Raw genomic sequence first — 72089 nt, 5'->3', positions numbered from 1 at the left:
ATATATACTGAAAAAGCTTTCTGCTTTGGCATTATTAGAAATATTGAAGTTTGACAGGAAAATTAACATCTGCATCCCCAGAGGCTATTAGTCCAGTGACAGCAACCCCAGTATGGAATGCTGGAGGGCTTGGGTTTCAATCCTACTCCATACAGAAAGCACTAGAAGATTAGCACAGTAGTCAGGTGTAAGGAAACTGTATCTCAAAAGATTAAAAACAATATGGCAAAACATGTGGAAAATAGCAAAAATATGTATGGAATGTAAACTACTACCTAAGAAAGATGTCTTTTAAGGCAATGGACAAAACAGTCATCAGATGACAATTGAATTGGTGAAAGCTGTAGTAAGAATAACAGAACATTATTTGATTAGATCACTAGCTAGTTTGGTTTAGTTTGCTAGATATGTAGTTGAGTTAATGTTTGCTCATGTTTTACTACTTGAAGACTGAATGATTCAATATACGCATTTTTTTCTACTGAAAGTCAAACAGCCAGTAGAACAGGTACATTTCATGGCTATATATTACATTTACTGCTAATAAATAAATCATAAATGCAATACAACCATCAGTTTTGGGATTTTGGATAACTGAAATATAGATCCCAACAACAGTGCAACAAAACACTGTAAGTATAACAACAATAACCTATAAGCCAAGAAGTGATACATGACAACAGTGCAAGTAAGAGTTACGTACTCAAAGGCCGATATAGAGATATACCTGATTGTAAGGTAGTAATCAGTGTTAAGCACATTGAGCTCACGGGGAGTCTAAGTTTAAGAGTGCAAATCACAATCGCTTGCATGACAAACCAGCTAGAAAACAATGCACATTTAAATAAGGAAGGAGCTCAAGATGCCAGTATACATACATACAGTGGATGGTGATACGCAAGGAATGGGGGGGGGGGGTTGTATAGAGCACTACCTCATTTAGTCCATACCTTTTAGTAACAACTCCTCATTACCTGTTATATATCCTTCACACATAGTTGATAATCCCTGAGCACAGCTAGCCTACTGTTCTAATGTTATTCTATATCAACACCTTTTAGTAACAACTCCTAATTACCTGTTACATATCCTTCACACATAGTTGATAATCCCTGAGCACAGTTAGCCTACTGTTCTGATGTTATTCTATATCCACACATTTAGTAAGAACTCCTGATTACCTGTTATATATCCTTCACACATAGTTGATAATCCATGAGCACAGCTAGCCTACTGTTCTGATGTTATTCTATAGCAACACCTTTTACTAACAACTCCTAATTACATGTTATATATCCTTCACACATAGTCGATAATCCCTGAGCACAGCTAGCCTACTGTTCTGATGTTATTCTATATCCACACATTTAGTAAGAACTCCTAATTAACTGTTATATATCATTCACACATAGTTGAGAATCCCTGAGCACAGCTAGCCTACTGTTCTGATGTTATTCTATAGCAACACCTTTTAATAACAACTCCTAATTACATGTTATATATCCTTCACACATAGTTGATAATCCATGAGCACAGCTAGCCTACTGTTCTGATGTTATTCTATATCCACACATTTTAGTAACAACTCCTAATTACCTGTTATATATCCTTCACACATAGTTGATAATCCCTGAGCACATCTATCCTACTGTTCTGATGTTATTTTATATCCACACCTTTTAGTAGCAATTCCTAATTACCTGTTATATATCCTTCACACATAGTTGATAATCTCTCAGCACAGCTAGCCTACTGTTCTGATGTTATTCTATATTCACACCTTTTAGTAACAACGCCTAATTACCTGTTATATATCATTCACACATAGTTGCGAATCCCTGAGCACAGCTAGCCTACTGTTCTGATGTTATTCTATATCCACACCTTTTAGTAACAACTCCTAATTACATGTTATATATCATTCACACATAGTTGATAATCCCTGAGCACAGCTAGCCTACTGTTCTGATGTTATTCTATATCCACACCTTTTAGTAACAACTCCTAATTACCTGTTATATATCATTCACACATAGTTGATAATCCCTGAGCACAGCTAGCCTACTGTTCTGATGTTATTCTATATCCACAACTTTTAGTAACAACTCCTAATTACCTGTTATACATCATTCACACATAGTTGATAATCCATGAGCACAGCTAGCCTACTGTTCTGATGTTATTCTATATCCACACATTTTAGTAACAACTCCTAATTACCTGTTATATATCATTCACACATAGTTGATAATCCCTGAGCACAGCTAGCCTACTGTTCTGATGTTATTCTATATCCACACCTTTTAGTAACAACTCCTAATTACCTGTTATATATCATTCACACATAGTTGATAATCCCTGAGCACAGCTAGCCTACTGTTCTGACTTTATTCTATTCGAAGAACCTCCTTGTTGAAAGATAAACAACTAATTCAGCAGTTGCCTTTGGCAAAGTATTACATAAGAACAAACCCATGTGTGAATAATATCAAATTGTACTTGCTCTTTTGTATTATACTAGGTTATTTTACACTACTTTGGCATTCACTTTTCTGTATTCCTTTTGGACTCAAATTTGTATCCATTCTGTGTTCTACATGCTGTCATTGCATTCAGTTACCAACTGTACTTGATATTGCCAATGTAAATAATCGTTCTAATTTTGTCTGGAGCTTTCCAGACTCTCTACTGAAAAGAGGTTTCATGCCCATTCGGACTTTACCACTAAACAAATGCAATAAATAACTAAATAAACATACATATGGTTTTGTGGGGAATGGTTAAAACACGTTAAGTAATAGAAACAACATAGGTAAGTTGAAGAATATGTACTTTATTTTGTTGGTGAGAATGAGAAGCCGTCTGCTCCTTAGTTATTCCATTAGCTTACCTCGGTCCCTTAGCAGATCATTTATTTTCATTGGTATTTGTACTGGTAAGGTTTGCCAAATAGATAGGATTTCTATATAAATTAGAAAGTATGGGTCAAGTTTTAAAGTCGGTATTAGGTTCATAGGTTCATAGATTAGTACTAGGCTGACTGCTCTTGCGAGTCATTTTAAGCCTAGCCAATTATCCCTTGTGAGACTCAAACCCTGCACCTTGTGTTTGTAAGGCAAACACCTTAACCATTAGGCCACCCTCCCAACCCCTATGAAACCTCTATGGTATGAAATAGATATAGTAGTGAACAGCAGAGACTTGAGTGTTGATACCTGTGGTGTCCTATTTTATTTACTGTATAGTGTGAAATGTGTTTTGCCCATTACATTTATAGAATACAATCTTACAAGCAGTTTTCTCACCACTGTATGAGACTATGATGAAGTAAATCCATTTCAGTAACTTCCAGAAGCAGAAAGAACTGGAAGGTATCAAAATGTTTTGTTAGATGTCTGCAGATAGAACAATTGAAAAGCTCTGCTCTATTACAATATATATGTAATAAGTTACTAGACACTCAACATTTAAAGACTTTTGACTTTAACTGTGTGAATTTGTTAAAATGTATCTGTACAATATTTTTCCATTATGGGCAATATTGCTTTGCATTATTTGATATGTATTTGTATTTGTACTTTTATTTTTATTGGACTGCTATCTTTACTGTAATATGTTTCATAGATCTTTTGTCCCCGGGCCTCCACTGAAAATGGGCTCTCTGGGCCCTGTGGACTTCCCCGGTAATCAAACTGGAAATAAATAAATAAATAAAAACCCTGTCTCTGACATATAACCATTCTGTCTGTAAGACAGAACTACTTATTTATCCAAAAATGATAGCAAAATACCTCTCAATGTTTAATTCCAGAGTTATGAACAATGCACAGAAAATTAGGGAAAGGGCTCCACATTAGGGACGGTTTTTAAATGTAGTATTAACTTAGAATTTCTCAAAATAATTTTCAAGTTTTGGAGAAATTGATTAGAAGTTTGAGGGGTGTTCCTTCAAAATTTGCAGAGTTGAGTACTGAAATGTGATAACATAATGGAGACAATGAAGGGAAGATGCGTCATAATCACTTGTTTCTAAATTGAGGAAAATGCACAGTGCATAACAAAACATCTGAAGATATGCGCCAGAAGATAAGAAATATCATCAACGGAAAGTCTATGACATCAAGGGTGCCATCCATCTTGCCTGGATTTCTTATGCTAAGGCAATTTCAGTAAGAGGTTATGTATTTGACTCTCTGTGATTGCTCTGAAATTGAATGTGTTTCACATTTAGAGTTAGGTATATCCATAATGGCAGTTTAAAAATACTAGCTAGGAATGTAGATAAAGACCCTAGTGAAGGGTACAAACCAATGTCTGCTTTACATGTGAGACCATTCTTGGATATGAGACAGATAAGTTTACCTTCATCCGATCTGAACTCACTAGTGGTAATTTTCTATTCTAAGTTTCAGGACATTCTAGTTTGCTTTGTTTCTGTTCCTTAAGATTTCTGGTATTGCAGTCCTCTTCACTTTTTACTCAAATCTTACAGAAGTTTGAGAGGTGTTTTCTATTTCAGTGGATAGTGTCTTTATCTACATTCCTAGCTAGTATTTTTAAACTGCCAGTATGGATATACCTAACTCTAAATGTGAAACGCATTCAAACATGCTCTCTGGCTTTCTAAGGAAACCAAACATAAAATCAATGCTAGAAATAAACATTGGTCAAAATGGAGGAAAACAAAAAACCCTATAGACCAACAAACATTTAGACAACTAAGAAATGAAACTAAGAAAGCTATAATATCTGACAAAAAAAAATGCTACCTCCAACCCCAACAAGCCAGTCAAAACAAGCCACAGAAATGTTGGTCTAGTATCAACCAACTACTCCACCCAGGACAATCCACTACTCCAAACCCTCAAAATACTGAACACAAATCACCAATGAATATAGTTAATGCTTTTAACACCTTTTTTACTGATGCTATACAAACATTAGCTAGTCAACTATCACCTAAAAATTCACTCTACCTTCCAAAGTATCAACCTTACCTCCTACTTTTCATTTTCAACCCATCCCAACATCATATATTCTAACCCTTCTACAGAAACTGAAACCATGCTTCCCCTCAGCAGACCAACTACCTGCTGAATTCCTACAACAATCCGCCAAAGCTATTGCCTATCCCATTTCTATCCTGATCAATAAAACTATTACTGAAAGTCATATCCCCAGTTTATGGAAAATATCCCATATTATCCCCCTCCACAAGGGAGGTCAATCCACTGAACTCTCCAATTACTGCCCCATTGCCCTCCTCTCACCTCTGGCAAAGATCATGGAAAAATTCATTCACAGACAATTGCTTGACCATCTAATACATAATAACCTACTAGCCAACTGTCAACATGGTTTTAGACCCTCACATAGCACTACTACTGCCCTTCTTTCCTTCACAGATGATATTAACAACAACCGCAACCTTAACACACTCTCTTCTGCTCTATTCATTGACCTGTCTAAAGCTTTTGACATGGTAAATCACCAAATTCTCATCACTATACTGAAATTCCTGTCACTGGATACATCCTCCATAAAGTGGTTTCAGTCCTACCTGGATAAAAGACAACAGGCTGTACTATGGCACAAGTCTCTCTCTACTCACCTACCCATCAACCTTGGAGTCCCTCAGGGGTCCATCCTTGGACATCTACTTTTTTCCATATTCATCAATGACCTTCACCTTGCCATCCCCCAAACTACATGCATACAATATGCAGATGACTCTACACTGATATGCTCAGCCCCCTCCCCTTCTGAACTTCTCTATCTTACCCAACAAATATTTAACACAATTGAGCAACGGTTCACACATAGATGCCTTCTCCTAACCCCCAAAAAGACTAAACTCCTCCTTTTCTCTCCTACTAAGAAATCCCCTCCATTGGATTTCTCAGTTAACTCTACCAATAAAACCATTATATCCCCTGAACCATCCACCAAACTATTAGGAGTCACCATTGGCAATAATCTGAACTTTGACAGCCATATTAACAATACTATAAAAACTGTAAACAAAAAGCTAGGCTCTCTCTATAGGATAAAATCCTTTATCCTACTTTCAGCTCGAACCACTATAGCACACACTCATCTAATCTCCTCTCTTCTTTATGCCTCACCTATTTTTACTAACCTATCTAAAAATAATCTTAACAAATTGGAAATGTCCTACAATAATATTGCCAGAGTTGCAACAGGAAACCCATTTAGAACCCATCACTGCCTTAATTTAAAGCAGCTAGGATGGCTTGAACTACAAAATCTAATTAAATTCCATCAGCTAACTATAGCCCATAACACTCTTTACAAACCTTCCAAAACACCTATTCTCTCCACACTAATCACTCCCTATAAAAACCTGCAATCTTTAAGGTCTTCTCAGAAACATCTAGTACGTACTACTAAAACAAACAATAAAGCTGGTGACTCCCTTTTTTCTAATATAGTTGGAAAAGCCTGGAACCTCCTTCCAAATGAACTCTCCACACTTATTTCACTATCCTGTTTCAAAAACAAATTGAAAGTATTCCTCAAAACACACTGGTTATGCCCATGCTCTAAACCTGACCAGTCTAAGTGTCTCTATATACTCTACTCTTCCTAACCCATCTAATCATTAAAAGCAACTCCTTCCTTTTTTAAACTATGTTACTAATTATCTCTTGACTACCTTGATTGTATTTATATGCCTTTATTATGCCTGTATTCTGCACTGTCAGTTTAGATTGTACTTGCATCCTTTGTTATGCATGTATTCTTCACTGTACATTTTACTGTGATAACCTGTTATACATACTGTTAATAGTTTTTATCTAGCTCATATATCCTTAGATGTTATTGTGTTAATTTCATTATCCTAGATTGGAGATTAACTCCCCAGGCCTCTACTGAAATGGACATGTATCCAGTTGGACTAGCCCAGTAAACAAATGTAAAATAAATAAAATAAATAAAATATTTGGAAAATTAATGTTCAGACTATCTTTATGTCTCAGATGCTTTTGACTTCAATTATCTTAGGACTAATTCATTTCAATGTTTCACTTCTTCGTAGATGGGAAATAATGGTAAAAATGTTAACAGGGAAATGTAATGACAAACTGGTATTTGTGTTTTGGTCTAAGTAAACCAGCTAAGCAGCAAAGTAGTAGAATAAAAAAAAAGATGGCTATAAACATGGCAAGTCAGTAAAGAAATTCAAGGGTCTCTCAGAAGAAAAGTGGCAGATGGATACAGTTACTAAGCAATAGCCTGCTATCGGTGTCTAAACAAGAAGTCACTTGTAATGTCATCAGACTTGTTTCTAGTGTTTGTAAAATGTAGGTGCCCATAGCTATGGATCTTATGAGGAAGTACTGCATTTGAATCTCCAGTAATTTTGCATACTGCATTTTTAACGAATATTTCATCATTCCCTTGCATGAGACGAGTAAATCTCTGTCTGGCTGATTCCCAAGACCCAACAAAACCCTCTATACCCTTACTTCTACCAGTGGTTTCTTTGTTGCTCATGTTTTCTTGTGCTACACCCTTACTTCTGCCAGTGGTTTCATTGTTGCTGGTGTTTCATTGTGAAACACCCTTACTTCAACTGGAGGTTTCTTTGTTGCTGGTGTTTCATTGTGATCCACCCTTACTTCTACCGGAGGTTTCTTTGTTGCTGGTGTTTCTTTGTGTTACACCCTTACTTGTACTGGTTGTTTCTTTGTTGCTAGTGTTTCATTGTGCTACACCCATACTTCTGCCAGTGGTTTCTTTGCTGCTGGTGTTTCATTTTGCTACACCCTTATTTGTACTCATGGTTTCATTGTTGCTGCTGTTTCATTGTGCTACACCATTACTTCTGCTAGTGGTTTCTTTGATGCTGCTGTTTCATTGTGATACACCCTTACTTCTACCAATGGTTTCTTTGTTGCTGGTGTTTCATTGTGCTACACCCTTACTTCTGCCAGTGTTTTTTTTTGCTGCTGGTGTTTCATTGTACTACACCCTTATTTGTACTGGTGGTTTCTTTGTTGCTGGTGTTTCATTGTCATACACCCTTACTTCTACCAGTGGTTTCTTTGTTGCTGGTGTTTCATTGTGCTACACCCTTACTTCTGCCAGAGGTTTCTTTGTTGCTGGTGTTTCATTGTGATAGACGCTTATTTCTACCAGTGATTTCATTGTTGTTCATGTTTCATTGTGCTACAGCCTTACTTCAACCAGTGGTTTCATTGTTGCTGGTGTTTCATTGTGCTACACCCTTACTTCTACCAGTGGTTTCTTTGTTGCTGGTGTTTCATTGTGCTACACCCATACTTCTGCCAGTTGTTTCTTTGCTGCTGTTTTTTTATTGTGATAGACCCTTATTTCTACCAGTAATTTCATTGTTGCTCATGGTTCATTGTGCTACAGCCTAACATCTACCAGTGGTTTCATTGTTGCAGGTGTTTCATTGTGATAAACCCTTACTTCTACCAGTGGTTTCTTTGTTGCTCATGTTTCATTGTGCTACACCCTTACTTCTACCAGTGGTTTCAATGTTGCTGCTGTTTCATTGTGCTGCACAATTACTTCTGCCAGTGGTTTCTTTGATGCTGGTGTTTCATTGTGATACACCCTTACTTCTACCAATGGTTTCTTTGTTGCTGGTGTTTCATCGTGATACACCCTTACCTCTACTGGTTGTTTCATTGTTGCTGGTGTTTCTTTGTGCTACACCCTTACTTCTGCCGGTGGTTTCCTTGTTGCTGGTGTTTCATTGTGCTACACCCTTACTTTTGCCAGTGGTTTCTTTGTTGCTGGTGTTTCATTGTGCTACACCGTTACTTTTATTGGTGGTTTCATTGTTGCTGGTGTTTCATTGTGCTACACCATTACTTTTGTCGGTGGCTTCTTTGTTGCTGGTGTTTCATTGTGCTACCCCCTTACTTCTACCAGTGGTTTCTTTGTTGCTGGTGTTTCATTGTGCTACACCCTTACTTCTGCCAGTGGTTTCTTTGTTGCTCGTGTTTCATTGTGCTACACCCTTACTTCTACCAGTGGATTCTTTGTTGTTGGTGTTTCATTGTGCTACACCCTTACTTCTACCAGTGGTTTCTTTGTTGCTGGTGTTTCATTGTGCTACACCCTTACATCTACCAGTGGTTTCTTTGTTGCTGGTGCTTCATTGTGCTACACCCTTATTTCTACCAGTGGTTTCTTTGTTGCTGGTGTTTCATTGTGCTACACCCTTACTTGTACCGGTGGTTTCTTTGTTGCTGGTGTTTCATTGTGCTACATCCATATTTCTACCAGTGGTTTCTTTGTTGCTGGTGTTTCATTGTGCTACACCCTTACTTGTACCGGTGGTTTCTTTGTTGCTGGTGTTTCATTGTGATACACCCTTACTTCTACCAGTGGTTTCTTTGTTGTTGGTGTTTCATTGTGCTACACTCTTACTTGTATTGGTGGTTTCTTTGTTGATGGTGTTTCATTGTGCTACACCCTTACTTCTACCAGTGGTTTCTTTGTTGCTGGTGTTTCATTGAGCTACCCCCTTACATCTACCGGTGGTTTCTTTGTTGCTGGTGTTTCATTGTGCTACACCCTTACTTGTATTGGTGGTTTCTTTGTTACTGGTGTTTCATTGTGCTACACCCTTACTTCTACCAGCGGTTTCTTTGTTTCTGGTGTTTCATTGTGCTACACCGTTACTTTTATTGGTGGTTTCATTGTTGCTGGTGTTTCATTGTGCTACACCATTACTTTTGTCGGTGGCTTCTTTGTTGCTGGTGTTTCATTGTGCTACCCCCTTACTTTTACCAGTGGTTTCTTTGTTGCTGGTGTTTCATTGTGCTACACCCTTACTTCTGCCAGTGGTTTCTTTGTTGCTCGTGTTTCTTTGTGCTATACCCTTACTTCTACCAGTGGTTTCTTTGTTGCTGGTGTTTCATTGTGCTACACCCTTACTTCTACCAGTGGTTACTTTGTTGCTGGTGTTTCATTGTCCTACACCCTTACTTGTACTGGTGGTTTCTTTGTTGATGGTGTTTCATTGTGGTACACTCTTACTTGTACTGGTGGTTTCTTTGTTGCTGGTGTTTCTTTGTGCTACATCCTTACTTCTGTCAGTGGTTTCTTTGTTCCTGGTGTTTCATTGTGCTACACCCTTACTTGTACCGGTGGTTTCTTTCTTGCTGGTGTTTAATTGTGCTACACCCTTACTTCTACCGGTGGTTTCTTTGTTGCTGGTGTTTCATTGTGCTACACCCTTTCTTGTACTGGTGGTTTCTTTGTTGCTGGTGTTTCATTGTGCTACACCCTTACTTCTACCACTGGTTTCCTTGTTGCTGGTGTTTCACTGTGCTACACCCTTACATCTACCAGTGGTTTCTTTGTTGCTGGTGCTTCATTGTGCTACATCCTTATTTCTACCAGTGGTTTCTTTGTTGCTGGTGCTTCATTGTGCTACACCCTTACTTGTACCGGTGGTTTCTTTGTTGCTGGTGTTTCATTGTGCTACATCCATATTTCTACCAGTGGTTTCTTTGTTGCTGGTGTTTTATTGTGCCACACCCTTACTTGTACCAATGGTTTCTTTGTTGATGGTGTTTCATTGTGGTACACTCTTACTTGTACTGGTGGTTTCTTTGTTGCTGGTGTTTCTTTGTGCTACATCCTTACTTCTGCCAGTGGTTTCTTTGTTCCTAGTGTTTCATTGTGCTACACCCTTACTTGTACCGGTGGTTTCTTTCTTGCTGGTGTTTAATTGTGCTACACCCTTACTTCTACCGATGGTTACTTTGTTGCTGGTGATTCATTGTGCTACACCCTTACTTGTACCGGTTGTTTCTTGTTGCTGGTGTTTCATTGTGTTATATCCTTACTTCTACCGGTGGTTTCTTTGTTGCTGGTGTTTCATTGTGCTACACCCTTACTTCTACCAGTGGTTTCTTTGTTGTTGGTGTTTCATTGTGCTACACCCTTACTTCTACCACTGGCTTCCTTGTTGCTGGTGTTTCATTGTGCTACACCCTTACATCTACCAGTGGTTTATTTGTTGCTGGTGCTTCATTGTGCTACATCCTTATTTCTACCAGTGTTTTTTTTGTTGCTGGTGCTTCATTGTGCTACACCCTTACTTGTACCGGTGGTTTCTTTGTTGCTGGTGTTTCATTGTGCTACATCCATTTTTCTACCAGTGGTTTCTTTGTTGCTGGTGTTTCATTGTGCTACACCCTTACTTGTACCGGTGGTTTCTTTGTTGCTGTTGTTTCATTGTGATACACCCTTACTTCTACCAGTGGTTTCTTTGTTCCTGGTGTTTCATTGTGCTACACTCTTACTTGTATTGGTGGTTTCTTTATTGATAGTGTTTCATTGTGCTACACCCTTACTTCTACCAGTGGTTTCTTTGTTGATGGTGTTTCATTGAGCTACCCCCTTACTTCTACCGGTGGTTTCTTTGTTGCTGGTGTTTCATTGTGCTACACCCTTACTTGTATTGGTAGTTTCTTTGTTACTGGTGTTTCATTGCGCTACAAACTTACTTCTACCAGTGGTTACTTTGTTGCTGGTGTTTCATTGTGCTACACCCTTACTTGTACCGGTGGTTTCTTTCTTGCTGGTGTTTAATTGTGCTACACCCTTACTTCTACCGATGGTTACTTTGTTGCTGGTGATTCATTGTGCTACACCCTTACTTGTACCGGTTGTTTCTTGTTGTTGGTGTTTCATTGTGCTACACCCTTACTTCTACCACTGGCTTCCTTGTTGCTGGTGTTTCATTGTGCTACACCCTTACATCTACCAGTGGTTTCTTTGTTGCTGGTGCTTCATTGTGCTACATCCTTATTTCTACCAGTGTTTTTTTTGTTGCTGGTGCTTCATTGTGCTACACCCTTACTTGTACCGGTGGTTTCTTTGTTGCTGGTGTTTCATTGTGCTACATCCATTTTTCTACCAGTGGTTTCTTTGTTGCTGGTGTTTCATTGTGCTACACCCTTACTTGTACCGGTGGTTTCTTTGTTGCTGTTGTTTCATTGTGATACACCCTTACTTCTACCAGTGGTTTCTTTGTTCCTGGTGTTTCATTGTGCTACACTCTTACTTGTATTGGTGGTTTCTTTATTGATAGTGTTTCATTGTGCTACACCCTTACTTCTACCAGTGGTTTCTTTGTTGATGGTGTTTCATTGAGCTACCCCCTTACTTCTACCGGTGGTTTCTTTGTTGCTGGTGTTTCATTGTGCTACACCCTTACTTGTATTGGTAGTTTCTTTGTTACTGGTGTTTCATTGCGCTACAAACTTACTTCTACCAGTGGTTACTTTGTTGCTGGTGTTTCATTGTGCTACACCCTTACTTGTACCGGTGGTTTCTTTGTTGATGGTTTTTCATTGTGGTACTCTCTTACTTGTACTGGTGGTTTCTTTGTTGCTGGTGTTTCTTTGTGCTACATCCTTACTTCTGCCAGTGGTTTCTTTGTTCCTGGTGTTTCATTGTGCTACACCCTTACTTGTACCGGTGGTTTCTTTCTTGCTGGTGTTTAATTGTGCTACACCCTTACTTCTACCGATGGTTACTTTGTTGCTGGTGATTCATTGTGCTACACCCTTACTTGTACCGGTTGTTTCTTGTTGCTGGTGTTTCATTGTGTTACATCCTTACTTCTACCGGTGGTTTCTTTGTTGCTGGTGTTTCATTGTGCTACATCCTTTCTTGCACTGGTGGTTTCTTTGTTGGTGGTGATTCATTGTGCTACACACATACTTCTGCCAGTGGTTTCTTTACTGCTGGTGTTTCATTGTGCTACACCCTTACTTGTACCGGTGGTTTCTTTGTTGCTCGTGTTTCATTGTGATACATCCATACTTCTACCAGTGGTTTCTTTGTTGCTCGTGTTTCATTGTGATACATCCTTACTTCTATCAGTGTTTTTTTTTGTTGCTGGTGTTTCATTGTGATACACCCTTACATCTGCCAGTGGTGTCTTTGTTGCTGGTGTTTCATTGTGCTACACCCTTACTTCTACCAGTGGTTTCTTTGTTGCTGGCATTTCATTGTGCTACACCCTTACTTCTACCAGTGATTTTTTTGTTGCTGGTGTTTCATTGTGCTACCCTCTTACTTCAACCAGTGGTTTCTTTGTTGCTCGTGTTTCATTGTGCTACACCCTTACTTCTACCAGTGATTTCTTTGTTGCTGGTGTTTCATTGTGATACACCTTTACTTCTACCAGTGGTTTCTTTGTTGCTAGTGTTTCATTGTGCTACACCGTTACATCTACCAGTGGTTTCTCTGTTGTCTGGTGTTTCATTGTGATACACCCTTACTTCTATCAGTGGTTTCTTTGTTGCTGGTGTTTCATTGTGATACATCCTTACTTCTACCGGTGGTTTCTTTGTTGCTGGTGTTTCATTGTGCTACACCCTTACTTGAACCGGTGGTTTCTTTGTTGCTGGTGTTTCATTGTGCTACATCCATATTTCTACCAGTGGTTTCTTTGTTGCTGGTGTTTCATTGTGCTACACCCTTACTTCTACCAGTGGTTTCTTTGTTGCTGGTGTTTCATTGTGATACACTCTTACTTCTACCAGTGGTTTCTTTGTTGCGTGTGTTTCATTGTGCTACACCCTTAGTTGTACCGGTCATTTCTTTGATGCTGGTGTTTCTTTGTGTTACATCCTTACTTCTACCGGTGGTTTCTTTGTTGCTGGTGTTTCATTGTGCTACACCCTTTCTTCTACTGGTGGTTTCTTTGTTGCTAGTGTTTCATTGTGCTACACCCATACTTCTGCCAGTGGTTTCTTTACTGCTGGTGTTTCATTGTGCTACACCATTACTTGTACCGGTGGTTTCTTTGTTGCTCGTGTTTCATTGTGATACATCCTTACATCTAACAGTGGTTTCTTTGTTGCTGGTTTTTCATTGTGATACACCCTTACTTCTACCAGTGGTTTCTTTGTTGCTGGTGTTTCATTGTGCTACAGCCTTACTTCTACCAGTGGTTTCTTTGTTGCTGGTGTTGCATTGTGCTACACCCTTACTTCTACCAGTGATTTCTTTGTTGCTGGTGTTCCATTGTGATACACCCTTACTTCTACCGGTGATTTCTTTGTTGCTGGTGTTTCATTGTGATACACCCTTACTTCTACCAGTGGTTTCTTTATTGCTGGTGTTTCATTGTGATACATCCTTACTTCTACCGGTGGTTTCTTTGTTGCTCGTGTTTCATTGTGCTACACCCTTACTTCTACCAGTGGTTTCTTTGTTGCTCATGTTTCATTGTGCTACACCCTTACTTCTACCGGTGGTTTCTTTGTTGCTCATGTTTCATTGTGCTACACCCTTACTTCTACCAGTGATTTCTTTGTTGCTGGTGTTTCATTGTGCTACACCCTTACTTCTACCAGTGGTTTCTTTGTTGCTGGTGTTTCATTGTGATACACCCTTACTTCTACTGATGGTTTCTTTGTTCCTGGTGTTTCATTGAGCTACACCCTTACTACTACCAGTGATTTCTTTGTTGCTGGTGTTTTATTGAGCTACACCCTTACTTCTACCAGTGGTTTCTTTGTTGCTGGTGTTTCATTGTGCTACACCCTTACTTCTGCCAGTGGTTTCTTTGTTGCTGGTGTTTCATTGTGCTACACCCTTACTTCTACCAGTGGTTTCTTTGTTGCTGGTGTTTCATTGTGATACACCCTTACTTCTACCAGTGGTTTCTTTGTTGCTGGTGTTTCATTGTGATACATCCTTACTTCTACCGTTGGTTTCTTTGTTGCTCGTGTTTCATTGTGCTACACCCTTACTTCTTCCAGTGATTTCTTTGTTGCTGGTGTTTCATTGTGCTACACCCTTACTTCTACCAGAGGTTTCTTTGTTGCTGGTGTTTCATTGTGATACACCCTTACTTCTACCGATGGTTTCTTTGTTGCTGGTGTTTCATTGAGCTACACCATTTCTTCTACCAGTGATTTCTTTGTTGCTGGTGTTTCATTGTGCTACACCCTTACTTCTACCAGTGGTTTCTTTGTTACTGGTGTTTCATTGTGATACACCCTTACTTCTACCGTTGGTTTCTTTGCTGCTGGTGTTTCATTGTTCTACACTCTTACTTGTATTGGTGGTTTCTTTGTTGCTGGTGTTTCATTGTGCTACTCTCTTACTTCTACCAGTGGTTTCTTTGTTGCGGGTGTTTCATTGTGCTACACCCTTACTTCTATCAGTGGTTTCTTTGTTGCTGGTGTTTCATTGTGCTACACCCTTACTTCTACCAGTGATTTCTTTGTTGCTGGTTTTTCATTGTGCTACACTCTTACTTCTACAAGTGTTTTCTTTGTTGCTGGTGTTTCATTGAGCTACACCCTTACTTCGACCAGTGATTTCTTTGTTGCTGGAGTTTCATTGTGATACACCCTTACTTCTACCAGTGGTTTCTTTGTTGCTGGTGTTTCATTGTGCTACACCCTTACTTCGACCAGTGATTTCTTTGTTGCTGGTGTTTCATTGTGATACACCCTTACTTCTACCAGTGGTTTCTTTGTTGCTGGTGTTTCATTGTGATACACCCTTACTTCTACCAGTGGTTTCTTTGTTGCTGGTGATTCATTGTGATTGATCTTTACTTCTACCGGTGGTTTCTTTGTTGCTTGTGTTTCATTGTGCTACACCCTTACTTCGACCAGTGATTTCTTTGTAGCTGGTGTTTCATTGTGATACACCCTTACTTCTACCAGTGGTTTCTTTGTTGCTGGTGTTTCATTGTGCTACCCCTTTCTTCTACCAGTGGTTTCTTTGTTGCTGGTGTTTCATTGTGCTACACCCTTACTTCTACCAGTGATTTTTTTGTTGCTGGTGTTTCATTGTGCTACACTCTTACTTCTACCAGTGGTTTCTTTGTTGCTTGTGTTTCATTGTGCTACACCCTTACTTCTACCAGTGGTTTCTTTGTTACTGGTGTTTCATTGTGCTACACCCTTACTTCTACCGGTGGTTTCTTTGTTGCTGGTGTTACATTGAGCTACATTCTTACTTCTACCGGTGGGTTCTTTTTTGCTGGTGTTTCATTGAGCTACACCCTTATTTCTACAAGTGGTTTCTTTGTTGCTGGTGTTTCATTGTGCTACACCCTTACTTCTACCAGTGGTTTCTTTGTTGCTGGTGTTTCATTGTGATACATCCTTACTTCTACCGGTGGTTTCTTTGTTGCTCGTGTTTCATTGAGCTACACCCTTACTTGTACCAGTGGTTTCTTTGTTGCTGTTGTTTCATTGTGCTACACCCTTACTTCTACCAGTGGTTTCTTTGTTGCTGGTGTTTCATTGTGCTACACCCTTATTTCTACCAGTGGTTTCTTTGTTGCTGGTGTTTCATTGTGATACACCCTTACTTCTACTGATGGTTTCTTTGTTCCTGGTGTTTCATTGAGCTACACCCTTACTACTACCAGTGATTTCTATGTTGCTGGTGTTTTATTGAGCTACACCCTTACTTCTACCAGTGGTTTCTTTGTTGCTGGTGTTTCATTGTGCTACTCTCTTACTTCTACCAGTGGTTTCTTTGTTGCGGGTGTTTCATTGTGCTACACCCTTACTTCTACCAGTGGTTTCTTTGTTGCTGGTGTTTCATTGTGCTACACCCTTACTTCTACCAGTGATTTCTTTGTTGCTGGTGTTTCATTGTGCTATACTCTTACTTCTACCAGTGTTTTCTTTGTTGCTGGTGTTTCATTGTGCTACACCCTTACTTCGACCAGTGATTTCTTTGTTGCTGGTGTTTCATTGTGATACACCCTTACTTCTTCCAGTGGTTTCTTTGTTGCTGGTGTTTCATTGTGCTACACCCTTACTTCTACCAGAGGTTTCTTTGTTGCTGGTGTTTCATCGTGATACACCCTTACTTCTACCAGTGGTTTCTTTGTTGCTGGTGTTTCATTGTGATAGATCTTTACATCTGCCAGTGGTTTCTTTGTTGCTGGTGTTTCATTGTGCTACTCCCTTACTTCGACCAGTGATTTCTTTGTTGCTGGTGTTTCATTGTGATACACCCTTACTTCTACCAGTGGTTTCTTTGTTGCTGGTGTTTCATTGTGATACACCCTTACTTCTACCAGTGGTTTCTTTGTTGCTGGTGTTTCATTGTGATTGATCTTTACTTCTACCGGTGGTTTCTTTGTTGCTTGTGTTTCATTGTGCTACACCCTTACTTCGACCAGTGATTTCTTTGTTGCTGGTGTTTCATTGTGATACACCCTTACTTCTACCAGTGGTTTCTTTGTTGCTGGTGTTTCATTGTGATACACCCTTACTTCTACCAGTGGTGTCTTTATTGCTGGTGTTTCATTGTGCTACACCCTTACTTCTACCAGTGGTTTCTTTGTTGCTTGTGTTTCATTGTGCTACACCCTTACTTCGACCAGTGATTTCTTTGTTGCTGGTGTTTCATTGTGATACACCCTTACTTCTACCAGTGGTTTCTTTGTTGCTGGTGTTTCATTGTGATACACCCTTACTTCTACCAGTGGTTTCTTTGTTGCTGGTGTTTCATTGTGATACATCCTTACTTCTACCGGTGGTTTCTTTGTTGCTCGTGTTTCATTGAGCTACACCCTTACTTGTACCGGTGGTTTCTTTGTTGCTGTTGTTTCATTGTGCTACACCCTTACTTCTACCAGTGATTTCTTTGTTGCTGGTGTTTCATTGTGCTACACCCTTACTTCTACCAGTGGTTTCTTTGTTGCTGGTGTTTCATTGTGATACACCCTTACTTCTACTGATGGTTTCTTTGTTCCTGGTGTTTCATTGAGCTACACCCTTACTACTACCAGTGATTTCTTTGTTGCTGGTGTTTTATTGAGCTACACCCTTACTTCTACCAGTGGTTTTTTTGTTGCTGGTGTTTCATTGTGCTACACCCTTACTTCTGCCAGTGGTTTCTTTGTTGCTGGTGTTTCATTGTGCTACACCCTTACTTCTACCAGTGGTTTCTTTGTTGCTGGTGTTTCATTGTGATACACCCTTACTTCTACCAGTGGTTTCTTTGTTGCTGGTGTTTCATTGTGATACATCCTTACTTCTACCATTGGTTTCTTTGTTGCTCGTGTTTCATTGTGCTACACCCTTACTTCTACCAGTGATTTCTTTGTTGCAGGTGTTTCATTGTGCTACACCCCTACATCTACCAGTGGTTTCTTTGTTGCTGGTGTTTCATTGTGATACACCCTTACTTCTACCAATGGTTTCTTTGTTGCTGGTGTTTCATTGAGCTACACCCTTTCTTCTACCAGTGATTTCTTTGTTGCTGGTGTTTCATTGTGCTACACCCTTACTTCTACCAGTGATTTATTTGTTGCTGGTGTTTCATTGTGATACACCCTTACTTCTACCGTTGGTTTCTTTGTTGCTGGTGTTTCATTGTGCTACACTCTTACTTGTATTGGTGGTTTCTTTGTTGCTGATGTTTCATTGTGCTACTCTCTTACTTCTACCAGTGGTTTCTTTGTTGCGGGTGTTTCATTGTGCTACACCCTTACTTGTACCGGTGGTTTCTTTGTAGCTGGTGTTTCATTGTGATACACTCTTACTTGTACTGGTGGTTTCTTTGTTGCTCGTATTTCTTTGTGCTACATCCTTACTTCTGCCAGTGGTTTCTTTGTTGCTGGTGTTTCATTGTGCTACACACTTACTTGTACCGGTGGTTTCTTTCTTGCTGTTGTTTCATTGTGCTACACCATTACTTCTAACAATGGTTACTTTGTTGCTGGTGATTCATTGTGCTACACCCTTAGTTATACTGGTCGTTTCTTTATTGCTGGTGCTTCATTGTGTTACATCCTTACTTTTACCGGTGGTTTCTTTGTTGCTGGTGTTTCATTGTGCTACACCCTTTCTTATACTGGTGGTTTCTTTGTTGCTGGTGCTTCATTGAGCTACACCCTTACTTCTACCAGAGATTTCTTTGTTGCTGGTGTTTCATTGAGTTACACCCTTACTTCTACCACTGGTTTCTTTGTTGCTGGTGTTTCATTGTGCTACACCCTTTCTTCTGCCAGTGGTTTCTTTATTGCTGGTGTTTCATTGTGATACACCCTTACTTCTACCAGTGGTTTCTTTGTTGCTGGTGTTTCATTGTGATAGATCTTTACTTCTACCGGTGGTTTCTTTGTTGCTGGTGTTTCATTGTGCTACACCCTTACTTCGACCAGTGATTTCTTTGTTGCTGGTGTTTCATTGTGATACACCCTTAGTTATACTGGTCGTTTCTTTATTGCTGGTGTTTCATTGTGTTACATCCTTACTTTTACCGGTGGTTTCTTTGTTGCTGGTGTTTCATTGTGCTACACCCTTTCTTATACTGGTGGTTTCTTTGTTGCTGGTGTTTCATTGTGCTACACCCATACTTCTGCCAGTGGTTTCTTTACTGCTGGTGTTTCATTGTGCTACACCCTTACTTGTACCGGTGGTTTCTTTGTTGCTCATGTTTCATTGTGATACATCCTTACTTCTACCAGTGGTTTCTTTGTTGCTCGTGTTTCATTGTGATACATCCTTACTTCTATCAGTGTTTTTTTTGTTGCTGGTGTTTCAATGTGATACACCCTTACATCTGGCAGTGGTTTCTTTGTTGCTGGTGTTACATTGTGATACACCCTTACTTCTACCAGTGGTTTCTTTGTTGCTGGTGTTTCATTGTGATACACCCTTACTTCTACCAGTTGTTTCTTTGTTGCTGGTGTTTCATTGTGCTACACCCTTATTTCTACCAGTGATTTCTTTGTGCTGGTGTTTCATTGTGCTACACTCTTACTTCTTCCAGTGTTTTCTTTGTTGTTGGTGTTTCATTGTGCTACACCCTTATTTCTACCAGTGATTTCTTTGTTGCTGGTGTTTCATTGTGATACACCCTTACTTCTACCGGTGGTTTCTTTGTTGCTGGTGTTTCATTGTGCTACACCCTTACTTCTACCAGTGATTTCTTTGTTGCTGGTGTTTCATTGTGATACACCCTTACTTCTACCATTGGTTTCTTTGTTGCTGGTGTTTCATTGTGATACATCCTTACTTCTACCGGTGGTTTCTTTGTTGCTCGTGTTTCATTGTGCTTCACCCTTACTTCTACCGGTGGTTTCTTTATTGCTGGTGTTTCATTGTGCTACACCCTTTCTTCTACCAGTTGTTTCTTTGTTGCTGGTGTTTCATTGTGATACACCCTTACTTCTACTGATGGTTTCTTTGTTCCTGGTGTTTCATTGAGCTACACCCTTACTTCTACCAGTGATTTCTTTGTTGCTGGTGTTTTATTGAGCTACACCCTTACTTCTACCAGTGGTTTCTTTGTTGCTGGTGTTTCATTGTGCTACACCCTTACTTCTGCCAGTGGTTTCTTTGTTGCTGGTGTTTCATTGTGATACACCCTTACTTCTACCTGTGGTTTCTTTGTTGCTGGTGTTTCATTGTGATACATCCTTACTTCTACCGTTGGTTTCTTTGTTGCTCGTGTTTCATTGTGCTACACCCTTACTTCTTTGTTGCTGGTGTTTCATTGTGCTACACCCTTACTTCTACCAGTGGTTTGTTTGTTGCTGTTGTTTCATTGTGCTACCCCCTTACTTCTACCAGTGATTTCTTTGTTGCTGGTGTTTCATTGAGCTACACCCTTACTTCTACCAGTGGTTTCTTTGTTGCTGGTGTTTCATTGTGATACACCCTTACTTCTACTGATGGTTTCTTTGTTCCTGGTGTTTCATTGAACTACACCCTTTCTACTACCAGTGATTTCTTTGTTGCTGGTGTTTTATTGAGCTACACCCTTACTTCTACCAGTGGTTTCTTTGTTGCTGGTGTTTCATTGTGCTACACCCTTACTTCTACCAGTGATTTCTTTGTTGCTGGTGTTTCATTGTGCTACCCCCTTTCTTCTACCAGTGGTTTCTTTGTTGCTGGTGTTTCATTGTGCTACACCCTTACTTCTACCAGTGATTTCTTTGTTGCTGGTGTTTCATTGTGCTACACCCTTACTTCTACCAGTGGTTTCTTTGTTGCTGGTGCTTCATTGTGATACACCCTTACTTCTACCGATGGTTTCTTTGTTGCTGGTGTTTTATTGAGCTACATCCTTACTTCTACCAGTGACTTCTTTGTTGCTCGTGTTTCATTGTGCTACACCATTACTTCTTCCAGTGGTTTCTTTGTTGCTGGTGTTTCATGGTGATACACCCTTACTTCTACTGATGATTTCTTTGTTGCTGGTGTTTCATTGAGCTACACCCTTACTTCTACCAGAGATTTCTTTGTTGCTGGTGTTTCATTGAGTTACACACTTACTTCTACCACTTGTTTCTTTGTTGCTGGTGTTTCATTGTGCTACACCCTTTCTTCTGCCAGTGGTTTCTTTATTGCTGGTGTTTCATTGTGATACACCCTTACTTCTACCAGTGGTTTCTTTGTTGCTGGTGTTTCATTGTGATAGATCTTTACTTCTACCAGTGGTTTCTTTGTTGCTGGTGTTTCATTGTGCTACACCCTTACTTCGACCAGTGATTTCTTTGTTGCTGGTGTTTCGTTGTGATACACCCTTACTTCTACCAGTGGTTTCTTTGTTGCTGGTGTTTCATTGTGATACACCCTTACTTCTACCACTGGTTTCTTTGTTGCTGGTGTTTCATTGTGATTGATCTTTACTTCTACCAGTGGTTTCTTTGTTGCTGGTGTTTCATTGTGCTACACCCTTACTTCGACCAGTGATTTCTTTGTTGCTGGTGTTTCATTGTGCTACCCCCTTTCTTCTACCAGTGGTTTCTTTGTTGCTGGTGTTTCATTGTGCTACACCCTTACTTCTACCAGTGATTTCTTTGTTGCTGGTGTTTCATTGTGCTACACTCTTACTTCTACCAGTGGTTTCTTTGTTGCTCGTGTTTCATTGTGCTACACCCTTACTTCTACAAGTGGTTTCTTTGTTGCTGGTGTTTCATTGTGCTACACCCTTACTTCTACCGGTGGTTTCTTTGTTGCTGGTGTTTCATTGAGCTACACTCTTACTTCTACCGGTGGGTTCTTTTTTGCTGGTGTTTCATTGAGTGACACCCTTACTTCTACAAGTGGTTTCTTTGTTGCTGGTGTTTCATTGTGCTACACCCTTACTTCTACCAGTGGTTTCTTTGTTGCTGGTGTTTCATTGTGATACATCCTTACTTCTACCGGTGGTTTCTTTGTTGCTCGTGTTTCATTGAGCTACACCCTTACTTGTACCGGTGGTTTCTTTGTTGCTGTTGTTTCATTGTGCTACACCCTTACTTCTACCAGTGGTTTCTTTGTTGCTGGTGTTTCATTGTGATGCACCCTTACTTCTACCAGTGCTTTCTTTGTTGCTGGCGTTTCATTGTGATACACCCTTACTTCTATCAGTGGTTTCTTTGTTGCTGGTGTTTCATTGTGATACATCCTTACTTCTACCAGTGGTTTCTTTGTTGCTGGTGTTTCATTGTGCTACACCCTTACTTCTACCAGTGGTTTCTTTGTTGCTGGTGTTTCATTGTGATACACCCTTACTTCTACCAATGGTTTCTTTGTTGCTGTTGTTTCATTGTGATACACCCTTACTTCTACTGATGGTTTCTTTGTTGCTGGTGTTTCATTGAGCTACACCCTTACTTCTACCAGTGATTTCTTTGTTGCTGGTGTTTAATTGAGCTACACCCTTACTTCTACCAGTGGTTTCTTTGTTGCTGGTCTTTCATTGTGCTACACCCTTATTTCTACCAGTAGTTTCTTTGTTGCTGGTGTTTCATTGTGATACTCCCTTAATTCTACCAGTGGTTTTTTTGTTGCTGGTGTTTCATTGTGATACATCCTTACTTCTACCAGTGTTTTTTTTGTTGCTCGACTTTCATTGTGCTACAACCTTACTTCTACCGGTGGTTTCTTTGTTGCTGGTGTTTCATTGAGCTACACCCTTACTTCTACCGGTGGTTTCTTTGTTACTGGTGTTTCATTGTGCTACACCTTTACTTCTACCAGTGGTTTCTTTGTTGCTGGTGTTTCATTGTGATACATCCTTACTTCTACCAGTGGTTTCTTTTTTGCTCGTGTTTCATTGTGCTACACCCTTACTTCTACCAGTGATTTCTTTGTTGCTGGAGTTTCATTGTGCTACACCCTTACTTCTACCAATGGTTTCTTTGTTGCTGGTGTTTCATTGTGATACACCCTTACTTCTACCGATGGTTTCTTTGTTGCTGGTGTTTCATTGTGCTACACTCCTACTTGTATTGGTGGTTTCTTTGTTGCTGGTGTTTCATTGTGCTACACTCTTACTTCTACCAGTGGTTTCTTTGTTGTGGGCATTTCATTGTGCTACACCCTTACTTGTACCGGTGGTTTCTTTGTAGCTGGTGTTTCATTGTGGTACACTCTTACTTGTACTTGTGGTTTCTTTGTTGCTGGTGTTTCTTTGTGCTACATCTTTACTTCTGCCAGTGGTTTCTTTGTTGCTGGTGTTTCATTGTGCTACACCCTTACTTCTACCAGTGGTTTCTTTGTTGCTGGTGTTTCATTGTGCTATACCCTTACTTCTACCAGTGGTTTCTTTGCTGCTGGTATTTCATTGTGCTACACCCTTACTTCTACCAGTGATTTCTTTGTTGCTGGTGTTTCATTGTGCTACACCCTTACTTCTACCAGTGGTTTCTTTGTTGCTGGTGTTTCATTGTGCTACACCCTTACTTCTACCGGTGGTTTCTTTGTTGCTGGTGTTTCATTGAGCTACACTCTTACTTCTACCGGTGGGTTCTTTTTTGCTGGTGTTTCATTGAGCGACACCCTTACTTCTACCAGTGGTTTCTTTGTTGCTGGTGTTTCATTGTGATACATCCTTACTTCTACCGGTGGTTTCTTTGTTGCTCGTGTTTCATTGAGCTACACCCTTACTTGTACCGGTGGTTTCTTTGTTGCTGTTGTTTCATTGTGCTACACCCTTACTTCTACCAGTGGTTTCTTTGTTGCTGGTGTTTCATTGTGATGCACCCTTACTTCTACCAGTGCTTTCTTTGTTGCTGGCGTTTCATTGTGATACACCCTTACTTCTATCAGTGGTTTCTTTGTTGCTGGTGTTTCATTGTGATACATCCTTACTTCTACCAGTGGTTTCTTTGTTGCTGGTGTTTCATTGTGCTACACCCTTACTTGTACCAGTGGTTTCTTTGTTGCTGGTGTTTCATTGTGATACACCCTTACTTCTACCAATGGTTTCTTTGTTGCTGGTGTTTCATTGTGATACACCCTTACTTCTACTGATGGTTTCTTTGTTGCTGGTGTTTCATTGAGCTACACCCTTACTTCTACCAGTGATTTCTTTGTTGCTGGTGTTTAATTGAGCTACACCCTTACTTCTACCAGTGGTTTCTTTGTTGCTGGTCTTTCATTGTGCTACACCCTTATTTCTACCAGTAGTTTCTTTGTTGCTGGTGTTTCATTGTGATACTCCCTTAATTCTACCAGTGGTTTTTTTGTTGCTGGTGTTTCATTGTGATACATCCTTACTTCTACCAGTGTTTTTTTTTGTTGCTCGACTTTCATTGTGCTACAACCTTACTTCTACCAGTGGTTTCTTTGTTGCTGGTGTTTCATTGAGCTACACCCTTACTTCTACCGGTGGTTTCTTTGTTACTGGTGTTTCATTGTGCTACACCTTTACTTCTACCAGTGGTTTCTTTGTTGCTGGTGTTTCATTGTGATACATCCTTACTTCTACCAGTGGTTTCTTTGTTGCTGGTGTTTCATTGTGCTACACCCTTACTTCTACCAGTGGTTTCTTTGTTGCTGGTGTTTCATTGTGCTACACCCTTACTTCTACCAGTGATTTCTTTGTTGCTGGTGTTTCATTGTGATACTCCCTTAATTCTACCAGTGGTTTTTTTGTTGCTGGTGTTTCATTGTGATACATCCTTACTTCTACCAGTGTTTTTTTTTGTTGCTCGACTTTCATTGTGCTACAACCTTACTTCTACCAGTGGTTTCTTTGTTGCTGGTGTTTCATTGAGCTACACCCTTACTTCTACCGGTGGTTTCTTTGTTACTGGTGTTTCATTGTGCTACACCTTTACTTCTACCAGTGGTTTCTTTGTTGCTGGTGTTTCATTGTGATACATCCTTACTTCTACCAGTGGTTTTTTTTTTGCTCGTGTTTCATTGTGCTACAGCCTTACTTCTACCAGTGATTTCTTTGTTGCTGGAGTTTCATTGTGCTACACCCTTACTTCTACCAATGGTTTCTTTGTTGCTGGTGTTTCATTGTGATACACCCTTACTTCTACCGATGGTTTCTTTGTTGCTGGTGTTTCATTGTGCTACACTCCTACTTGTATTGGTGGTTTCTTTGTTGCTGGTGTTTCATTGTGCTACACTCTTACTTCTACCAGTGCTTTCTTTGCTGCGGGCGTTTCATTGTGCTACACCCTTACTTGTACCGGTGGTTTCTTTGTAGCTGGTGTTTCATTGTGGTACACTCTTACTTGTACTGGTGGTTTCTTTGTTGCTGGTGTTTCTTTGTGCTACATCTTTACTTCTGCCAGTGGTTTCTTTGTTGCTGGTGTTTCATTGTGCTACACCCTTACTTGTACCGGTGGTTTCTTTCTTGCTGGTGTTTCATTGTGCTACACCATTACTTCTACCTATGGTTACTTTGTTGCTCGTGTTTCATTGTGATACATCCTTACTTCTATCAGTGGTTTTTTTGTTGCTGGTGTTTCATTGAGCTACACCCTTACATCTACCAGTGGTTTATTTGTTGCTGGTGTTTCATTGTGATACACCCTTACTTCTACCAGTGGTTTCTTTGTTGCTCGTGTTTCATTGTGATACACCCTTACTTCTACCAGTGGTTTCTTTGTTGCTGGTGTTTCATTGTGCTATACCCTTACTTCTACCAGTGGTTTCTTTGCTGCTGGTATTTCATTGTGCTACACCCTTACTTCTACCAGTGATTTCTTTGTTGCTGGTGTTTCATTGTGATACTCCCTTAATTCTACCAGTGGTTTTTTTGTTGCTGGTGTTTCATTGTGATACATCCTTACTTCTACCAGTGTTTTTTTTTGTTGCTCGACTTTCATTGTGCTACAACCTTACTTCTACCAGTGGTTTCTTTGTTGCTGGTGTTTCATTGAGCTACACCCTTACTTCTACCGGTGGTTTCTTTGTTACTGGTGTTTCATTGTGCTACACCTTTACTTCTACCAGTGGTTTCTTTGTTGCTGGTGTTTCATTGTGATACATCCTTACTTCTACCAGTGTTTTTTTTTTTGCTCGTGTTTCATTGTGCTACAGCCTTACTTCTACCAGTGATTTCTTTGTTGCTGGAGTTTCATTGTGCTACACCCTTACTTCTACCAATGGTTTCTTTGTTGCTGGTGTTTCATTGTGATACACCCTTACTTCTACCGATGGTTTCTTTGTTGCTGGTGTTTCATTGTGCTACACTCCTACTTGTATTGGTGGTTTCTTTGTTGCTGGTGTTTCATTGTGCTACACTCTTACTTCTACCAGTGCTTTCTTTGCTGCGGGCGTTTCATTGTGCTACACCCTTACTTGTACCGGTGGTTTCTTTGTAGCTGGTGTTTCATTGTGGTACACTCTTACTTGTACTGGTGGTTTCTTTGTTGCTGGTGTTTCTTTGTGCTACATCTTTACTTCTGCCAGTGGTTTCTTTGTTGCTGGTGTTTCATTGTGCTACACCCTTACTTGTACCGGTGGTTTCTTTCTTGCTGGTGTTTCATTGTGCTACACCATTACTTCTACCTATGGTTACTTTGTTGCTCGTGTTTCATTGTGATACATCCTTACTTCTATCAGTGGTTTTTTTGTTGCTGGTGTTTCATTGAGCTACACCCTTACATCTACCAGTGGTTTATTTGTTGCTGGTGTTTCATTGTGATACACCCTTACTTCTACCAGTGGTTTCTTTGTTGCTCGTGTTTCATTGTGATACACCCTTACTTCTACCAGTGGTTTCTTTGTTGCTGGTGTTTCATTGTGCTATACCCTTACTTCTACCAGTGGTTTCTTTGCTGCTGGTATTTCATTGTGCTACACCCTTACTTCTACCAGTGATTTCTTTGTTGCTGGTGTTTCATTGTGCTACACCCTTACTTCTACCAGTGGTTTCTTTGTTGCTGGTGTTTCATTGTGCTACACCCTTACTTCTACCAGTGATTTCTTTGTTGCTGGTGTTTCATTGTGCTACACCCTTACTTCTACCAGTGTTTTCTTTGTTGCTGGTGTTTCATTGTGATACACCCTTACTTCTACTGATGATTTCTTTGTTGCTGGTGTTTCATTGAGCTACACCCTTACTTCTACCAGTGGTTTCTTTGTTGATGGTGTTTCATTGTGATACACCCTTACTTCTACTGATGATTTCTTTGTTGCTGGTGTTTCATTGAGCTACACCCTTACTTCTACCAGTGATTTCTTTCTTGCTGGTGTTTCATTGTGCTACACCCTTACTTCTACCAGTGGTTTCTTTGTTGCTGGTGTTTCATTGTGATACACCCTTACTTCTACCAGTGGTTTCTTTGTTGCTGGTTTTTCATTGTGATACATCCTTACTTCTGCCAGTGGTTTCTTTGTTGCTGGTGTTTCATTGTGATACATCCTTACTTCTACCGGTGGTTTCTTTATTGCTGGTGTTTCATTGTGCCACACTCTTACTTCTACCAGTGATTTCTTTGTTGCTGGTGTTTCATTGTGCTACACCCTTACTTCTACCAGTGATTTCTTTGTTGCTGCTGCTCTATACTTTGGATTTTGCAAATTCTATGTTACTGCTGATTTTTGTACAATACTATACCCTGCTCACTTCTTCCCTCACTGCATCACTTTTTACCCCTTCTTCTAAAGTCCTCATCTTGTTTGCATTTTTTTCTAATGTTTTGTTTTACTTTTTTCCTCTAATGATTTAACATTTTTTATCTAAACTATGTATTTTCCTTATTCCTCTCAACCTCTTAATGCAAGAAATCTGGACAAAGCCTGACAAAATGGGGGGACAAAGGCCCCAAAATAGGGACAGAAAGTTGCTAGAGTAATAGAGTTTGCATTAACATGCATTTTCTGAAGGATTCAAAGCCTGAAACTCAAATGCATGTCATTATTGGTGACTTCAGTCCTTGGATCATCCCAGTGATTTGTAGGAAAACCACAAATTTTATGAGGAACAGACCAAAAATATGAGGTAAAAATCTGGACATTTTGCAAAAATCTGGACAGTTGAGAGGTATGATTTCCTTATTATTTGCAATTATTAGCTAATTCAGTCAGGAAATCCTTCTATGTGGCACACCTCATCACTAACGACTTTTCATCCAGAAAAAATGAGGTCATTGTCCCACTGTACTCATCCCTCATTAGACCCATTATAGAGTGCAATGCCCATTTGGTATGTACCTCACAAGAATTTGCAACAGCTGGAAAGGCTGCAGAAATACCTCACTAAAAAAAATCACAGACCTAAATCAGATGCCCTATGCTGACCATCTAAAAAAACTCCAGCTGTACTCTGTGGCATATCGTCTACTCAGAGGCAATTTCTGCTTAACATACAAGGTCATGTCAAACCCTGAGCTGTTGGACATGCTACCCATAAAGAAATCCCAATCCCTCAGAGCCACACGCTCCAGGGATCTAAACCTTGCCATCACAATGAACAAAACATGCTGGAGGTATAGGGTCCTGACCCAGGGACTCCCCATACTCTGGAATAGACTGCCCATATATGTCAAGCAGAGCACCTCCTTGGCCCTCTTCAAAAGGGACCTTGATGATTGGATGGGAGATAGGAAATTCACCCCGGGGATCACGTCAGTCGCCCTGCCTGACAGGGCTCCAGGGAAGTAAATATTGTGGGAAGAAATATTCAGGGAATTGTTATGGCTAGGCTTGTATAGGCCCTAGGGCCAATAGCCAAGTACCAACATATGAACCTATGAACCTATAATTGTTTACCTGTGCAACTAAATTCTCAGAGTATTCATGGTACCCCAGGTTTAAAATGAATGTGCATTCAATATGATCTAGTGATTCTATATTATGTCATATTCTTGCAAACTTTTTACCCTCTTTCTTCAAACATGCCATGTCATCCCATTATTTCAAGAAAATAATCTTTTTCCATGTAATTTTTTTCCTCCATCCTCATGAAGAATTCCCATAACTATACAATAGCATCAATATGCATGCCATCTTGTAATAAAACACAGACATAGGTATTATTCCTAGAATTTCAAGATCTGTACTTAGACATACAGCCATCATTCACTTGAGGTAAACCCCTCTTGCACAACACAAACTCACACACATACAAACACACACATACGCACACATACAAACACACACAAACACATGCATGAATGCATACATGCAAGAAAACAAATGAAAGCTCAGGCACACACAAATACGCATACATTACATATGCACACACACACATTCACACATGCACACACATCCATTCACCTGCTGGAAAACACACACACACACACACACACACACACACACACACACACACACACACACACACATGCAAGCAAACAAATGAAAGCACAGGCACACACAAAAACACATACAGTACATATGCACACACACATTCACACATGCACACACATCCATTCACCTGCTGGCACACAAACATACACACACACACACACACACACACACACACACACACACACACACACACACACACACACACACATGCACAAACAAAACTACTGAGCAAATTTTATGGATACCAATTAACTTGCAGTATGTTGCTGTGGTATAGAAGGAAACAGGACCACCATAAAAATGCACATGGACCCAGGGAAGGCATACTATGTCTGCTTAGGAAACTCTTTGGCAGTAGCCAAGCACTGGGACATGCCAATAATAACTGCTGTGTTATGCAAGGAATAAAATAAACACAAACCGCAAGCTAGATTGCACGATAGTGGAACAGCATTGTGGATCAAAAAATACTGAAAGTGAAGTGTAAGCTAAAGTCTGGACATCACTGGCTATCTTATATTGATAGAAAGAGCTTTTAATATTATAGGGAGTGTCACAGATAATGAAAGTGATACAAAAAGACTACTATAAGTAAAACTATGAAATGCAGACTTCATTATAATTCTAAATAGAAGATGCATATTAAACAATTTATGCAAAAGCAATATAACTTTGAAAAGATTATTGTACCACTGAAGATATATAATATGATGCAGATGGGTCTACTTGAGATAACCAAAATCTCAGTAGACCAAAATTCATAACACCGAGACCAGAAACACAAAGTTTCACATAAGCAAAACTTTCCAATACTGACGTTCAAAAGATTGAATGCCTGAATGTCCGACAGTCCAAGCTGAGCGGAACAGGAAATCTGCTCATGTGCAATCTGTAGTGCGATCTCAGAGTTGGTATCTTTAATTAGCAGGGGGTTGGGGGGCAGATCCCCCCATGGGGGTTGCAGGGGGGGCTTGCCCCCCTGAAAAAATGTTAAAGTTGAAGCTACATATTTAGTTTTGTTTAAGCGTTTGTTATGAATATTCATGTCAGGGTGCTATAAAGACCTTCATGAATATGCAGTGGAATATTTTAAAGGTTTGGGTTTATTGGTTGGTGGGCAGGGTCTGGGTGAGGTCAGGTAGCTAGTTTGGCTTGGACTGTTTTAGTTTGCTTTTATAATGGTGTTCATGTCTGCTGTGCTTATTTAATTGAATGGGGATAAGTTGGTATTTAGTGATTTCTCTGTTATGTCTGTTGGGTATGCAAGGTGTTGTGTTTTTGGGATATATGTGTTGTGGTCTCGGCATTATGAATTTCGGTCTACTGAGATTTCAGTTATTTCAAGTAGACCCAATGCAGACATATGCAGACATTCCCAGTAGAGCAACACACTTCAAAATTGATGGGGAAAAAAAGTAAAAATGTGTATTTGTCAAGTACATGGGGCTAGTTATTATGCACAAGGCATGTAGTGGCATTCATGACATTAAGAATGTAATCACGCATGACCTACAACAAGGTGGATTTGCTAAGGGTAGGTTATGCCTCTTCAGTCTTGTGAACATCTTTGAAAGTGTCACACAGGCCATGGGTAGTAGTCACACTATTCACACTGCCTACCCCGAGCTACCAAAAGCTTTTTATAAAATATCACATAATATTATTATAAGTAAGCGGATACCCTTAAGCACAGATCCCTTACATGGTAAGATGGACTGCAAACTGGCTTAGTGAGGCATTTCCCAATGTTTTGCATCAGGCCCCTTCCTTTTCTCACATTTATTTCTCTGGTCTCAACACTGAAAAAATGGTTTCTGGCTTACTCAGTTAGGTGATGATTGTAAGTTAGATATAATTGTCAAAGCAATACATAATACAGATCACATTCAAGTAGAACTATCACATATTAACACATGGTGCACTGAGAAGGGACTCAAATTAAATATTAAGAAATTCAATATAATCTCCATCAGAAAACAACAAATTGATACCTCCTACTTCATCAATAACACTCCGATCTCCTGTGGGTCTGTCTTCAAAGACATGGCACCTGGAGAGATGTGTCTTTCTCCTTTGATCACCATCTAGTGACTGAACACAGGAACTCTTTCTATACATCACAATTAATCGTCAAGGGCATTTCCTCTAAACCACAGAAGTTATTGTTCTCCTTTAGTATGCTGTGGTTAGACCCATTAGAAAATATAATGCACCTTTTTGCATGTGTCTCACTAGACATGCCAAAAATTTGAAAGACATTCAGCGTTTCCTAACAAAAGGAATCTTGAGTTGCAAAAATCTTATCTGTCAGGAAAGGCTGGAGTCACCCTCCCTGTTCTCAGTGTTATACAGACTCTTACAAGGAGACCAATAACTTGCTTTCCATGCAGTAATTATCCTGAACCTCGTTTTTCTTGATGTGTCAAACAGTACAGCCTCATTAGAACAAAAGATCTAAATCTACATCATTAAATAAATAAAACTAAATGAAGGGATAGGTTCAACACCCAGTGATTCCCCTTGGTTTGGAATAGACTCCCTTTGCATGTTAAGCAGTGCAAGTTCATGTCTGCCTTCAAACACAGCTTAAAGAATTGGATAGGTACCCCAAAACACAAACTAGGACTTGCAGGCTTTGCTCTCTTTTGGAAAAGGTTGGTAGAGCCTCAGGGTGGTTAATAATAAGGCACAGACAACCTCTGGTCTAATACACTTGCATTTCCTATGGTTCCTATGCCAATATGGCTGTTTTTATATGATGTCAACATTAAAGTGATTCATAAATGAGAATATTCCTAATGTATGATTTTGCACACATTGACCCACTGATCAAAGAACTGAGAACCTAGTTGTGCATAGATTATACAGTGAATTCCCCGGGTCTACTTTATTTACATGAAAGCTTAAAACAGCGAATGCATATGCATTGAACCATATGCATCGAAAGTGTGAACCATCGAAAACTGTAAACAGAAATCTCTGTAGGTGGAGATTTCCATTTACTTCAATGTAGTGCAATCTCAGAGTTGGTATATTTAAGTAGCGGGGGGTGCAGGGGGGCTTGCCCCCTTGCCTACAGCTGTTAAATGTCATGTTTGTTGTGTAGTTCCATTTTTATTGTGTTTCGATGGTTTCTCGTTTCGATGCATATGCATTCGCTGTTTTGAGCTTTTGCATAAATAAAATAGACCCAATTCCTCATATACACACCATGACTTCCAAACCCACTTTGACTGTCATGGTACTGGCATGCTTCACAGACCATTTATGAGGTTTTTTTTGGTCATCTCATGCCAGGTGTCTGGGCAGAATAACTATCACAACATGAAAATTGCTCTGTTCCCAGTCATGTTTATGGACATCAAGCAATGTGCCATATTAGAGACAGGCAGCATGCAGATAAAAAACAATGGGAAGAGTAGATAAAATACAATGGGAAGAGTAGATAAAAAAACAATGGGAAGAGTAGATTAAAAACAATGGGAAGAGCAGATAAAAAAACAATGGGAAGAGTAGATAAAAAAACAATGGGAAGAGTAGATAAAAACAATGGGAAGAGTAGATAAAAAAACAATGGGAAGAGTAGATAAAAAACAATGGGAAGAGTAGATAAAAAAACAATGGGAAGAGTAGATAAAAAACAATGGGAAGAGTAGATAAAAAACAATGGGAAGAGCAGATAAAAACAATGGGAAGAGTAGATAAAAAAACAACGGGAAGAGCAGATAAAAAACAATGGGAAGAGCAGATAAAAGTAGACATTAGAAGGGGACAAGTGACAGAGGACTTATAAAAGACAAATGACCAAATGACTTATTTATTTATTTTACATTTGTTGACAAGAAAGTGGTACAATTACAACATGAGAGGAATGGTGAAATGAACGAAGCAGTGAAGGAGCTGTAAAGCAGGACAGTGAGTACACAGGTAGACTGGGACATGCCATGATGCACCAGGTAATACGGATAGGCACACGTATTCTTCTGCATGTATTGTATTGTTACAACATACCTACAGATGTCCTAGGTAGATGTGAGCCGATCCTTGGAATCAGTGCTACCCCATGAACACATGTCTGCTGGAAACAAAAATGAAAGTGTTTGCTGAAGCATGTTACTCTTCTGGAGTTTAGGTGCATATACAAGTACGGTAAAAAAGTGCAGAGGTTGTAACACAGTCTGACATGTTCTATATTACGTAAAACTGCACAGTAATTCTGCCTTTGATAATACTGTTCTTTGATACACATGTGAATGTAGACATACTCAGATATACAAACATGCAAATATTCACACACACTCCTATGCAAAAACATACATTTATATCATATTGAATATTTGTCCTGTGTCAAATGTTATTATTTGCACTTATGTGATGTTGAACAGTGATGTATGATAGTTTGTACTGATCTGGCTGTATATACTGAAATAGAAAATATTGAATAAACATCATCATCATCTTTTGGCTTTTCCCATTAGGGGTCGCCACAGTGGATCATCTCTTTCCATTTCTTCCTATCCTCTGCATCTTGCTCTGTCACATCAACTGCCTGCATGTCCTCTCTCACCACGTCCATAAACCTTATATTAGGCCTTCCTCTTTTCCTCTTACCTGGCAGCTCCATCCTTAGCATCTTTTTCCCAATATACCCATCATCCCTCCTCAGCACATGTCCAAACCAACACAATCTTGTCTCTCTTGCTTTGTCTCCAAACTGTCCAACATTAGCTGACCCTCTAATATACTGATTCCTAATCCTATCCCTCCTAGTCACACCGAGGGCAAATCTTAACATCTATAACTCTGCCACATCCAGCTCTAACTTCTGCCTTTTTGTCAATGCCACTGTCTCCAACCCATATAACATAGCTGGTCTCACTACCCTCTTGTAGACCTTCCCTTTTACTCTTACTGGTACCCGTCTGTCACAAATCACTCCTGACACTCTTCTCCACCCACTCCACCCTGCCTGTACTCTCTTCTTCACCTCTCTTCCACATTCACCATTACTCTGAACTGTTGATCCCAAGTACTTAAACTTGTCCACCTTTACCAACTCTACTCCCTGCATCCTCACCATTCCTCTACCCTCCCTCTCATTTACACACATATATTCTGTCTTAGCCCTGCTGACCTTCATTCCTCTGCTCTCTAGAGCATATCTCCACCTCTCCAGATTCTCCTCAACTTGATTCCTACTCTCACTACAGATCACAATGTCATCTGCAAACATCATAGTCCACGGGGCCTCCTGTCTGATCTCATCTGTCAACCTGTCCATCACCACTGCAAATAAGAAAGGACTCAGAGCTGATCCTTGATGTAATCCCACCTCCACCTTAAATGGATCTGTCACTCCCACTGCAGTCCTCACCACTGTCACACTACCCTTGTACATATCCTGTACCACTCTTACATACTTCTCTGCCACTCCCGACTTCCTCATACAATACCACAACTCTTCTCTAGGCACCCTGTCATATGCTTTCTCCAAGTCTACAAAGACACAATGCAACTCCTTCTGACCTTCTCTGTATTTCTCCAATAACACTCTCAGAGCAAACATTGCATCTGTAGTGCTCTTTCCTGGCATGAAACCATACTGCTGATCACTAATCATCACCTCCCTTCTTAACCTAGCTTCTACTACTCTTTCCCATAACTTCAAGCTGTGACTGATCAGTTTTATCCATCTGTAGTTACTGCAGCTCTGCACATCACCCTTATTCTTAAAGATAGGTACCAAAACACTTTTTCTCCACTCCTCAGGCATCCTCTGACTTTCCAAAATTTCATTAAACAATCTAGTTAAAAATTCCACTGCCATTTCTCCTAAGCACCTCCATGCTTCCATTGGGATGTCATCTGGGCCAACAGCCTTTCCATTCTTCATCCTCTTCATAGCTGTCCTTACTTCCTCCTTGCTAATCTGTTTCACTCCCTGATTCACTATCCCCACATCATCCAAACTTCTCTCTCTCTCATTCTCTTCATTCATCAGCCTCTCAAAATACTCTTTCCATCTACTCAACACACTCTCCTCTCTTGTGAGTACCTTTCCTTCACTATCCTTTATCACCCTTACTTGCTGCACATCTTTCCCAGCTTTGTCCCTCTGTCTAGCCAATCGGTACAGGTCCTTTTCTCCCTCTTTAGTGTCCAATCTCTCATACAACTCTCCATACACCTTATCTTTAGCTTTCACCACCTCTCTCTTTGCCATGCGCCTCATCTCCTTATACTCATGTCTACTTTCTTCATCTCTTTGACAATCCCACTTCTTCTTCGCCAGCCTCTTCCTCTGTATACTCTCCTGTACTTCCTCATTCCACCACCAGGTCTCCTTGTCCTCCTTCCTCTGTCCAGATGTCACACCAAGCACCTTTCTAGCAGTCTCCCTTACTAGTTCTGCTGTAGTTACCCAGCTATTCGGTAACTCTCCACTGCCTCCCAGTGCCTGTCTTAACTCTTCCCTAAACTCCACTTCACAATCACCCTTTTTAACTTCCACCATTTAATCCTTGGCACTGCTTTCACACTCCTCCTCCTCTTCTTGATCACCAACGTCATCCTACAGACCACCATTCTATGCTGCTTAACTACACTTTCCCCTGCCACCACTTTACAGTCTCCAATCTCCTTCAGACTGGCCCTCCTACATAGGATATAATCCACCTGTGTGCATCTTCCTCCACTCTTGTTTGTCACCCTATGCTCCTCCCTCTTCTTAAAATACGTATTCACCACAGCCATGTCCATCCTTTTCGCAAAATCCACAATCATCTGACCTTCTGCATTCCTCTCCTTAACACCATACCTACCCATCACTTCCTCATCCCATCTGTTCACTTCAACAAACATGCCCATTAAAGTCCACTCCAATCACTAGTCTCTCACCCTTGGGTACACTCACCACAACTTCATCCAACTCACTCCAAAATGTCTCTTTCTCATCCATCGCACACCCAACTTGTGGAGCATATGCACTAACAACATTCATCATTACACCATCAATTTCGAGCTTCATAAACATCACTCTGTCAGACACTCTCTTCACGTCTAAAACACTCTTGGCATATTGTTCCTTTAGTATAACCCCTACCCCATTTGTCCTGCCATCCACACCATGATAGAACAATTTGAACCCATTTCCTAAACACCTGGCCTTACTTCCCTTCCATCTGGTCTCTTGCGCGCACAATATATCAACCTTCCTACTCTCCATCATATCAGCTTGCTCTCTTCCTATACCAGTCATACTGCCAACATTCAAAGTTCCTACCCTCACTGCTACACCTAACCTTCCTCTTCTCTTCCTGTCTTCGGGCATGCCTTCGCCCTCCTCTTCTCCTTCGGCCAACAGTAGCCCAATTTCCGCCAGCACCCTGTTGGCTAACAGTACTGGTGGCGGTCATTTTTAACCCGGGCCTCGACCGATCCAGTATGGAAATATGAAATTTTTGCACCATAAATGATGTGGCAGAATTTTTACACCAGATGCCCTTCCTGATGCAACCCTCCCCATTTATCCGGGCTTAGGACCAGCACAAAGAAATGCACTGGCTTGTGCAACCCCAGTGGCTGGGTTAAAATTTCATTATTTTTTTTTTTATGCTTAAAATATTGAATAAACATAAAAAAAAAAATAATGAAAAGTTTAGCAGTGGGGCTTAGTTTGAATAGATGGGTCGAACTTTGACCTAAAAGTCTTCATTGCAAATAAAATGTTTAAACCAACCTGATACCTTGTTACTGATGCATATGGATGATGCAATTACATGTTGTGGTTTGCAAGTTCAGGTGCATTTGTAAGGTCTATGAATACAACTCTGGTCAACTTTTTTATTTCCATATTAATTATGATGTCATAAGGAAGAACCCAGATGGCAGTAATAAGTGCTTCTTCCATTCCAAAAATTGTGCATGTGCCCAGAAATGAGATGGTGTTGCTGAACAGAACTGCCAAGTTGAGAATAGTCTAGTTTCTTTCTAATTTTATCTATGGTTGACAGAACTGAGATTAGACAGGAGTCTGAGAAGGAGGATTTTTTTTTATCAGTTCATAGAGTCCTAGGTCAGTACTAGGCTAGCTGCCCTTGTGGGCCATTTTAGGCCTAGCCAGTTTCCCTTATTGCACTCAAAATATTTTGTTATAGACTGGCCTTACCCATCCCATGGTCAATGATTGTATATTACCACTAATGATAATAACTGGGATCATACCATATATAATGTGTGGGGACCCAGCTGCCTCTGTCCATTAGTAGCACAGGGGACAGGCCTGGTGTAAATTTTCTGTTTCAAATCCATAAATGTAACTTGAGCTTGAATATGGAATAGGATGATTTTTTTCCATGTGGATGGGCGTCTGTTCCACAAGAGCAGTATCCTCTGGGAGATACACCTGTCTCTCCAAACTGTTCTGTTGATGTGGCAGATAAGCTTTACAACCCTTGATACCATTTGACTTGCTGATGTGCAATAAATCTATTGGCAATGGTTTGGACGATGCCTTGCATACCAGACATAGGAAACCTCTTCGCAGTCTGTAAGATACCAATAATGACAGGGCTTAAAGTTGGTCCATGTAGGACAAGTTGTTTAGATTTTGTATCCTTTTAATAAGGTATCTCTGTGGGTATTCCAAGTGTTGCATGTGCTGGACAGATATATGCCAAAGGGGGTATTATATTCAATGACTGGCCTAATGAAGGCTGAGTAAAGGTGAAAAATGACATGCCTAGACTTAGACACAATCCTTTTGTTTATAAGCTGTGCAATATAAAAAGACTTTATTATAACAATGGATACATGTTGGTCAAAAGTTAGGTCACTTTCTACATAAGTTCCCAAATCCTGGACAACTGGGTCAACTCTTAGGGATGCATTGTCAAAGAGGTAGGTCCCTTGGGTAGATAACTTTCCAAAGGATACAATAATGCATTTTTGGCATTAAAATTTCAGTCCAACCAGTTATTTATTTAGGGAACACCTTCCTACAGGGTAGTTAAATCATTTGGAGGATTCATTGACTGCTCTTAGCTTGCAGTTATTTGAAACTTAGTCACCCAAAGGCCTTTGGTATTGGCTTTTAATTCAGAAAAGTAGATGCCAAACAGGAAAGGTCCCAGTGTGGACCCTGGATAACTCTACTGGTGACAGGTCTCTTTGTGGAGGTAACGTCCCCTTTTTTGATTATTTGCATCCTATGTGTGAGCCCACTGGCAATTCAGCAGGTGACATCAGAGTTTATTCCCAGTTTACTTAGCTTTTCTGTTTTTGGAAGGGACAATTTCAAAATATGGTGAAGGACATCTATAAGGTCATCTTTGCAAAATAAAACTCCTTTGGAGAAGAGGCGAAGATGAGAAGAAGACAAAAGGAGACGAGAACTTGTATATAAGCATGGTCACCTACCCCTTGTTCTTCTGTATAGACTACAGTTGTGTTCTGCATGGGGTCCAGTTATGTTCTGCATGGGGTACAGTTATGACTCTAAGAGTAAAGATATAGTAAAAATCCAAAGGATCTAAATAGCCTTTTTTAACCATGCTTTGGTAATTGTTGAATGTCAGGGTAATGATTGTCAAGAAATTAATTCAACTTTTCTAATTTGATTTTAATTTCCCTAGAATATTGGATGCTGATTTTAAAAAGGAGTAGTACTGTTTGCAATATATGGTATAGAGGACAAGGGCTAGTTTCTTTATTGTGACTAACAGAAATGAGAGAAGAATTGGGTAGAGGGCATAAAAGATTTTTTAAAATAAAATCATGTGTGTGTGTGTGTGTGTGTGTGTGTGTGTGTGTGTGTGTGTGTGTGTGTGTGTGTGTGTGTGTGTGTGTGTTTAAGTAGGGAAATTTAATAAGATGGAAAATGAGTGGAAACTGAATATGTCCGAGACTTATTTTTTACTTTGAAATTGGAGAAAAACATAGCATATAGGATAAGACGTACAAAAGAATGAATTGTTTTACTGGGATTGGGAACTGAACATATCGAATTAAAGGAGGGTGAGAATTCCATTGAACAGGGATTGAGAGGAGGCTTGAGTGGAAGAAAATTAACAAGCAATGATTTATCATACTGTTTGGAAGTAATTTTATAAAAAGAGGGTGATGGGAGAAGAGTTAAAATAATGACAATTGGGATTATTGTTGAAAAGATGCACAAGTGGAAAACGTATGATCATGCATTATTTTAAACCTGAAAATCAGATTTTTATAAGAATAACAGTTCTATAGAAGTACTAATAGCAAATAATTTGAAAATATAAAAGTTTTAGAATACTTTACTATGCAACCATGTTGTATACAAACATTAAACATAAAATTCATATTTTAAATGTTTCCAGTGTAGTGAAGCATACACACTTCTTAGCTCAAAGGTTAGAGTCTTATTCAGAACAGTAGTCCTTTCAACAGATAGTTTACTAAACACCAGCATTTAACCTACAGGATTCTAAATTATTAAATGTTTGTCTCAGCCACAGTACATATCGAACAGTAGAGAATCTTAAACTTTAGCCATGAGATCCATAGCAAACATTAAAAAAATGCACTGTAAAGGATTGTTAAGCACCTTTCATATGTCAGAATGGTGCTTAACAACTTTTGTTAAGCACTAGTGTTGTGCTACTTCTCACTGACTGTAATTCTCATTATGCACAGTCAGTAATTTCTGATGCTAGAGTTTCATACATTTTGTTCTGTAGAAAATGATTGCTAAAGCAAAATCTATTATTCGACTTAAGTTTTAAGATGATATTGTAATTGTTCTAAAAGAAAGAAGCTGACAAAAATGATGCTGTCTGTTTCACAGCAGCAGCGCAAACTGCTTTGATGGCTTTTAGTAATATCAGACATTAGAATTTCATACCTACACTTCATAAAAAAAATCTTGACACAAAAGCTGTTATTCCATTTACCTACTCAAATTTTCTATTTTTTTCGTAACCAGACTGAAAAGTATGTCCCTGTCTGCTTGACAGTATCAGCACAAAGTGCTTTACTGGCATTCAAAGCCAGTAAATCTCTTTGCACTTTCCCCTTATTTATGCAGCTACTAGTACATCGAGCTGATAAAACCCAATGCACTACACAGAATTATGAATGATAACTCCATCATGGCCCTTACTTGCATGTTCTTGATATGGATGCCATGATTCACCTCTTGACCTCCACTCTTGAGTTGGGTTTCTTGATTTCCATGTATTGAACATATAATAAGCTGGCTATGATCAGCAACCTAATAATAATTCTGAACATTAATTATAGTGAAACTGTAAGCCAGAGTAATTTATGTATGGTATGATATAAGTACTTTTTGATAAAATGTGAGCAAAGCTTAAAGCTGAAACAAAACAGTAATTAAAGTTAATGGAAACAATAGCGACGGTCTTCAAATAAGCACATCACATTCATGATTAGAATTCCCAATTTGTCATGTACTAACATTGTGGAATAATCTAAGGAGAGAGAGTAAGGAGCTGCCTGATTGGCAGAAAAAATTGCAACAAAAGTAGGTAAATTCCTCCTCCTGTGGAAATCTAATAAAAAGGAGACCATCACTGTTTACTCTATGTCCATCTACATGAGTGGCTAGGTAGACAGACTCATACTTTATAGGAAAAGCTATTTCTTAAAAGTAGTTCACACATAAGGAAGATTTAAACTTGACACTAATTTAGTAATTACAACATTAAGATATTATCCTAATCCATATTTTAAATTCTGGACAAAGTTATACTCAGTTTTGGAGAAATATGAAAAAAGAAATTAAGTCTTAGAGCTCTAGTTACGTTAGTGATCACTCTAACAGGATTACACTGATCTAGTGAAAGTAACAATGTGAAGGCAAGCCACAAAAGTAAGTGTGAATATACAAAACCAAAACAGTTAGGAGATGTAATCACTTAATTCCTCAGACTCCCAGAGGGTGTAGTGAAGCTAAGTTGCCATTTCCTGAGCTTCCTGATTCTACAATGGCTTTTGCCATTTTTGGACTTTTGATGAAAACATATTACTAAACTAGCACTCAAAGAAATGAATCCTTAAAGAATAAGATAATCCCTGAGAATAAAAAAATAATATTTAGCAGCAGTATATACTTATAGGTATGGAAGATATGTTCAATGGTAGGGTTATGGTTCCTTTTTGGAGGGTTTAATATGTAATTGCCCATACTCACATTGCACACACAAACACACACACACACACACACACACACACACACACACACACACACACACACACACACACACACTCACACGCACACATATATTCACGTGTAAACACACACAGACGCACATCCACACACACATGCACATACACACACACATAAGTACACATGCACACACACATTCACAATCGCACAAATACACAACACACACAACCGCACATTCACACAGATGCAAAGACAGACAGAAACACACTAACACACCCGCATACACTCACACACACAAAAATACACAGACGCACATACACATTCACGTGCAAACACACACACAGACACACATATACACACATGCACACACACACTCACACATACACATGTGTGCACACACTCACATACACACACACACACACACACACACACACACACACACACACACACACGCACACACATGCACACACATTCACGTGCAAACACACACACAGGCACACATACACACATGCACACAGATGCACACATGCATACACACACACACACACACACACACACACACACACACACACACACGCACACACACACACACACACAAACACACACCTGGAAACAGCTTGAAAAGTTAAAAATCAACCTAATGCATAGCTTTAGGAGGTAGAAAGAAACCAGCGTACCTACAGAAAACCCACATCAACATAGGGATGATAAGCAGATTTGGTACAGAAGGTATCCAGCTCAGAATCACATTGGTGAATTGGTGAACTTTTAGTTGGGAGATGCTAACGCTACTCTCAGCTTCACATTATCAAGTAAAACATGTACATAGTTTTATAGATCATAATATCTAAATGAAATATGTCTATAATATGTTTTTTTGGTCTCCATCTACAAAGCAATTTTGTGACATAGCCTGGTCCAGAAGGAGCTGACCCTCCTGATCCATGGATCGGGAAGTCATCAAGGTATTTCATAAGATGGAATATGGTGCTGGAGAGAAGCTATACAGGATTTACTACTTTCTTCATCACACTTTAGCTCCCTTCTTCAAGCTATCATTCCTTTCTCATCCTTCACCCAGTTGTTCCTACTTTGTTTTCTCTGGCATTTACTTCTTTCTAAACAGATTATTTTCTACACTATCATTAATTGCATTCTATTCTCCTATGATATTCCTAAACTATAACTGTATTGTTTTATAGTGTAGTCTTTTCTAAATAATGTATTATATTTTTAATAGTTCCTATCTGTAACCTCTTAGTTAATCAACTGATATTTTCATTTTATACTTTTTGTATTTGGCTTACTGAAATAATTATTGTATTTAATCATACATTAGTGTATTTCCATTTTCTCCTTGAGTTTCTGCTGAAATTGTATTTTCTGGACCCAGTCAGACTTTCCTGATAACAAATGACAAATAAATGCATACATACATGCATACATAAGTAAATAAATACAACATCATTGCTACTTACATATAGTAAATTACCCGGGTCCCTATTAAATTGCCAAACGTTTCAACGGTTGAATGTCATATGGTCGACACCATATGATCGAACTTTGAAAAGTTCAAAGGTGAAAGGCAATGGCTCCGTATGCGCAGAATGGGAACATTTCCCTTTTCTGCACTGAAGTGTGGTCTTGGAGTTGGTATAGTTAAATAGGGGGGTTGGAGTGCATGGGGGGCTTGCCCCCCTGCTCAGAGCTTTAAGGTTTTTTTTTTTTACTTTTTTATTACATATTCAAGGTTTCAAGATTTGCTCATATGTTATTGAACACATGAGGTTCGAAATTTTGAAACTTTGAATATATAATATAGACTCATTTACTCTACTGGGGAGGGGGTTCTCTACTAAATCTCAGAATCAGAATAAATATATATCTCCCCATTCATACCTAAATTTTCCCTCCTTCAGGGGTCATAGTTATGATCCTCAAGCTTTTCAGTAGGAACTTGTGTACCTCACCTTTTGGGTGATCATGTTTAGAGTCCTTAATATCATTATCCATTTATTAGAGGCATGAAATCAGATTTGCATATGGCCACACACAGTGTCTTCTGTCCCTCTTTTAAAAATAGTATCTGGTATACCTCCTTATACCTAGTTCTGCCAAATAGGTTATACAACATAAGTTTGCTTAAATAGCCATTTCTGTAATCAATGCCTTCTGTTCATTTGATTCTTACAAATGTATGTTTTACAAATTGTAAACAGTTCATTTGTAATTGACTAAAACATATATTAGGCATCTATAATATTTTTTTCTCGGGGCACGTTACTGCAAAGACATCTGCTTCATTGCTTTCTGTAATTATCATTTATCATCTGCATACTAATGCTTATATCATTATAAAAGTTTAATTAATGTATTTATTTGTTTGTTTGTTTGTTTATTGACATTTGATTACCTGGAACATCTGATTGGGTAGGTGCCCCTTTTCCATGGAGGCACAGGAAGAAAAGTTTCAAAGTATTAAAAGAACATTTAAAAAACATAACTTTACAATCTTCAAAAATAATAAAAAAAAATCTACAGTTTAGGTAATTTACCAAATTAGACATAATGTGAAAACATCAGTTAAGAATAGATACAACTTATATAACAATGATTTAGTGTTTAGAGAAATTTTAGCCAGTTAACAAAAAAATGAAAGATAGGTTAGTATAATACAAACAGAAATTGCAATATGAAGTGAGAGGAAAAAAAAGAGTGATGGCGTATTTAGAAAGAGAGTTGGATAGAGACTGTGTTCTTGGCCTTAGCGAGTTAAGCCGGAGGATTTTATTTTTATTTATAGTTGGTGGTAGTGGCGTACCTAACATATCTGACACCCACAGCAGAACTTTTTTTTACTCCCTCCCTCTACATGGAGATTTTTTTCTAACACCTCCTCCTGTATGACAACTGTATGTAGTAATAATCATGAAATGAAACAAAATAACGGGCAAGCCAACCAACAGCAGTATTCAAATTACCAAAAGACCCAGCCATCCTATAGGAAGGCTTGTCCAAACAAATAATTAGTGTCAGAATCATGGACTAAAGCTTGAATGAGTACGACACTGACGACACACCCTTAAGAACTTATCAGTAGTCTGGGATTCGGTAACTTATATGGACAAGACTTGCGTGTTTTATTAGACACAGATCAAGATGAAGCAAACATAGGGACATTCTGCAAAATCAGGAAATGTTTCAAGTCAATTTTTCAAATACAGTACCCAGGAAGAGAGAGAAAGAGGGTAAAGATTCAGCATATTTCATGGAAATGCACACTAGTCTTGTAAAGGCAGACTATAAACTGCACACACAGTATGAGAGTAACTTGCAGACCAAACATATTAGGCAACAGTTTCTAATGAGTTTCATACAATATTCCAATTTATTTCACACAAATACAAACTAGGCATTAATCCCCAACTTTAAACTGAACACCAGTTATTTCATCAACAACACAACCAGCTACCCCCCCAAAAACATAATTATTCCAATTTATTTCATACAAATACATACTAGGCATTGATCCCCAACTTTAAACTGAGCAGTAGTTATTTCATCAACAAAACAACCAGCCATCCCCCCAAAAAAAAACATAAATATTCCAATTTATTTTGCGCAAATGCACTCTAGCCAGTCCTTAATACCAGACTTTAAGCTGAGCAAACGAAGATGATAAGTTCCCATAGAAGAGCTAGCTATCCCACCCAAAAAATCAATTTATTTTACACAAATGGATACTAACCAGCCTTTAAAGTAATATGAAAAGAACAAAGATACTGTCACCTACCCCCCCAAAGAAAGTATAAAGTGTTCAGATTTATTCACACAAATGCACTTTAAGTGTGGAATTTAAACCGACCAAGTGAAAAAGACAAGTTACGTTCACCGACAGCACAGCTGGCCCCCTCCCCCACCAAAAAAAATAAAAAGAAAAGAAAAAATATTAAATTTGTTAAAATAAATATTCACTTGCCAGCCATAATGGCAGAATGATTAGCTTATCAAGTGAAAGAGCAAGTCAATATAATCCAAAGCCCAGCTAGCTGCCCCTACCCTGCCAAAACAAAAAGAGGGAAGAAGAGTACAATGAAAAAAATAATAACATCTTCTTATTCTTTCGGCTTTTCCCAGTGAGGGGTTGCCACAACAGATCACCTGTCTGCTCATGATTGGCAGTAGAGTTTTTTACGGTGTTGGGTTGCCAGCCCGGTGCCCAACCTTCCACAGAAGGTACACACACGCACGCACTCATGCCTAGGGCCAATTTAAAGTGTCCAATCCACCTAAAACAGCATAAATACCCAATTTCAAAATATTTAAACAAATACACACACGCACACACACACACACACACACACACACACACACACACACACACACACACACACACACACACTAACCAAACTTTAAAATTTTCAAACAAATGGAACCACACACAAACAGGCGCACGCACACACACACACACACACACACACACACACACACACACACACACACACACACACACACACACACACTAACCTAGCCAAACCCCTCCCCCCCAAAAAAAGAAAGAAAATTTGGTTATTTTCACATTAAAAAAAATGTTTGCCTTCAGTCCAGTAGTCCACAATGCCCTGGCCGATTCACTTACTGTAATTAATCCAATTCACTGGGTTCAGTTAAACAATCAAACAAACAAAAAACATTTCTACTGCAAAACTATCTCTACTGCAATGTACTATTGTACAACTAGAAGGCTGTTGTTAATTTAAAAATAATGGTGGTTCTTGTCACACTGCCAGCCCAGCTATCAGGAATTTTGTAAATAATTCTATGTCATTTGTGAATATTGATATGATTTATACAGAAGTGTGTGTAAAGTACTGAGCTAAAATGTAACCACAACATGCCCTTTTGGAATAGAACAGGAATGTACCTGCGCTATTGTGACTGTTTAGATTATAAGTTTGATAAAAACTGGAACACAGGAGGTTAACTTGAAAGAAATTCAGAGAAAATAGTTGAAATTAAATTGTTTCATAACCATGTAATAAAAGAGATGTTACCTGTCGGTTTCAGTGCATTAGCAGAAACAATGTCTAGCAATAGAAGTTTTTTGTATTGTCTTGAAAAAGAAGTAATTGCTAGGTTTAAGATGTAGAAGTGTTTTGTTTTATGACTTCCAGGATCTGCAAACATCTGAGAGGTATGTATGTTTCACAGAGAGATGCTAAAATTCTGTTAGTCTCTGGCAAAGGGGGTTTAGCTTGGGAACTGAAGTCATGTGACAAAAAGTGATGTCATCCAAGCTAACCCAGCAGTAATGTTTGTGCCTTTCGGCTTTTCCCAGTTAGGGGTCGCCACAGTGGAACTCCGGTCCGCTAATGATTGGCAGTAGAGTTTTACATGCTGGCTTGCCGGGCCTAACGCACAACCTTCAACGAAGGAATGCCCATTCACGCATGTCGCCACACAGAAGAAGCTCTAATTGAGAATTGAGCGGGCAACGTCTAACTGTGAGGCGACAACGCTACCGCAGCACCACCACCGCAGTTACAGAATTCTCTCAAAGAGAGACTGTGAATTTGGTATTTTGTCTTTGACCAGGAAACGTCCACTCAACTTCTGCACTGTCCTTGTTGTAAGTAAGTTTTTAGGAGATAGTAACTATTTAATGTTCAGATAGGAATATAGTAAAGTGTAGCTTAGATGTTTTCTTTATTTATTTGAGACTGTCCTGTAATTTTTAAAAATATTTCCTGTGATTTTAAACTCTGGTGCAACTGATTATTTACTGGGTATTGTCTTGTTCTTTTATTATTTATTATTAAATATATTTAAACCCTTTAATTGTGGCTGGTCTGTTTGGAGATATTTAAGTTGATAGAGTACTTGCATATCTATTTGGTTACACTGTACAAGCCACTCCTAAATAGCCTTGCTGTTGGTCAGACTACCATTTGAACTAATAGCAACATTACACAGTAAGACTGGTCACCCTTTGTTAAGGGCCTTAAAGTAGCTGATAAGAGTTGGCTGGTGGCAGTCGGAACTACCTTATATTCTGGAGAGAAGGGGGCATAGCTAGTAAACCTGTGCAAACCTTCCCCAGGTGTGTGTGTGTGTGTGTGTGTGTGTGTGTGTGTGTGTGTGTGTGTGTGTGTGTGTGAGTGTGTATTTTTATATATAAATCAAATCTCAAAGTGTGCGTCAGCTACGTGGGCAGGGACACGAAGCACTGGTTGGACAGACAGGGTACTGGAAATCATGGTTTGGCCACTCAGCTGAGATGTCAACCCTATAGCTATGCCAGTGGGGAGTTTTATTGGGGATGTGGAGAAAGAGGGGAAACCAGCCCCAGACTGATTGTGATGTCTGTGTGCTCATAAGGGAAATTGCACTTTACTGTGTGTGTACTTGTCATCCTCCCAGTGTGTACATTGTCCTCTGTTACCAGTGGTGAGGACTGAGGCTCCTTGATTACTGGGCCAGTGCAAGGGTGTCACAGTTCTCTCCAGTTGTCTCTGTAGTTCCTTCTGAGTTTCCTCCAATCCTGTACCATATTTTCCAGAGGTGCCAGAAGCTGTTGAAGACTGGGGTGGAGAGTGCATGGGCACTTAGTGATCTAAAAAGGGCATTTTTTTAAAACTATTTACTACCACAACATAGGTTCACCTGGAGGACATTAAGCTTAGCCAGTTTCAATTTTGGTGGTTGAATTAATATTTCCTGATTGGTCTTACTTATCCTATGGCTGATAATTGTATATTAGTCCTAGTGAGAATAAATGTAATCAAACTATAAATAATTGGAGGGGACCCATGTAAGGGATGCAGCATTTAGGAACTGCCTTTATCCATTAGTGGCACGAGGGGCAATCCTGGAGTACATTTTCTATTACCCTTCCTTAGATCCAAGTTGCATTTGAACATGGACAGGGATGAGCTTTGTTTTACTTGAACGAATAGTCTGTTATGGATATTTATTTATTTTATTTATTTATTGCATTTGTTTAACCAGGAAAGTCCACTTGGCCTAAAAGAGCCCATTTTTGGTGGATGCCCGGAGAGAAAAGCTCCGACAAGAACATAGATGCAGGAAAAAAACTAAACATTAATTGGTATAGAAGTGGAAACAGTGTTACACATAGTGGTTACAGTAATATATACAGAATATTTACATAAGTCAGGAATTTAGTTGGTTTGATTACAGTAACATATACAGAATATATGCATAAAAGCAGGAATTTAGTTGATTGCCAGATGAATTCAGAGTGGTAAAAACAGAGATAAATTAGTCAGCATTATTGTACCAGTATCAACAAGTGATGAAAGAAAAAAATAATAAATATGGAGAAAGTATCATCAGTCACTAGTACTAAAAAGCATAATAATTTAGTTATAATATAAGGAGACGGAAGAGGTTAGGTTATAGCGCAGGTACATAGCCAGGAAGGGTTGTTACAGAGGGGTCTATATTATAACATCGAAATCTACAAAGATCGAATGTTATAATATCGAACCTTAAACACCGAAATCCGCAAACATCGAACAGTCAGAATAGTGATTTTTTTTCCCAGGGAAAAAAAAATCGCTATTCCGTGAAACATACACACACACAACACAAAGACACACAAAAAACAGCAATCCACACACATACACTTAAAATCCTACACCTAAACCTAAACTAAACTTTGCATACACTACTAGCTATCCACTTACCATAACCCAACCCTAACCCTAAGGTCTGTCACTATTGCACACTCAACTCACCCGGGCCCTATCCCTAACTCACCCCCTAACCCTAACCTACACACAACCGCACATTTACCTGACCCGCGCCCTAACCCTAACTCACCTAACCCGCTCCTAACCCTAACATACACACAACTGCATACTTACCTGACCCGCTCCCTAACCCTAACTCACCTAACCTGCCCCCTAACCCTTACCTACACACAATTCCACACTTACCTGAACCCGACCCGTAATGTTCCAACATATCGAACGCTGAAAACAGCGAAGCCACAGCAACGGCCCACCAAATTCTTTCCCTGGGAAAAATTCGGTGTCCTGCACCTTCGCTGTTTTCAGCATTCGACAAAACCGGTTCGATATTATAACATTCGAACTTTATAAAATTCAATGTTATAATATAGATCCATTATAGAGCAGGTACATAGCCAGGAAGGGTTGTTATAGAGCAGGTACAGAGCCAAAAATAGTTGAGATGATTTTTCAGTGTTTGCTTGAAGGTGGTGGTGTTGCCCGTGTTTCTTATAGAAGGAGGAAGTGAGTTCCATAATTTGGTGACAGTCAAGGAGTAGAGCAGTTGAGCAGCTGGTAAGGTGGGCTTTTCTACTTTTAGAAGTAGATGATTTTCAGATCTTAGTTGCCTGCTGGGTTGGTATTTGGCAAATAGAGTTGAGAGAGCAGGGAAGTCTGTGCATATGTAGATTATTTTGTGTGCTGTATTTAGCTGGGTGAATGAGAATGTGTAGGTCAAAGTTTAGGTTTTCATCTATAATAATGCCTAGTAATTTAGTGTGTGGGACAACTTTTGTAGTGGTATTGTCTTGGGCTTGTATACTGAAAAGTTTTTTTTTTATCTAGAGGAGTGGTTTTCTTACGGGTAAAAATTACTAGTTTATTTATTTATTTATTTATTTTTGATTTAGGGCAAGATGATTGTTAAGCATTCAAATTCAGTAGAGGTGAGGGCATTCTGGGTGATCTGCTGGAGTTCAGAGCTGGAACTTGCAGTGCATATTATTTTAGACTCATCAGTATATTGGATCACTGAGAAATGTGGGAGAGTGATGTGAAAGTTGTTAATAAAGATGCTAACTAAGACAGGAGTAAGTATGGCACCTTGGGGTACCTCTGTGGAAGTACTTAGGAAGAGAGAGTAAGACTGTTGCAATTTGGTGGATTCCTGCCTATTGGAGAGATAGCTATTGAACCACTGCAGGGTAGGTGGGGAAATCAGGAGGGTAGATAGCTTAGAGAGGAGGATAGTGTGGGAAATGGTATCAAAAGCTTTGGAGAGGTCGAAGAAAAGAGAAGCAATTATTTTACCAGAATCCCATGACCGGTTAACTGTATAAAGGAGGGAGAGGAGAGCTGTACTGGTTCTGTGCCCTGCTCTGAAACCATGCTGATTGGATGACAGAATTTGATTTTCAAGCAGGTGGTTGAGGAGCTGGGCATGGATGCATTTTTCCAGTATTTTAGAGAGGGGTGAGAGAATAGCTATGGGTTGAAAGTTTCTGGTGTCTGTGTTGGTGCCGCCTTTGTGTAAGGGGAGAATTAATGCTTTTCTCCAGATGTCTGAGACAAGGGACTCTTTGATTGATCTGTTAATGAGTATGTTGATGGGATAAGCTATAGAGTTTGCAGCTAGCTGCAGGAAGTGTGGGGGTAGGTTGTCAAGGGCTAGAGTACAGGGTTTAAGCTTAGGTACAAGTTTTTTTATTGTGGCAATGGGTATGGGGAAGAATTTTAGGTTACAGTTGTGTGTAGGATTGTTTTCTGGGATGGTTTGGTCATTAGCTGTCTTGGTGGTGGTGTTGTTAACCATAGGAAAGGTGGTGGTTAGGTTAGCTATGGTGTCAGTGAAGTAGGAATTGAAGAGGGTAGCTAGTTCAATGGGGGTTTTGTGGGTCGAGTAATGGATTGCTTTGAGAGCCTGGGTGTAATAGATGGTTGATGGAGGACCAGAAGTTTTTGGAATTATTTTTAGGTTGGCTTTGTAGGTGGAAGCAGTGGGCTTTTTTATCATTGGTTAGTAGACGTTTTGCCTGGTTACGGAGTTGTTTGTATTGTATTAGAGTTGCAGGGCCTTTGTTTTTCTGCCATGATTTCCAGATTTTATCCCTTGTGCACATGACTTCTTTGTTGGATTTTGAGAGCCAGCATGAATGGTTATGTGTAATTCGTTTTTGGCAGGTGGGTGCTTGCCTATTTAAGATGTCTTGGAATGTTGAGTTAAAAAACTCTACAGCCTTGTTAAGTGGCAGGGATTTGAGGGTTTCCCAGTTTACTTTAGCTAAGTTTTCATTAAATATGGATGGTTGGAACTTAGTCACATTTCTGGTTGATTTGTATTGGTGTTGCCCTGGGGTTGGGGTGGTTTTGCGTAGGTTATATGCTGGGTGGTGTTCGCTAATGGTATTAGGTAGTATGCCTGCAGTGATGATATTGTTAGGGTGGGACACTAATATCCAGTCTAGTGGGGAGCCCCAAATGTTATTTTTGTAGATATATATATATATATATATATATATATATATATTGATATACACATACACACACACACACACACACATATATATATATATATATATATATATATATATATATATATATATCTCCATCTCTCCACAACATTCACATTAGATACCTGGGCAGAGTATTTCTGATGCCATTTGATTTGTTGACGTTCAGTAGGTCCATCTGTATTAGGCCAGAGGATGCCTTGTATGGCAGACATATCACCTCTAAGCACTCTGTAGGATTCTGAGTATAGTGATAAATCATTGAGGCGGTCCATGCAAGACCTATTGTTTAGGACTTGTATCCTTATAGTAAGGTATCTCTGTGGGCATTCTAATTGTTGCATGTGTCTGGACAGATACATGCCAAAGTGGGCATTATACAAAATGACTTAATGAGGGCTTTGTAATGGGGGACAATAACATCTCTAGATCTAGTCACAATCCATTTGTTTATAAGCTGTGCAACATAGAAAGACTTTCTTATGACTGTGGACAAATGTTGTTCCAAAGTTAGGTCACTGTGCACACAAGTTCCCAAATGCCAAACAACTGGGTCATTTCTCAGGGGGCACTGTCAATTTGGCAGTTCCCTGGAGTAGATGACTTCCCAAAGGATACAATAATGTATTTCTTGGAGTTTAGTTTCATTTCATGATTCTGGCACCAGTTATTGTTTGGGACAAGCCTTCCGGCATGATGGTTGAGTCATTTGGGGATTCAATAACTGCTCCTAGCTTGCAGTCATTTCAAACTTATTTGGCCAAAGCCCTTTAGTATCTCCTTTTACTTTTGTGATGTATATGCCAAACAGAAAATGTTTCAGCACCAAACCCTGGTGGATTCCATTGGTGACTGGTCTCTTCCCCTATTTTGATCTCCTGCATCTTGTGAACAAGCATACATGTATACATTCTTTGATTCACCTTCTTGATTGTACTAACCTGATTGTATTAAATTATATTCCTTGTGTAATACAGCACCGCTTGTTAGAATGTGTTTTAAATTTGTAGTTTGGAACAGTCTTCTGGTAAGCAATGAAACAAAATCTATGAACCAATAATGACAAAACTACCCAGTTCAGAAAATTTCAACCACAAAAGGACACAACTTTTGTCATTACAATCTCCCAATATCAGTAAATATGCAAAATCTCTGCAGAAATAAGTCATCTACATAATTCCATATTAAAGGAATCTGTAACTAATGAAGAGGTTGCTGCTAGCAAACAACTTTATATTTCATTGTTTCATCTACAAATAAAGTGCCGGTTGCTCTTAAAGAATAAATTGCCTATGCTACATTAAAAAATGATAAGCTCGTAATTTTGCAATGTAGAATGAATGGCAAACTGATAACAGGTTCATAGTTACTAGGTAACTCCTCCAAAGGAGGACATTCATAGGACTGCAGCATCCACTCCCATTAAAATACAACACAGTACAGTATCAGCGATCCATTGGCATACTATGGGAGTAGAACCCACAGCCTTCTGCATCAAAAGCAAGTATACAACCTGTTGTGCTACGAACAATGCAAACAACTTGGCATAAGTAGCACTAAACTTCTCTTCCCCTGAAGCTCTCAGCTTCTTGTAAAATCCACTTGAGCAACTAAATCTCTCAACTTTGCAGCACAAGAAATCTGGAAAAAGCCAACATTCTTTTGGGGGGGCAAAGGCCCAAAACTAGGGACACATTTTAAATATTGTTTTGATTTGCCAAACCCCCCCCCCACAAATTTTAAGAGGAGCAGACCAAAAATATGAGCAAAATATTCTGTGAAAATCTGGACAGTGGAGAGCTATGGACTCAACTCCCTGAATCACAAGTGGTTGTATCGGTAGGGAATTCAGGGTCTTGTTTGAGCCTGAGTAACACTAACCAGAAGGTATACCTAACTGGAGCATTTTGCACGCACACACACACACACACACACACACACACACACACACACACACACACACACAGGTCTATATTATAACATCGAAGTTTTCTAACATCGAATGTTATAATATCGAATCAGTAATGTCGAACGCTGAAAACAGCAAAAGTGCAGGACATCGAATTCTTTCCCAGGGAAAGAATTCGGTGGGCCATTGCTGTGGCTTTGCTGTTTTCAGCATTCGATATGTTGAAGCGTTACAGGTCGGGTTCAGGTAAGTGTGCGATTGTGTGTAGGTTAGGGTTAGAGGGCTGGTTAGGTGAGTTAGGGTTAGGGAGCTGGTCAGGTAAGTGTGCGGTTGTGTGGACGTTAATGTTAGGGTGCAGGTTCAGGTAAGTGTGCGATTGTGTGTAGGTTAGGATTAGGGGGCGGGTTAGGTGAGTTAGGGTTAGGGCGCAGGTGAGGTGAGTGTGCGATAGTGACGGACCTTAGGGTTACGATTGGGTTAAGGTAAGTGGATAGCTAGTACTGTATGTAAAGTTTAGTTTAGGTGTAGGATTTTAAGTGTATGTGTGTGGATGGCTGTTTTTTGTGTGTGTTTGTGCTGTGTATATGTTTCTTGGAATAGCAATTTTTTTTCCCCTGGGAAAAAATTTGCTATTCTGACTGTTGGATGTTTTCACACTTCGTTGTTTAGGGTTCGATATAAAACATTCGATGTTAGAGAACTTCGATGTTATGATATAGACCCCACACACACACACACACACACACACACACACACACACACACACACACACACAGGAGCAGCATAAATCCTGCAAATAAAAGAACAAAACTCTCCTTACCGGCATGACTCTGGCTTTGGTAGCATCAATGAAACTCCTGCAACACAGTGCAATAAGAGACAAGAATAACTAGTTTAGTTAAACTTCCGCACACAAATCCACATTAGTGTGAAAATTCCACTTCATTAATTTTTCCCGACAGGTCTTGCAGCTGTAAAAGTGAGGGATGCTCCCCCTGGCTCTGTGGTTCCGGTGCCCATGATATTTTCATGCACGGACACACAGACGCACACAAGAGGAAGAAACAAGTCAATTCTGGATCAAATGAGGCCCTAGGCAGAGTAACGGATCAGGCCCACCTCCCACACACACACATGCACACACAAGCACACAGCAACCCCCCGCCCCCAGCTCAGCCATTCTGGTGCTGTGTTACCATAAATACTGTTCAAATCTCTCAGTATGCAGACTGTTTTCTTCTTTACTTCTACAGTGATTACAGAGATTTAGATTTAGTTTAAACATTTTATTTTAAATTTTATAACACAAAGACTGTTAGACATTTGCCAAGCAAAACATGAGAGTCTCACAATGAAAACAGACAACATTAGCAGTAAATGTCTCTGCCCTCGTGACTCACATTCATTGAAACCGCAGTGAAACACACATTAAAAGAAAATGAATCTGGCCAGTGGATAATAAAGATGAACTTTGAGCTGGTTTTCAAACCATAGATCCCTTGTTCATATTTTAGGACCGTGCATACATGCATGTATTCTTTGATTCACCTTCCTGATTTTATTAAATTATATCCCTTGTATAATACAGCACCATTTGTTAGAGTGTTTTAAATTTTCCGTTCTGACCATTTTTCCCATGAGCAATGAAACAAAATACTGTATATGACCCAATAATGAAAAAAGTGCCCATTTTCAGAACATTTCAACCATAAAAGTCCACTCAAACTTCTGTCATTACAATCCACCAATATTAGTCAATGTGCAGAAGTAAGTCATCTGAATAATTCCACAATAAAGAGAACTTTAACCAATGAAGAAGCTGCTGCTAGCAAGCAACTTTATATTTCAGTGTTTCATCTAGAGATTCAGTGCCTGCTGTCCTTGAAGAAAAAATTGCCCATGTTATGGTAAAAAATGGTAAGCTGGTAATATTGCAGTCGGGAATGCATGGCAAACTTACAACAGGTCCATAGTTACTAGGCATCTCATCCAAAGGGAGACACAATCAGGACTGCATTAGGATGCCTCTGGTTGATGAAGTTATGTTTGAAGGTATTTTGAGGGGGGTGGCTGGGAGAGGGGGATAATGATGGAACTTGTCAGCCAGCAGATTTGCTATATCACTTGAATATGGTACTTTTAATCACCAATTTCGGCACACTGTTGTGTGCCGCCTTTGAGGTTTATGACATAACTGAAGAAGGCCGTACAGTTGTCTTTTGCCTGTTAGGCTATCTTGACCCTAAAAGAAGCTTCCTTACCCTAAGATTCAATAAAATCTATGTAGGCTTTGCATGAAGCCTACATGGAGTTTACATGTTTACTCAACGATGAACGATGACCAGCAGTGCTCATCGCATATTCATGCAGAGCACTGTTTTTAAACATAAACAAGTGAAGTTTCATGGCTGGCAACAGTGCTGCCAGCTAGGAGACCATGCAACTGAACAAGGATAGCTTCTTCTGGCTTTTCCCAGTTAGGGGACACCACAGCAGATCACCTGTCTACTCATGATTGGCAGTGGAGTTTTACAGTGTCGAGTTGCCAGCCCGGCGCCCAACCTTCCACAGAAGGCACACACTCATACCTAGGGCCAGTTTAGAGTGTCCAATCCACCTACAGCATGTCTTTGGGAGGAAACTGAAGCACCCTGAGGAAACCCACGCGACCACAGGAAGGACATGCAGACTCCGCACAGAAGGCACCCCAGCAGAGGATCGAAGCAGAAAACCTCTTGCTGTGAGGCAGTAATGCTAACCACTGCACCACTGTGGCTGCCCACAAGTGAACAAGGATAGTAATCCTGTTTAAATTAGAGCACTGAAGGTCCGTGTTTTTTTTTTTTTTTTTTGCAGAATGCCACAATGATCACCAGAGCTTAACAGATAGCTTTCAATCCCTTAGTGCAAGACATCTGGACAAAGATCAACATAATGGAGTGACAATGACCCAGAAACTGGGACATATTTGACATACTTGCTCTTTAGAAATGTACTGGAACAACCAGGGGTATGTGTTAAGATACATGTTCTGAAGGATTTGGAGTCTGAAACTCAAATGTATGTAATTATTGAGTCACATCAGTACTGATATCATCCCAGTGATATGGCAGAAAATCACAAATCTGATAAGGAACACACCAAAAGACATAAAGGCAAAAATCTGGACATTCTGTGAAAATCTGGACAGTTGAGAGGTATGATTAAGTATATGGTCCAAACACAGTACTAAACAGTGTATCTACAGTACAGATTGTTGTGAAATCCCATTCCGGGCATTCTGTACAGAAGATGCGTAAAGATATTTAAGGGTACATGGACTGCAATGTAAAATAAACACTCATGGAAATTGTATTGAAAAGGGACACAGATGAATTGTAGGAAAGAACACAGGGAAAGAGGACAGGTGAAACAACCTAATGTACAGCAGAAGAGGTCATGTCAGTGGAAGACAGTTGTAGCAACAACACCAATCACATATCAGGCTGGTACAGTACAGACTGCACAGTGAAAATTTGTATTATGTGACTGTCAAACAAAGTGACATAACAATGGGAAAGATGTCTGTGTGAGAAAAGCATCCTTATATGAACAACAGAGAGGACATCTATCAGGGATGTTACCATGGCTGGCCTTAGGCATAGGCAAACTAAGCGACCGCCTAGGGCACCGTAGTGGCCAGACTTGTAAAGGGCGCAATTTGTTTTTATTTATCTATTTATTTTACTTAATTTACTTTTCTTAATAAGAAAAGTAAATAAATTAAAATAAATAAGCCATAGGGCGCTGGAATCGTAGGGTGAGGAGGGGGAAGCGAGCGCCCCTCCCACTTTTACAGCTCCAGGTTGGCCAAGACTGGAGGCTTCAAGAATAATTAAAAAAAAAAAAATGGCAGTAGGGGCCAGCGGGTTACAAGCACCATTTGAGGGACTGCTTCTTAACATGCTGTGCTCCTTTCCAAACATGTTACCTTTGTGAAAAGCGTTGTAAACTGTCTTGTTTTTCTTTCTGGTACTTCAACTTATTAAAAGTTAGCTAGTAAAGTGCTTTAGTAGTCCCTGGATGTGCCAAAGTTTTCTTTTATGTACGTGTTTGTGTATGTGTGATGGGGATTAGTATAGTTTGTTCCAATATCAGGATTCTTTGAAATTCAACCACAAAAGGCATCAGTTATCCCACTCCCGGGACCCCGCATCACTTGTAGGTCTAAAAGGTGCCCGACAGTCTTAATATCCCACCGGCCCCAGTTAAGTCCATCCATGACTTTGAGTCCAACGTACAATACAAACAAGTATATACAGAATTAAAGAAAAAAGGGTAATTCATGTGGCCTTGGTTTTACTTTCTGTATTACTGTTTTTGTGTAATCCTTTTCTACATCAGGGAAGGATTCCTACTCGGAAAGGGAATGTAAGCTACTGGAGCTCCCGAAAGAAGTTAGGGGGGTGATTTCCAAATGGAATGCGCCACAACACCCCCTTTCTAACATAGCCAAATGGAATCGGCAATTCAAGGATACCCTCGCCAAGTTAACCCCTTGTGATCTGCAGTGTAACATCACATAGTTGTAACACACCGATAAAGCTGCAATAAGGAAAGAGGGTGGAGTACTGTCACTGATTTACAAAGCTCCAGTGAAATGCGATACAGAATGGTCTTCAAATAATGAAAATAGACTCACCCTCAGCTTTTCCTGTACTGCGATGGCTGTGATCGTTAAGCAGTGTTATTTTTGTTATCACCATTTTACTTACGGTGTTTGCATATACGTAATGCAATGGAGTTGTCATGAAATAACTGGTGCTGCTAGTGCAATCATTCTTTTTTGTATCATTTATTTTTCTTTTTTTTTTTTGTAAAACATAAACACTATCCTGCCCAAAGACTCCTACCTTGATGGCTCCTCTTTTCTTCTAAAATTAAACTATTATCCCCATGGTCAGACGCGTCCTTGCTTTGGTCCTTCTAACAGCTTCTCCGGTGTTTAAACCAAAGGAAAGCATTAACTTAAAGGAAACAATTACTGGTGGCTAGGGCAGGACAAATCCTCCCAAAGAGCATACTCTGCTCTAGGGCAAAGTGGTTCTGAAAGGCTCTGCATACCATCCCTCTGCACCACATGCTCCAGAGACCTCAACCTCATTACCACAATCAACAGAACATGCTGGAGGGACAGGTTCATAGCCCAGAGACTGCCCATTCTATGGAATTGACTACCCATATATGTCAGACAGAGCACCTCACTGGCCCTCTTCAAGAGAAATCTTGATGAGTGGATGGGAAATAAAAAATTCACCCCTGGGATCACTCCAGTGGCTCTACTCAACAGAGGCACTGGGATCTAAGGTTGGGTGGCAAGATGTCAGGGTAATCCTATGGGCTAGGCTTGTAAAGGCTCCAGGGTCATTAGCCTAGTACATACCTTTGAACCCATTTCATGTATATACATCACATGAATGATGTACATGCTGAATATGAATTAGAAGGACATCTCCATCTCTATGAGATGTTGGCTTTATCCAGAGAGACTGCAGCCCACCTATATTCTTCTTCTTTTTAACTTGATCAAATAATCTGGGGCGGCACTAATATCAGCCATTAACATGACAGATATCAAAGGTATGTCCTCATCATAATGGATAATTTCTGTTAAATTCTCTTTAGACTCAAGATACCCTATAAATTCATGACAAGAATGAAGACAGGAATGTAGCTCAACAGAGTAAGGTACAGCCTAAAATATTCTAAGGAGATGAGTGTACTAGGAGGGAAGGGGATAAATGAGCATATAATCTGAAGTTTTAAAGTTTTGGGATACCAAACAGGCTGGGGTGGGCATAGCTGGAAGTAGGAAAAGTTTACTTGTGCAAGCAGAATGCAATAAAGTACTTCATTGAAGGTAAGCAGCCAAGGACCTTTAGAGATAGGCTGACTGGTCCCTGGATAAGTGTCACTGGTACACTATAGTGTGATGAGGTTGATTTGTATCATAAAGAAGAGACCACTAAAGTTGGTTGGCAGAAGTTAATAGTATGTTCTATATAAAAGTAAAATATAAACTAACTGATGACTGATTTTTTGATGAGGCTGACAGGTAGTTCTTAAAGAGAGTAACTTATGGATGGCCAAAGGCTGAACTCAAAAGCATAATTTGCCTGAAGTTTAACCTGCCGAGAATCTCAAATATATGACTTTCAGACTTCATATCCTTCAGAAATGCAAGTTTACACAAATCCTGTTGTTCTAGCAACTTTAAGTTAAAAAAGTGTAATATTTAAAATCTGTCCCTATTTTTATGGTCATTGCATCCACCTCATGTCCAGATTTCTTGCAGCAAGATTGAGAGGTATGCATACCTCTCAACTATCCAGATTTTTGCCATATATTTTTGGCCTGTTCCTCATAAAATTTGTGTTTTTTTGGCAAATCACTGAAGATTTAAAAACTAAATGTCATACATTTGAGTTTCAGCCTTCATTTCTTTCAGAAAATGCATGGTGGGTTGTAATGACAGATGTCTGACGGGCCTTTTATAGTTAAAATATTCTGAAACAGGTAGTTTTGTCATTATTGGTTCATGCATTTTGTTTAACTGCTTACTGGAAAAATGTTCAAAACTACAAATTTAAAACATACTCTAAAAAGTGTAAATGTTTCTATGTGCAACTAGCTGTTTTTTGTTTATCAAATGTCACACTGTGTTGTAAAATCTGAAAGCAGTGTCAGTAGCATAATTGCCTTTAGTGCAGAAGGCTGTGGATTCTACTCCCACACCATGTAGATGGAGTGCTGATATTGCATTACGCATATGATTGTTGATTATTTGGTGCATTATAAGGGGGATAGGGGTTTTACACTCCTGAGTATATCCTTTGTATGAGATGCCTAGTGACTATGAACGTGTTGGTCATTTCCTATTGCAATAGGTCATTTTCTATTGCAATATTACCAGTTTTAATGCAATATAGGCAATTAATTCTTCAAGGAAAGCAGGCACTGAATTTGTAGATAAAACATTAATATGTGAAGTTGTTTTGCTGGTAGCAACCTCTTCTTTAACGTGGAATTCAGATGATTTTACATCTGCAGAGATTGTGAGTATGGAGTAATATTGGTGGATTATGATGACGGAGGTCTTGAGTGGCCTTTTATGGTTGAAATTTTCTGAAATGGGTAGTTATTGGTTCATACATTTTGTTTCATTGCTTATTAAAAGAATGTTTAAAACTACAAATTTAAAACCCTTTAACAAGTGGTGCTGTATTATATAGGGAATATAATTTAATGCAATCAGGAAGGTGAATCAAAGAACAAATACATGTATGCATGGCCCTAACAAATGTGTGCAAGGAGTCTGTTTTGAAAACAGCCCAAAGGTAAACTTAATTCTTCACTGGCCAGATGCATTTTCTATGAATGTGGGTTTTCATGTCGTTTCAATGAATATGAATTTTTCCATTTCAATGAATGTGAGTTTCAAGGGCAGTGATGTTTACTGCTTATGCTAAGTCTGTTTTCATTGTGAGACTGTATTGTTTAGCAAATGGCTACCTGTGTTTGTGCTATTTTATTTCAATATCTGTAATGACTGTAGAAGCAAATAAGAGAATAGTATGCATGGAAACTGGTGAGGAATAACCAAATAATGGAACACTGGAATGGCTGAGGAGGGGGCTGCTGCTGGGGGTTGCTGCAGGAGCAGCTGCTCTGGGGGGAAGTCTATTACCCTGCCTAGGGCCCTATTTGACTGTGATCTGGATGTGGTATTTAAAGTGGAAAATACTATGCAGAAGTAGTTGTAGTTAAAAATACCTTGTAATATAGTTATTCATCCTATGCATTTAAATAATTTAAGGAAATGACTGGAGTGGCTTTCTTGGGAAGTGACCCTGTGGGTGTGGCTCAAATAGGGGTGGTAAATGACTGTGGTGTGGTTGGGGCTTAAGGGGCACTACTTCGCCTAGGGTGCCATTTTGGCTAAGGCCAGCCCTGGATGTTATATATAATTGGGGCAGGGTACATATTGTGAAGCTGTGCAAACTGATTTGCTTGAATATGATTGTATCCTCAGCAGAGGTCTCCAGCAAATGGGACACAGGCAAGAGCTCATGGACAACAGTAAAAGAAGCATGCACAATCATGGATAATATCAGAATAATACCACCAGTAATCCCATGTCTCTGACATAGCATATGTGGTGTAGAGGGATCAGAGATAATTCTGCACAAATCCTCTTGTACAACCATTATGACATGTCTGCACTCTGAGTGCAATCACACACACACACTGTCCTGACACTGTAACATCTGCTCTGGGGGGAAGTCTATTACCCTGCCTAGGGCCCTATTTGACTGTGATCTGGATGTGGTATTTAAAGTGGAAAATACTATGCAGAAGTAGTTGTAGTTAAAAATACCTTGTAATATAGTTATTCATCCTATGCATTTAAATAATTTAAGGAAATGACTGGAGTGGCTTTCTTGGGAAGTGACCCTGTGGGTGTGGCTCAAATAGGGGTGGTAAATGACTGTGGTGTGGTTGGGGCTTAAGGGGCACTACTTCGCCTAGGGTGCCATTTTGGCTAAGGCCAGCCCTGGATGTTATATATAATTGGGGCAGGGTACATATTGTGAAGCTGTGCAAACTGATTTGCTTGAATATGATTGTATCCTCAGCAGAGGTCTCCAGCAAATGGGACACAGGCAAGGGCTCATGGACAACAGTAAAAGAAGCATGCACAATCATGGATAATATCAGAATAATACCACCAGTAATCCCATGTCTCTGACATAGCATATGTGGTGTAGAGGGATCAGAGATAATTCTGCACAAATCCTCTTGTACAACCATTATGACATGTCTGCACTCTGAGTGCAATCACACACACACACTGTCCTGACACTGTAACATCTGCTGGAGGAGTTAGGAGAGACACTGCTATACCTGTATGCGACATAATGATCAATACAGGCTAGTTTGACTGGTGTGTATGGCACAACTATCTATCTATCTATCTATCTATCTATCTATCTATCTATCTGTCTATCTATCTATCTATCTATCTATCTATCTATCTATCTATCTATTATCTGTCTGTCTGTCTATCTATCTATCTATCTATCTATCTATCTATCTATCTATCTAACACAATCCACACCATCACAAATGTTACCCATGCCATTACTGTTGTCAGATTCTTGTGTATGTACTGTGTGCATCACTAGAACAGGTAGCACGCATGCATCTAGTGTAACAACGTGATGGAGGTTCGGCACCATCAGACTTAATGTTTATGCCACAAAAAGAAAACCTAGGTATGGCCAATATGATGTGTGACAGCTTATTGTGACAAAGTTGGTACACTTCAGTTACACATCACTGGAAGATGTGTAGGACAGTACATAAAGAACGATGCATTGTACTCAGTTATTGGTGTTTTGAAGGCTGTGAACTATGGAGGTATTATGGCCTTTGATGTTGTCCTTCATAAACTCAGTAGTTGTGCTACATGCAAAAGAGTAGTCAGTAGTGTGACCACATGCTAGTGGATGCTCCACATACCCTCTACCCCTGGACACAGATCAAATACTTATTGGTCTGATTGTAGGGTGTTATGTCTACATTATACTTGGACTGTGAGTTTGTTTTCCTGATGTAACAAATCTCGTCAAATTTTCTTGTTATTGCAGATGTTGTCATGGCCTTGACAGCAATCTCTGGCGTGTGTTGATACTGACTGTATTATAGTAATATCACAAATGGAGTCAATAATTTCCCACAATCTGTAGTCCTTCAAGCAGCTGTTTGGATACAGGATGGTTTTGTCATCTGTGATGTCTGTCACTTAAATAACAGACAGAAGAGGGCCTAGCTGATAGTCCTGAAGTAAGAACCTGATCACTGAACCTGAGATATATGTCACTTCACACATTTCAAAATATTTAGATGCCATGTATGTGATACATTGGTCTACCCACTTGGTGATATAGATGTATATGGCCACATTTGACAATGCTGAGTGGGCACCTCAATGTGGATTTGTGCCAAATGCCTTGTGCATGTCAAGATCAAAAGGCTTATAGTGTTGTTGTCATGCATGACCTCAATGACCTCTTTGATGACATCTAACAGATGTAATAGACATGATGTAGTAACAATTCACACAGCCTTGTTGCACACAGCCAGGATATTGCTAGTGTCCATTTAGAAAAGGTCCATGATGGCAAGTTGGCCTACCTAAGAGATGAGGAGAATCAGGATGTGTCTATATATGCATGTATTGGGCGCTGGCTCCCCAATTCACATGGATGCATGCTGAAAACACACTTCTACATAACATAGTCTGTGTGGAGGGTGTGTTGAAGTGTGCATTCAACAGTGTCAGGAAGGTGTATGTGATGAGTCATGTGACAGGCATTTTGTGATGTTGTCATAGCCCATTGATTTTGTGTGATGGGCCTGGATGAAGTTAAGACAGTGCATACTGGCTATCTTCAACTGGCATAGGGTTTGAACACAATCCCCCATGCAGGGATCATTGCGAAACCCTTCCAGCTGGGGATTAAACCTCATATCACTAGATGGGTAACCAGTTGGCTCACTGACAGAACACATATTGTGAAAGTTGGTGAATCAACCTGTACCAGTAGAGCTGTCACCACTGGTGTACCCCAGTGATCTTTGCTTGGCCATTTACTGTTTGGAATTTTTTTCTCGACAGCTCAGACTAAAGTATATGGCCTTTGGCTTACCGTGTTTACTGATTCTTGCATATTGGGTGCAATCATTGAGCCCACCTATGATGATAACCTAATACAGGAGAGGCTAACACAGACAAATGATTGGTGACAAAGCCACACAGTCTACAAATAAATGCAAAAATTTGTCTTTATTTTGGCCTTCTGCAAAGTGGAATCCCCTCCTAATTATGGGATTGACAACAGTCTCACTATGCTGAAACCCAGTGATGTAAACACTGGGAAGAAACATACACAGCACTCTGAACTTTGACCACCAAGTAACCACACTGGTATTGAAAGCCTATTTTGTGCACACCATAAGTCAAACCAAAATATTCAGATCTCAGGATTATATTACAGCATTGTACTTAAACCTCATCAGAACACTATTACAGAGTATAATGCTCTCTTTTGCATGAACCTCAACAGATACATGCAACAGCTGGAGAGACCACACAGTTTACTTATCAGAAAAACAAAGTGCTTATAAACAATACCATGATGTATATGGATAGACTGAAATCAGCGTCACTGTAATCTGTATCATATAGGATGAGGTGATATCTGCCTGGCCTTCAGGCCAGTCTCTGACCCTGCCCTAGTGGGAATAGTGCATATCCAGAAATCAGATATAGCTGATTACACCAGCAGTGTCTGGTGAGGATAATATGGCAATAACAGTGTCCTGCATGCTGGTGTAAAAGGCTATCTGTAAAGTCAAGCAAGTACACCCACCCCCCTCAAATACCCACACACATACACACACACACACACACACACACACACACACACACACACACACACACACACACAGATCAACTTATAGTGGATGGCATCAGCAGGGCATGTTGGAGAAAAGATGATGGGAGGCCTACATGAAATGGATGTGTAGACCTTTGCAAGTATCAAAATACTGTCAATCTATGATATTGGAGCTGTAACTGTAGGATACACACTTCTGCTCTTCTGGCTAGACACACACACACACACACACACACACACACACACACACACACACACACACATACACACACACACACACACACACACACACACACACACACACACACACACACACACACACACACACACACACACACACACAGTTGACTGCATTGAAAACAGAACCCTTACATATCTATGTACATGGACTATAGAACTCAGTACTTTACACAAGCTCCATGATACAAGTCTGACTTTTGCAAGACTGCAGGTCAGCTTATAGTGGATGACATCAGCAGGGCATGCTGGAGAGAAGATGTTGGGTGATCTTCAAAGCTACATAGCTTCATAGGTCCATAGGATGCTACTAGCCTAATAGCCCTAGGGCATTTACAAGTCTAGCTGTATTAAAACACAAATACCCTTATTGACCATAGTTTAATGGTAATTGTTAGAGTGATTTTGTGGACATCACCAACTGGCCCTGTCTGTGAGGGACATAAGTGCCACCCCAAGGGTGAATTTACAATTACCCATCCAATTGTCAGGGTTGCACTTGAATAGGGTCTTTGAGGGGCACTGCTTCACATGCAGTGGGAGCCTATTACAGAGGAGAGGTAATAGCAGGGAGGTATATCTATCTCCCCAGCATTTTCTGTTTATGGCACAGGCTACTCTGAGATCCCTGGAGCAAGTTATTCTTGTCCCATTTGATTTGCAGATGTGCATCATTTCCAGTAGGGCAGGGTCTGAGACTGCTCTGTACGACAAGCACATGTCACCACTCAGCAGCCTGCATGATAATGAGTACAGTGACAAGTCTTTCAGTCTTTCCATGTATATTTTGTCACAAACGTGTGTTTTCTCCAGTTGCTGCAGGTGTCTGGTGAGGTACAAACAGAAGGAAGCATTGTACTCCTGACATGCTAGAGGGATATATTCCTATCCCAGAGACTTCCCATACTCTGGAACAAGCTACCCATCTATATCAAGCAAAGTTCCTCTTCAAGAAAATTTTGATAAGTGGATGGGAAATAGGAAATACACCCCGGGGATCACTTTAGTGGCTCTGCTCAACAGTTGCACAGGAAAATAACTTTCTTGGGTGGCGTAAGCCAGGGAACCTTGTTGTCTAGGCTTACTTAGGCCCTTGGGCCAATAGCCTAGTACCTACTTATGTACCTATGAACCTACTCAGTTAGTGGTCTGATAAGGGTAGAGTACAGCAGAGCTATGACCTCCCTAGTCTTGGATGTGATGGCCTTATTTATGAGATGTGTGATGTAGAATGCTTGTCTCTCCACTATGTACACATAGTGATTGAAGTGTAGATTGCTAGCAGCATATGTTCCCAAGTCTCGTAACACTGTTTTTCAGCTTACGACAGGTGCTACGTATATCATAATTAGCAAGGGTACTTTGTGGCCAAAGAGGACCATAATGCATTTTTTCTTTCAGCTTCAGTCTATGAATTTGACACCAATCATTTGTCTATGTCAGTCCCTTTTGTAATATGTTAATATAGTTGGGGGACTCTATATGAATATGTCCAGTTGAAAGTCCTCTGCAAACTTGGTAAGCGGCAGGCTATCCACCTTTGCCTGGACTTCAGAGAAATTGTTTCCAACAGTTGAGGGCCCAAAACAGATCCTTGTGGTATTCCACTGATAAGTGGTCTAATGGTGGAGGTACAGTCCTCAACTTTGACAGTGTGTGTTCTGTTGGAGAGCCAGTTGCCTAGCCATCTAGTTATGTGTGGGATAATCCCCATATGTGCGATTACTCTATGATACCTGAATGACAGAGAGTATCAAAGGCCATGAATAACTCAACATAGGCAGTATGTCCCATTATCCGTCATCCAGGTCTTTGGGTTCAGTATCAAAGAAGTTCACTAGGTTTAATAAGCAAGCTCTACCCTTGACAAAACTAAATGGGTCAGAGTAAGTGTGTTGAAGGTCAACTATGTCCCTGTGGAGAAGGTCTATGCTGATTCCTTCCCTAGCCTTGCATATAAGGCTGTTTAGGTGTATGGGTCAATAGTTCTAGTTATACATGTTAACAAACTTATGTGCATTGCATGTCGTACAACATTTGGTATTAATTTCTGTAGTGTAGATGATGTCCAGTATGTATTTAAAAATTAATGAGACACCAGGGTTGCAGTGCTTGTGGGGAGGCAACACATGGCTGTATTACAAACATGTGACATATTGCAAGATAGGGCCTTCAGCTTGTGATGCTTCCACATGTCATTTCATGTCATAGAGAGGAAATGGACAGTAATATATTATAATATTTACTTTTTCATAATGTGGCAAGCAGCATGTTTGCGCCACAGTTGACAAAGTGTTTATGTATGCAATATGCACATTTCCATTCATTTTCCCTGTTTGGACATAATTAATCAGTACACAAACACAAGCCACATTGTTAAAGTCTAAGAGTTAGTATTGACTCTATGAAACACACCTGCTGCATAACTGACTCTTTGTTAGCAGGTATAACTGCACTGACACATTTCTTTTTGAGACCAGATGATACTGGGTTTGAATCCAGGTGTATCTAATACTTTTAAATATTTTTAAATAAATAGTGATAATGTAATGGCATTAATTCTTTACAGTACACATGTTGCTGTATGTTGGCATAGAGAAGGAGGGTTAAGTGAAATTGCACAGATAACTGCTTCATTGTACCACCACTCACCATTGCTTGCCATTGCTGTGTGATGCGAAAATCCATACAAGTATGGAGGCCAAAAAGTGAAGGGATCCATTGCTTTTTCCTGCTACTTATATATGTTGTGCATGCTTCTATTTTTTGACTAGATTATAGGTGTTAAAAATGGGGTAGATAGGATACTGGTGAAGTAGGGAGCAAGCAGGGAGAAGAACAAAGGGAACACAATACAAGAATGTGCAGGAGCTAAGTAGGAAAGAACCATAGCATTCTATTTCTTCAATAGTAAAAACTGATCAAATTTGCAGAATATTAGTTGAATTTGGGCTGTCACCTCCAGAGAGAGGGGTAACAACAATGCAATCATTTTATATAGCCAATTGAACCAAATCAATTGTGTCAAAAAGACATATGTGAGAAATGGAGAGCTATGTATGGGACGTTTTTTGTGGGACAGGTGAGCATTTTTTTTTTTTCGGTAAGAGAGGACTGCTGGGTAAAGGATGTAGGTATGTCTAGGTCAGATAAGTTGGGTAGGTGATGAAGCAAATGGAAACAAACAAGACAAGATACAGGGACACTGGGGGACATAAAAGGTTGGGGGACACCATGATTGGGGTGAGGGATGGGGTAACCCAGGATCATGCCCATCAAGTTTGGAGACAATGAGAGTCGAGTCCTCACCCACAGGACTGTCATCACAGTCTCCTTACTCCACTGGCAGCTGGAGTGCTTGATTTCTTCTCCTCCTGCAGACTATGAGGGAGAGCAGCCTCTTCATCTGGCATAGGCATACACCTATGGTGTAGTGCATGATCCTATGCACCAACCCTAGCATCTCCCTGCAGGTGATGAAATCACTACCTTCACCACTGCTCCTGGAGGGTACCACTGCACCAGCTTCTGGTGCAATTCTACCTGAGGGAGCAGGTAGTGCAGAGGCAGTGCAGCTAGGTTGGATCCCAGATGTGTTGGGCATTCATGTTGTAACTGGTGGAGTGGGGGCAGGCTAATCCACTGGGGTTGGCCTACCTCACTGTGCTGTGCAGTATTTAGTGATATAGTACACATGGATGACATGGAGATATTTTGAGGACAAGTAATAGAAAATAAAAAAAGAGCAATAAGAGTTGGGGTGAGAGAAAAAAGAGATAACATTAATACCATCACATGTAACATACAATGCAGTAATACAATTATGCAACTCGTTTATCTGAAGTATGACCTTTAAGTATGAGTCCTAACAGATACGCACTGTACTACAGATTGCTGAAAATAATTCTTGAAATGTGCATATACTGCACATATGCATGTTCCAGTTATACAGATTACAGTTTAGAGCAGGACATTTGTGTGACTGGTATAGAGATTTTAATTTAATGTAAATATTATTGAAGAAATAGCAGTATTGTATAGTTGTTAATCATGGTATTTGAATCCACAACCTCTGACTGCAGTCTAATATTGGACTCCTACAATTGGTCTGCACTCAACCAATGGTTGAGACTATCCCTCTCTCACCTGGTAGGTCATTAAAATGATGTCAACACTTCTCTCTAGAGGGTGGAATACCAGTGGCACTGGAAACAGCCTGGTCCATACAATTCCATGCTTCAGACTGGGAGCCAGAATAGTCTGCCTGCAGAAGCCTTTGGCTGTGGTACTATACTAGGAGTCCAATAAATATCCTAGACACCCCATCTCGTTGCCTTAAACTTGGTACCTTCCTCTCTAATGCCAGCCATGTCTACCAGCTGAGATAGAGCAATGCAAACTGATTTCTTTCCTCATTTCCAGTTATTGTGTTTACTGGTAGTGTGCAAACCCTAGCAATGATGCCAACCATATTTGCATAATAAGAGGAGTGCAACCATGTCAAGCAAGAAGGAATTAAATAATTACAACTGGAAGGTTAATCTGACCCTTGGCCTTAGTTTGTGGGGTGTCTACTGATGTAGCCTGGAAATATACATTGGAAATTGGAGGGTAACTCTTACATGAGTTAAGTTTGCAGGCATGTACTGGAGGCACACATGAAATGTCCTGACACAATTGTTTTTGCCTTTATAGTCTGAGAAAAATTGATTTTACATTGTAGGTTTCAAATCTAGGCATAAGGGACAAGCATTTTCTTCCACAGCATTGATTTTTCATCTTTGCCAAAGAAGAAGTGCTGCTCAGACACAGTATAGAATTATACATAAATGCATGTGTCGGTTTGAGCTGTTACACATGTATTTGTGTGACCTGTCAAGGTTGTTGTATATAGATTCAGTTGTGTATGTGTCTTATGCAATTGTAAAGCCCATGCAGTCCAGATAGCAGAATTATACTTTCAGAAATATAATAGACAGTATACCCTCAGTCATAAATCTGAAAACATAATAATGGTGTCTCATCTCTCATACATGTAATTCATATCAGCTCCACTATCTAAAGTGTTATAAGTGGGAGTGGATATAATGAAGTGGAACAACAGAAAAAAGTGTATGGAATATCCTGTATTAGAAACCAGGACAATGCATATGGCAGTCCTACACTTACGCATGTAGCCACAAGAATGTTGAAATACCACTTGTCTCTTTTTCTGTTCATTGCTAAAAATTGCGCTGTCACAACAGTAAAATTAGGTTGTACACCATGTACTAGAACTCACACTCAACGCCACACTTACACCTATGGCCACAGGACTAGTTACATGATGTTTTCTAATTTCCTAATCATTCTTACGGTCTCTGTGTTAACTGCTGCACAATGTCACTTAGTGGGTTTGTACGATGCATCCAGTATCAGTTATTGGCTGCCTTAGTCTTGTCTGCTGGTGCTGTATGGCTGTAGCTGCTGGGAATCAAGCTGTCAACTAAGCTATATACAAATTGCATGATGAAACACAGAAATTGCAACAATGTATTGCTTCTGACCATTGCCTTTGTACAGATACCCTGTTTTCAGATGTTCTTTCTGATTCCTGGATGGCCACAGTCCAGTTTATTCACTCCTGCACTTCATGCAAATGAGTTGAGCACAGCCAAACCTGACATTCATTTTCTCCATTTCCCATGTTTGTGCTAAGTGGTGCATCGCTCAAACACTCCCCCTCAAAACAAAAGAAAAGACAAAAAAAAAAAAAAGAAAAAAAGAAAAAGTAGTTGAAATTAGGAAAATCAGTCTGTGATATCCACACTACAACATGTTAGTACACATGAAATATTTCTATATAGGTCTGAATTTGAATTCTCTCTCCAATGAACCTTCAAAACACAATAAAGGTGCTCTATCCCTCTTTGCCATGCAAACACCTTTGCAGCAAGGAACTGAAATCATTCTGCATACAACCAACTGCAACATCATCTACAGTATTTTGAAACCATACTAGTGTTATTTGCACATTTATTATTTTTGGATGTGGTGCACTAAGTGATCACACAGCCAGTTATGAGACTTTCTTGCAAATAAGCAGTTCTGTCTTAACTCTCTGTGATTGTTGCTCATTCTTGTTAGCTGACCAATTATTTGAGACGTAGTCTATAAGCCATTCTATAACACTGTCCTTAAAATGTGTGAGGATATTAAATTGCAATAATATATTATGCAGCTGCCAACAAATGAAGGGGAGGTTGGATGTTAATGAACAGAACCTGTGAATCGTGTACTGCTTACTTACATTTCCATCCATGACTAAACTACATCTAAGATTTTGTATGTCTAACCTGACACATCCATTGGAAGTAATGCAGTCTGGATTGCTGTTGTGTTTTCCTTCTCTCTACCAGTAATCATGCACAGATGTAGTCCAGTAAGAACAAACACTGACTGAGTGCCTGCATTATATTTCATCTGCAACATGGAGCCAAGTATTTAAGATTCAGCATTTCTAATGATT

This window comes from Protopterus annectens, chromosome 11.part0 (genome assembly GCF_019279795.1).
Source record: "Protopterus annectens isolate FY-2018-M chromosome 11.part0, PAN1.0, whole genome shotgun sequence".
Classification (NCBI taxonomy): Eukaryota; Metazoa; Chordata; order Ceratodontiformes; family Protopteridae; genus Protopterus; species Protopterus annectens.
The sequence above is the reverse complement of the archived record's forward strand: the minus strand, read 5'-3'. Positions refer to the sequence as shown.